This window comes from Zingiber officinale, chromosome 6B (assembly GCF_018446385.1).
Source record: "Zingiber officinale cultivar Zhangliang chromosome 6B, Zo_v1.1, whole genome shotgun sequence".
Lineage (NCBI taxonomy): Eukaryota > Viridiplantae > Streptophyta > Magnoliopsida > Zingiberales > Zingiberaceae > Zingiber > Zingiber officinale.
Genome location: NC_055996.1, coordinates 81,423,547 through 81,484,773, shown reverse-complemented (window position 1 = coordinate 81,484,773; position 61,227 = coordinate 81,423,547). Strand labels below are relative to the sequence as shown.

The window sequence follows — 61,227 nt, the reverse complement described above, 5'->3', positions numbered from 1 at the left end:
ACAATTCATGTAATATACATATACATATACTACACATACATGAAACACCTATAAATAAATAACCGACCCTACAGTAATAGCTAGCTGTGATCCCCACTTTCCATTAATGCCTAACAAGAAGCTAACCTCAACATTATGAACTTGACTTCAGATTGAGGTTAATCTACATTTACAACCTTTAATCACTCAACATATTAACACTTACTACTGTTAATAAATTCCGATCAGCAACCCACAACATTCCTAACAAAACAGTATGCTCAAAATCTTCAACAACTAAACCAAACAACTCACCACCTTGTTGACTCCACCATTGCTCTTGATCAAGGAGCACACAAAAGCCTACTGGATAACCTCTACTGCAACTACAGGTCGATCAAGAGAACAGAGCAGTAATTAACATTGCATGAATTTCCTACGAGTAGTAAACTACCTAAAGTATCAGCACTGGTCGAATCAAGAACAGTTAATGATCGACCGAAAGAAAACAAACAGAACTACACATTGTATCTCCACCAACCAGTTCAAGAAGAAAGAGCATGAAGAAGTCATTCAATCAATTTGTTAACACCCACAAATAACCGATCTCAGTACCTCTTCTTTGATCGCAGGAGGAAACCACAGATTGGATGAAGAAGATAATCCGACAGAGCTGTGGAGGCCGGAACCTAAACGCAGGTATTGTTCCTCATCAAGATCACTCGAATCAACACTAGAAGAAGAGTACCAAAAGCTCGAATCCACAATCGAAATCAACCGCTTACCTCCACAAATCACGGCTAGGGCACGATTTGTTGTCGCCGACGAATAGAGGAGAAGATCGGGAAGAAGGCAGTGGTCGTTACCTGACCCAATCGATCGACGCTGGCCAGATCCAACGCCGGTGCCCTCGATTCCCTTCCGACAACAGGCGAGATCGATGGATCAAGGGTTCGTCGCCGCTGGTTGCCGAGACCAGAGGAGAAGGAAAGGTCGAAAAAAGGAGCAGTATCCCCTCCTCCTCAATGCTCCAGGATCCCTCCTCACCAGTGCCTCTGAGAGAAGAAGAAGGAGAAGATCGCCGATGGTCGCGGCAAGCGTCGGCGTCGGGGAGATCGCGCGAGAGAGAAAGAGGAAGAGAGTGAGTCGGGTCGGGTTTTTAGGGCACGGGTGAGGAATGAAGCCCTATTAATAGAACCCACTTAGGGTTAAGGAAATCAAACCCTAACTAACATCTCAATTAAACCCTCACACGCGTATTCCTAAACAAACCTTCACTTCTATCCCCGCAAAACTACTCATACAACATCCGAAAAATTCTAGAAAAATTTCTAAAATTTCCTAAAATTTTCATAAGGTTATTCCACCATAACCCTAAAATAAATTCGCATATCTTACATCATAGGCCAGTAGACCAAGCCACAACTCGATGTCCTTGACATAGCTCTCCATGACTTCTATATCATTCGCACCAATGATTCTCGTAGCCCACCATGAATCGATCCAAAACTCTATCCATGGTCTAAAACTATCATCGACTTGCCATGTCACTTTGCGTCTGATGTGGTGATAAGGGGGGTCCACCAAGTGTAGGTCAAAGGAAGAAGATAGCAGCTGACATAGAGGTCAAAGTCAAGGAGGTCAAAGGACCAACAAGCTCACTAAAAGGTAGTTGAGCGGAGCCCTACATTAAGGGCCAACCGGGCATGAGTCGCCGGACCGACAATGGGATGAACCAAGCGAAGGCGCACGTAGATGACTGGATCACCATTTCGGTCGGGCATGAACACACTATCTAGACTCATCGTCATAGGGAAGAGCAGTCGAATATAGGAATACTCGGCCGAGCAGCTATCCCGCTCGCCCGATCAGCGGGAACGCTGACGTATATTTGGATATACTTTTGGGAGATGGCGTCGCCGACACGTGGCATGGTCTACAGACGGATCATCGTACGACGGACAAATCAGAGGACGCGCCCACGACCAATTGGAGAATGTGTCCATGACCACGTGTCCAAGATCAATTGGGGAACGCGTCCGTAACTAATGGAAGAACGTGCTCACGCCTAAAAAAAAGCGCACGTCGCCCACCAACGCATTATATAAAGAGGGTTCGTACACTGGAGCAAGTACGCATAATTCACTTTTTGTGTTTGTGTTACTATTGCTCCATCTTCTTATTCGTGCCGGTGATTAATTTGGGAATCGAAGGACTAATGCTGGAAACCCCTTCCCTAGCTCGGTACTGATGTTGTGTTGCAGAATGGAGCAGAGTTTATATCCAGTCAACGAGGTAGGTACATCCTAACTTATTATCTCTTCGATTTTCAGATAAGATCAATGTCGTTGGGTGAAGGTGAAGGTGAAGGTGAAGGGATGATGGAGAAAACTCATTGAGATGGAGAGAAAAGAGAAGAGTTGATAGATTAGATTTTTTTTATAATAAAAAATAAGGCGCTTTAGAGTTTTTTTTTCTTGATGAACAGTGAAAATAAATAGGGGTATTATGGGAAAAAAATTGGGAAGGGAAACACGATTTAATCAATTTGAAAATGGACCACGTTTTGGGTAATACGCATAATGCTCCATTTATTATATACTTATACAATTAATTAAAGTATAACATAATTGAAAAGCATAATAAACTGGCTATGTTTGGTTGGGTGTAATATAATCTACCTTGTAATGTAATCAAATTTGTAATGTAATGTAATGTAATCTTGATTACATTACTACGTTTGGAAATGTAATGTATGTAATATTTGATTACAAGGATGATTACATTCTTTTGTTTGGTATCTATTATTTTTTATCAGGATTGTAATTTGTATTATTACAAAATGACAAAAATGTCCTACGACCTCTACTGACGGTCGCCGCACTTCTGCCGGAGCTTGCGGCAGCTACCGGCCGCCGCCGTCGCCGGTCGCCGACCATCGGCGATCGGCGGCGGGCGACGATCGGCGGCCGGCTGTCGACGGCCGACGATCGGCCGGCGGCGGTCGACGGCCGACGATCGGCCGGTGGCTGGCGGTCGGCGGCGGCGGTCGGCGGCCGACGGCGGGGGCCGACGGTGGACTAAGAGTATATTCGGTATTTAAATTTTGGTGGGACGGTGACTTCGTAATGTAATCGGATTACATAGCATTTGCTTTGTAATCTGGATTATAAAACTTCACTACATTTTGTAATCCAGATTACATTACATTACAAGTTTAAAAGTGAAACAAACAAAATAATCTGTCTTGTAATGTAATCAAGATTACATTACAAAACAGATTACGCCCTATCAAACGCAGCCTTAGGGTAAAATCAAGAGACGTCATTTTTTTTTTATAACGAAGAGAACACCCTATTTTAATTTTTTGTTTTTTATAAAAGGATGTTCTGTCCCAGTATAATTACCCAACTACGTTTAATTCTATTTTACAGTAGTACTTGTTCAAATTATTATCTCTCTCTTATTTGTTTTTAGCCTAAATTGATATGTTGTATTAGTTACAAATCCGTAATTATTACATAGTTGTAGTAATTATGATTGTATAATAGCTATGATTTATATCTGAAAAAAATTTAAGACAAATTATTCAAAGCCTCCAATAAAAATTTAAATAATATATTTTGAATCTAAAACCTGGTCGTTATGAGTTATACTCTGTAATTAATTATAAATGCTTCGATTTGTTATACCATGTGTGATATAGTTTTACCCTAATCAAAAGTTATGATCTCTCAAAGTTTAAAATTTAATATTTACGTTGTAGCAATTATAAAATCATAGTTGCTACAACTATGTTATAACTCAATTGTAGTAACTACGAAACTGTAATTGCTACAATATAAATATTAAACTCCAAACTTTGAGAGAACTTTTAACTCGAATTGAACTATGATATACGTAATATATCAAATCGAAACTTACAACAACTAATTATAAGATGGATTCATAATGATCCGATTTCAAACTCAAAAAAATATTGTTTAAATACTTTTCGAAGGTTCTGAATAATTTATCTTAAAAAATTTTCATATTATAACAATTATAAAAATCATATTCTATATTATAATAATTATGAAATCGTAACTACTATAATTATATAATAATTATAAAATCATAACTAATATAACTGAGTTAATTGTAATAATTATAAAATCATAATTATTATATACAGATTTATAACTTCTATAACATGAGAAAAAAAAATAATGAGAGATAATAATATAAATAAATTACTATTATATATAATAAAAAATAATTGAATAATTATATATGAGATATTAATAAAAAACATCAACATAAAACACCCCTTTAACCATTCGATAAACAAGGAATATCATGTTGACTTTTGACTATAAAGTTGTCACTGTTTAAATTCTTTTAAGCTGCATAACGTTTGAAATTTCAAAATTTATCAAAAAGCTCAAGCTTCTTCATAGTACCTTTGGAAGTCATTCATAACTGTCAATTACCTGAAAGCACCTTTGTTTTTTCAATTGGCATTTACCACTCGTCGTATTTGGTTTGGTATTGCTACCGCACATGACTTCGAGAGTCATGATGATATTATTGAGGAACGTCTTTATCAGAATATTTTTGCTTCTCACTTTAATCAGTTAGCAATAATTTTTTTGTGGACGTCCGGAAATCTCTTTCATGTAACTTGGTAAGGAAATTTTGAGTCATGGATACAAGACCCTTTACATGTAAGACCCATTGCTCATGCAATTTGGGATCCTCATTTTGGTCAACCGGCTGTGGAAGCTTTTACTCGAGGAGGTGCTACTGGTCCAGTGAATATCGCTGATTCCGGTGTTTATCAATGGTGGTATACAATCGAATTACGCACTAATGAAGATCTTTATACTGGAGCTCTTTATACTGTATATCTTTTTTTCAATTCTACACATGAATAGACTGAACATATTATTTCACGCAATTAACAAGTCCACTGTCACAAAATTTATAATTATAATTACTTTTTTAAAATAATGAATGACACTACCTTGAAAGGAACTTAATCATGTATTTGAATTGTTTAATTTATTTATTTAAAATTTCAGCAACAGATATCCAGAAAATAAATAAATCTTTAATCTACTTGCAAAAATAATACTTGCTGAAATATTGTTAAGAAAAGAGAATCGAACTCAAAGAGAGCACTTTCTCATTCCATAAATAATAAAATATTTTTTAAAAGATAATTTTTTTTCTCGAAGCGATAATGTTTAGTTGCAATGGCTTCAAAGAGAAGTTGCAAGATAACAAACAAAATAAAATGTAGATTATTGAACCTTCAAGTTGCAGTCAGGTGTTTACTTGTTATACGGTTAAGGAAAGAGAATCGAACTCAAAGTGGGCACTTTTTCATTCCATAAATAATAAAATGTTTCTTAAAAAATAATTTTTTTTATCGAAGCAATAATGTTTAGTTGCAATGGCTTCAAAGAGAAGTTGCAAGATAACAAACAAAATAAAATGTAGATTCTTGAACCTTCAAGTTGCAGTCAGTTGTTTACTTGTTTATGATCTATCTATGGAGTAATACAACGAAACAGTTAAAGTAAATCCAAATGGATACATAAAATCTGAACCGAGAAAGATGAAAAATGTTGCAAAAAGAAAGCAGATGTTTGAACTCAGAGGACATCTGCTAAAATGGGAAAGCCTTCTAAAACTTCAGGATGCTTTAAACTGCGAGATATCATAAAGAAGAATCTATGCATCTAATCCAACAAGTTCAACATCTAGCTTAGCAATGCTTTTGGTAACAAAAATGTCTATAGCTGAGATATCATAAACCTGGCCCAGATGTCTGTTTTTGCAGTTCTTGCTGATCTTCCACCTCAACCAAAAAATAATGGAAGGAGAGACTCATAATTCGGTGTCAGAGGGTAAAGCAAGCGTCACATGATCAGTCATCATTGATTCCTTCCATCCTGCATTTTTTTTTTAACACTAGTTAACAGATTTCAGAACTTTAAAAAGGTAATTATTATAAAAATAGTCCAAAGGATGGCAAAACTGCTTATTGACTTGTGAGGTCTCCAAAATAGAGCACAGAAGATAAGGGGCACTTACTCTCTGCCAGAAAGGCCTTTGCAGTATGGCTTGAGAAGAGTCTGGGGAATGCCAAATCTGAACTATCCAAGTCAATGATAGAGTCCAAGCATTTGCCAAAACCATTGCCACAAGCATTCTCAACAGGAATATGATTAAAAGGGTGAGCATGTAATTCATTAAACTTTGCTCCTATTTGCTCTACAGCAGAATCTACAATGTCATGGCAACATGGGTTTGGTGGTTTTATGTCCATTAAGTTGGCTGAATTGAGACTCGAGACATGCTCTGCTAGCTTAGAATGTTTCACAACCAACGGTGAACCATTTCCAAGGTCAACACTGATAGAGCCAATCAAGACTTCACACTTGCTGTTAATTTCATTGCCATCTTTCTCTGGCTTTGTTTTCTGCGTCCCAATAATAAGGTCGTTGGTTGAAGTTGTGGGAGATTTTGCAAATGGAGCTTCATCATGGTAGCAACTGCTTGGAGGAATTTGTGTCAACAAAATTTGACCACTGATTGGAGTTAGCTGGCACTCACAGGATTTATTCTCCATTTTCTGATCTACAAAGTCAACATTAACCTCTTTTGGAGAATGCAAAAACATGTTGCAATCTAAATGGGGTTCTACTTTGCAGTATTTTGTTGGCTGTACACACAGTAACTTTGGACTAGCTTTTGCTGTGCAAGTGTCAAAGCAAGAGACAGATGTAGGTATTGGGCTTGATGTTTCTGTAGACCTACATGTTAATCTGACAGAATCATGTGAATATGGCTCAGAATTGTTTTTGGCAGTACCAGTTGCTATGGTCATTTTTCTCTCTTTCTGCCTCAGTTTTTTCAACCTTTTCCTTTCCTCAAGTTCAGTTTGCCTGCAGAAACCACCATAAAATTCAAGGGCTAAGAAAGAATTCTCATGGGAACTAAATTAGCACTTTTTTTGTCTTGACCACCACATGTTCGTTCCCATGCCACATTGGATAACAAAGTATTCATTGTTCACAGTGGAAGCAACAGCGCTCAACCCCACCCAGCAATGTTGATATACAGGTTGGAGCCCACATTTGGCAAAATTAAATTAGCACTTTTATATGTATAGAAGATAGAGTTATCATCTTATATAACCAGAAATGCTATGTTATATGCGTATTTATTACCCAAGATAATGGACTTGACTTAGCAAAATTTATTCAAAGATAAAATAAAAACATTCTCCACATAATCTCTAGTTATCAAAATCAGACCGAGTTGACCAAGTAAATTTGTTCAGACAAAAAAAAAACTGTCACTTTCCATATTATCTAAGCACTAACTAGCATTTTTCAATTTTCACTAAGCATTCATTCCAAAATTAGGGCTAGCTTTAAACATAATAAAATAATGAATAAAATGGCTGTTTATTTGGGGAGCAAATATATACAGCCAACCCCAAATATCTGGTACATTCTGCATCTTCTCATTACATTAGTAAGATAATTATATGTTCTACTGCCTACTGGAATATATAAAGGTCACTTGATCCAGTCCTGAGCATCATTCCATTAATGAATTCTAACTTCCTATACACAAGACTTAAAGTCTCATACAACTAAAACAATCGGTAATCTTTGTTATGCACTTGGTATACAGTTTGAATAAAGGATTAAAGCCTTAAAGTGTCTACCATCTCATACCAAGTTGAGAAGTATGGTCTTATTCTCATCTAAACCAATCTTTCAAATATATACAATTAGAATTAAAAGGTTTTTTGTCCATTAAAACTGAGAAACAAGTTGTAGAATCACATTTTGAGATTGCAGATTGTGAAATTGTTGCCTTATTGCAAATTCTCTTTTAAGTGAAGATTTCACCTTGCTGATTATGGTATAGTTTATGTGTGTGATAAGGTTAGGGTGTAGCGATGCTTCTACATGGATTATGGTTTTATCTGTGAAATCTAGGCCACCACACTTAGATTGACAAAAGTTGACATGACATGTTTTCATGGGACAACCTGAGCCACAATTTTACAGATTTAGGTTTGAGTTAAACAAGTTCATGTTAAATGAGTTGACCCATTCATGATTCACAAATAAGCAGGTCGAATCACCACTGACTTGCGTCTCAAGCGGTTAGATTTAAATCATTTTTATTAGTTAATTTAAATTATAAATATATAATCTAACATATGTTATGGATATATAGGATATAATAAATATCAACTATAATACAGATTACATTTTATACTTTTGTATAATTAAAATAATTAGGATATGGTTTGTATATAAATTTTATTTAAGTTTTTTTAAGTCATGCCACATGTCATGTTTATGAGACATTTAATTAAATGGTCATGTGACATGACTGTAAAACCCTTTTATACATGGGTCATGTGCAATTCTGGATTTTGACCTGTTTATTTAATGGGTCAGGTTTGAATCTGAATTAAATGAGTTGCCGCTAACCTAAATTGTTACCTGTAACCATGTTGTCTTTGAATAACTAGGCCTTCGTAATACTGACCATTAAGGTATCTAGATTACTAACACTACCTCATGAGCCATTCTACTGGCAGACAAACAACCCCCATATGACAAATAGGTTACTGAAGTCATAGCTTCATCATGCTTTATAACTCAAATTGGCATAGTTAAACTACACTACTAGAGGTAAAAACTACATGGCCAAAATCTGATGCAGTGAACACATGAAGGTTGATGCTCCACAACAAGTCAAGTATAGTTAATTATAGTTATTTGCTCCCATCTCTGACATCTCTAACTACTGACGTTCTAAATTCCATCACTAATTTCAGAAAAACCTAATACTGACCAATAAGCAACCTTATCGTTTCTTGCTGGTTAACTTTATACAGATGTAATGTCAACACATTGACACCATAAAACTAAGGGGGTGCTTGGTTCGCGGAAGGGAATGAGAATGAAATTGATAGAAGTGGAGAATGGTTATGGGTATGATTTGAATCCGAATAGTATTTTTTTTCCCATTCCCCTCCTTTTGCTAGGTAATGGCTCATTCCCATATTTAGGGTAATGAATTGTGGGACCCACCACCAATCCCCCAAAACAAACACCCACTTTCAATCCCTTTCCCATTCTCCACTCTCATTACATCCAACCAAGCACCCCCTAACTCATTAATTTTGTTAAACTTAACTATTATGGAAGCCATATCTGATGCCTAAGCACAGATTTTTTTTTGGCTTCTCGCACATGAACGGCTGAAGACGAAAGACCGCATTCCGTTTGAGGTGGACAAGACCTGCCCCTTGTGCAAACAGGAGAATGAAACCAATGCCCATGTCTTCTTCCAATGCCCCATTAGCAAACTGCAGTGGGGCAGTGTAAGAAGATGGCTCAACATTCAGCAGAACATAAGCACTGCAGCCTGCCTGTTCCACACATTACAGAGGGTGCACCATGGCAACAGCCGCCTCACAAAGGCTCGGTATCTAGCAATCACATGTATGATTTATCTTTTGTGGCAAACTAGGAATAGATGCCGATATGAGGGTGATGAGCCCAAGATAGATAGGATGTTCCATAAGATACAGATGCATGTCTATCATTTGCAGGCGTCGAGCATTGTACATTCTGTTTTGATCTATATATTTACCGTTCATCCAAAAATAATAGTTCAATAGTCTAAGCATCTAGATCCCTTCTTTGTCCCACAAATCTCTTGTGGGCCTCGTGAACCTCTTTAATTAGCTCACAACAACCCATGTAGAACAAAACTAGGTGTCCCACGCAATTCTCAGCTATAGAACATTTACAAGTTACATACACTTGCATGCTTCCACACAAGGGCATCTCCTTAATTATGGTAAAAGCAGAGGAGGTTATAGGAACCAATTATATCACTTAGGTATACTCATGAACTTGTATTTCTGTTAATTAGAAAACTCAATTGATTGGTACCTTTTCTTTGCAATTTCCTCTTCTTCCATAAGCAGACACTGTAATCTTAACGCTTCAATATCTTTCTCAGCATGCCACGACTTGACCTAGCAACCAATACAGGCAAACTAAGAAGAAACATTAAAAAGGTCAAATTTTCAGTACGAGGATTGCCATCATACCAATTTCTGTTCAAGCATAAAACTAGCAAATGCAACCAAATTTTTCGCCTCGATAGAAATTTTTTCAGCATCTCCATTGAAGATATACTTTTGCATGAATAAGGCATTTCCAGCATGTAAAAAAGTCCTCTCACTTGCATCATCAAGAAGATTAAACAAATCTTGAGATGACAAAGGAAACCTAAAAGAACTCCCTTCTACAATATCCTTCACAATGCAAATGTGAAATTTACCAATGTGGGACATAGAATAATAGTTTGTACACTTCAACAGACAAAAATGAATTGCATTTTTTCTTACCAAAAGAGTTGCACCAGCCTTCACATACACATGCGGAAGTAATAGAAGACCAAGGTTCTGAATGAAATTTGTCAATTCCTTTATAATAAAAGAACCAGTAACACCCTGGAAGTAAAAAATTAACTAATAGCTCTCCCTTTAAATAAAACACAAGATCAAGGTACATGACATTTCACTTTTAAACAACGTGCCAATTGGCTCAATAAAATCTGCCAAAGGGCAGTTAACAACATAAGAATTGCAACCCAACACAAACCAATAGGTATTTATGGATCTGATATAAATTTGGTGTAGATGAAATCTGTTAGTCTTAAGTGGAAGGATATCTCTGGAGAGATGACACTATAAATATGATAGGAGTCTGATTTTGGTTAAATTTGGTGCATTTTGGGGGTTGATCAAACTTCAATTGAGTTGGACAAGATTTGGCTGGCTAGGATTTGAATTGGGCTTGAAATTAGACTTGAACAATGTCAAAATACGTGCAATTTGGGTAAACCATAGTTGAATAAGGTAATCTGTTGAACTAGTGTCAAATTTGGATTAATAAAACTGATCATAGATAGGTTTTATCAAGGTTTAGATGGGGGTTAGCAAGGGGATGACAACAATAGATCCTCTTCACACCCTTGCCACCCATCTTCAATCACACTGCCAGTGCCTCCCATCTCTCTGCTCCTCCCTCCCTCATCAACCTTTCTTCTCTTGGCAATTGTCAGTATTCTCCACTATCACACGTGAGAGCCCCGCTAACCCCCTCTTTCCCTAATAACCTCCCCCACTGAAATCCTCAGCCCAAGAAACAGCCAATCACTAATTGAATCCTAGCCACACCAAAAATACTCTTTCCCAGGACTCTTTCTCGAGTCCCCCCAAATCTGTCAAGATCCCCATCAAACTAATCAGTCTTTGTTGAAGCCCAACATCCCTCCATTAACCCAATCAGAGATACCCTCCACTCAACTTTCCTTCGCTTATTGTTCAGATGAGATAGTTCCCTCCTTAACATAATTATCTGCACTGTTCATAACTTGTAAACATTCTCCCATGTGCTCATGTGATCATATCTACAAATTTCTCAACCTTTCCGCTAATATATAATAGAATAGAATGGTAAGCATCTAAGCCCAAAAGATGATAATAGTTAATACAATAATTGAAAACCAACTTCCAGAGAATGTTCTAGACTTACATGACCATGGACAGGAAGACCCATAAACTAATTATCCTGTATCAAGAAGTGAATTGATTTGAAAACAATTGAAGCTTAAGCCTACAACAACAACAACAACAACCAAGCCTTATCCCAGTAGATGGGGTCGGCTTGAAGATTAAGTCTATCGCTAAAAAACCTATTGAGTATTCTGTCAGTTTGCCATGAGAAAAAAAAAATCATAACCTGCATTTTTTTCCTTAAGGACAAGAGCAATGTAACAATACAAAAAACAAAATGGTCCCTTTGATGTATGTCAGACCAAGGAGGAGTACAAGGGACAACCATAACCTAGAAAAGAGCAAACAACTAAACCATATTATCATAAGTTTAGTAGTTAGCTGCCACCTTGTATTACTACTGAGGCAAAGACACGTGAAAAAAACTGAACAAGTCATACACCACCAGTTCCCCAGAAATACCAACATATGTCTATATTTTGAATGCTCAAACAGTTGGATGCAAAATAAGCATTAATGCTCTATAATATAGTAACTAAGAAAATGGATACACAATAATGAATTCACAACTAGTTCATTTGAAATTACCTCAACAACAGCATCCTTCAAAGAAAGAATATCTTTTGCCTCCTCTATTGGTAGCTAGAAATGCAACAAAAATATTAAAATAATAAAGAATATTCAAAAAAAATTGTGAGGCGCAAACTTATCCATCTGTTCAATTAAGAATTTTAGCTTCTATTTTTGCTTACTCGTGTATTAGAATACTGAATAGATGTTGTTATCAAGGCAAATCAAAGCATTAATAAATGTATTTGAAGAAGCTTACCCTATCCCAGTATTCTCCCAAGAGTACCCTATTCTTCAAGAAATCCTAAAAAATTTAAGCAAGAAAAAGACATTAGTTAAGAATACAAAGGTTGTGAAAATAATATGGTACCTAGTTTAACGAACTCATAATAAGATAAACTGCCAAAATGATGGATTGAAGTAGGGATATTCTCCTGTTACCAACAATCATCAGTAAAATCTAACATTACAACAAAAAACTAGTAATAAAGATAGCATTATTTTACTAGAAAATTGGCCCAAATAAAGTAGCAAAAGTAATTATGCATTTCACTTTCAGATCACTCTGTAGAAACTCCAAGAAGAAAGAGAAAAAAAAGATTTTCAAACTACATTAAAGGATTAGATGAAAGAAAGAACCTTAGCTATATTCAAAGACCTACGATGAAGACGAACATGCCGTCTATAATTAATTGTGGAGCAAAAGTCTCTTGAACATTTCTCACACTTCTGAGATTGAACCTTACATTGTGAAAATAAGGACCATCCTGGAATATCTGCCAAAAGTAACAGAGTTTGAATCTATGGTCCTTCAGCAAGAACAACCAAAAATTTCTGATGCTATATGTAGTTACGTACATTTTTCAGTCTCACGGTTGACTTTAACATCAACCTGAGAAAGTGTAACATTAGCTTCAGGAACTCTTAGAGCATGGATTTGTTCAGATGCACTCAGAATCATTGTTTAATTGTCTTTAGTACTCCCCCAATGACTGAGCATGGTCCATAATCCTAGTCATAACAAATGAAAATAACCTCACAGAAATATAATGGACAAGACTGATGTCATTGTGTTCTGCACTATTGTCAATTTCAGAGTTTTCAAATGGATAGTATTCCTGCTGACTTGGAATATATCACAGACATGCACACTGAAGAAATGGATTCTGCTTGGTTTGTTGCATTGTTAAGAGACAATATTCCTTCTCCAGCGTTCGTACATCCTGATTTGACTCAACGCATTCAGGTTAAGTGACTTCTGCAACATTAACATTTTAATAAGTGTTAATTGATTGGTAAAATTACTGTTTAAAATAGAACGACAAAAGAAATATGATGAAAAGAGTAACACATAAGAATATTGTGATATAAGTAATGATCACAGATCAATGACATAATGTTCTCGAGGTAAAAGAATATTTGAATAGGACAAGAAAACTCGACTAGTAGAAATGTTCACATCAAGTAATTGAATTCAATATGAATGCTATCCTTCTGTGTATTTTTAATTTTTCAACAAAACAATCAGTCACTTTTGAAAACCTAATTAAACTTGGCTGAGAAAGGTTGAATCAGGGGGGAAATATCTATTAGCATAACCTTATAGGCTTCATTAAGATTAGGCAATAGGCTTAAAATGTTGAATTCATAATATTGACTGCACAAAAGTTTAACATCTAGAATAATAACCCCAGGCCCTAAATCAAACAAGATTGACTTTACCATGCAAAGAAACCAAAATAACTCTATATATGGTCAGGTCCTACCATAATTGCATATGACGGACACTTGCATATACATGCAATGCACATGTAATTGCATATGACGGACACTTGCATATACATGCAATGCACATGTATCTGGAGCCTTGGCAACATACTAATGTTTCTGTTATGCTATTCGAGTGTCGAGGATCCAAGCCATGAAAACACCTATTAGCTTGAATGAATGTGAAGACATTATAAGAATTACAGACATGTTGAACAATTATCCGGAGATGACTGATTAAATAACAAGGTGGGATGAAAAAGTCTAGTATCCGAGGAGAGATTGATAGAATGTAATAAAAATTGAATATCAGTTAGAAAGATAAAATTAATTTCTTTTAGTTTGACTAAGATTATGATTGAGCACAGAGCACTTACCTGACCCGAACATTTAGAATGCAACAACTTATTCTTGTTTGATAAAATGAAGGTTCAGTATAATGCCTGCACATATATCCGAGTAATAGTAGCAGCATATCTAAAGCCTTATACCATGTGAAGCATTCAATATTTCACATAAAACCTGAATGATAGGACTTGGGAGATTGGGATCAAGTATGTTCGAGATTACGGAGGCAGAGCATTCCTCGTCGGAGATGCTTCATTACTTCCGATTCGTAGCCCATGATAATGTCCTAAACTGCCAATACTCAGTACTTGGTGAAGAAATAAAACACGATGTTGAAGAATCAAGTACGCGATGGAGAGATATCGAAGGCAGTACGCGATCCCATAAGGAAATCAGAGAAATCCTATCTTAAACCCCACATCAAGGGCAGGGCTATCTATCCGACCTAATGATCGAGCATAAAGAACCACGATTACAAATTACAACAGATATGGTGAAATCCTAGATTGATCAAAGCGAATTACATCTGGATCCACGTCGTAGATCCATCTGAATGAAGTCCATCGAACTAATCAAATAAACATCCACTCAACCACATGAAAAATAAACAAAAAAAGATCTATAGAATTTTTGCTCGAAACAGTAAAAAAAACGACTTACTACGAGATGATCAATGACAAGGAGACGGCATTGACGTATCAACTGAGGCAGGAACCCAAAAACCCAAGCGATGTCGCCGGCAGAGTGAAGCGCGGAACCCTAGATGAGAAGGGGAAGAATATCGAGCGGGCGAATAAAAAATAGGGGAGGACCTTTAGCGGAAAGGAAGGTTCTCCGCCGACCTGGAGGCGAAGCAGTGGGAGTGTGCGTGCCCAAGGAAAAATGTTCGGGTTGTGGTGAATCACATTCGAACCAGTGCCCAATACGGGTCATGTCATTAATCGAATCCGGCGTTCAGAGAAGTACGTTACTCATGCATGGCGTAGGCCCGAGTCAAGAGCCGAGAAGACAATAGATAAAATTTGTTCGAAGTTTATATCAATTCTCATGTACTATATCGATATCTCTCCGGCTCTCCCTATCCTTTTATCAAACGGGTCTTCCAATTAAGAAATATTAGATTTATGCCCCGTCAGTTATAAATACTTTTTAATTTATTTTTAATAAAAAATCTTTATAGAATCGGATCTCAAACTACCCAACTTAATCATTTTTATTTCAACTTTTTCCTTATTTTCAATTTTTTTTAGAATATTTCAGACAATTACTCGTTCTACAATTAACAAAAAAGTAATCATTATATTTTGGTTTGATAAATGCTTTTTGCGATATTAATTGTTCTAACATCTACCTGATACGTCAGAGATATTTGTATTCAATAAATTTTAAAAATATATAAATGTAAACTCTTAAATATAATAAATTTATTCTTTAATGTATATACGGTGAATAAGGTAGGTCCAGGTTAAAGTTAAGAAAACTAGTTGAGGTCAGTCAAAATTAAAGAGGGTCAATACTTGAAGTCGATATGGGCGAATAACTCGATAAAATATTCCAACAGATCGAACCAAAGGTCCGATCGGATTCCTAAGTCTGTCCGACTCAACGAAATCTTGAGCCAAGTCCTCAGAAGAGTCATCGATCAGACCTTTTTCCTGATCATATTAGTCCGCTCGGCTGGACGGAATCTTGAGCTAAGTCCTCAGAAGGGTCGCCGATTGGACCTTTTTCCCGATCGGATCCCAAATTCGTCTGACTCAACGAAATCCCGAGCCGAGTCTTCAGAAGAGATGCCGATCAAACCTTTTTCCTGATCAGATTTTCAGTTCGCCCTGCTCAACAGAATTACAAGTCGAGTCCTCAGAAGGGCCGCCAAGTCCTCAAAAGAGTTTAGTCTTCCAAGGGCCAGGTCCTCGAAGATGATCAACACTACTTAGTAAACCCAACCCCCGTTCGAGAGCAAGGTCTGGTCAAGCATTAGAGGGAACTCAGTCATCCTATTATCATAGTGCATTAATACACATTAGCTCAATATTCCTTTTTAGCGTCTTGTATAATAATTGTCAGATAATTAGGAGAATATTCCCCATACAAGCTGTATACAAGAAGCTTCTACCATGTAAAGCATAGGAATTATGGGTCTATTCTAGGAAATGTGTAAAATGTCATAATCGTTGGTTATATTTTGGTAAGGCATTGAGATTCATACAGAGAGGAAAAATAATACTATATAAGGGGGTCTCCACCTAAAGACGTAGGAACACGAAGCTTTTCTATCAAAATTCATTTCTTCTTCATTACTGTTCATCTTCTCCACCACCATATGCCTAACTTGAGCGTTGAAGTGCCGATGTCGGGGACCCCTCCCTAGCCAGGTGACTGCCATTTTTTGCCTCTAGTTCTTCTCTGTGGTATGCAGGTTCGATAGCGATATCAATCCCTGTTGCTTGAAGTCTCCTCACGGTCAATATTAACGCCCCGCAGCCAGCACGTCATCTTTCCCAATTCCAGGCAAGATCAAATTTGTCCTCATCTGTGTGATATGGCGAATAAGGTAGTGTAGGTCTCAATAGGTTGGCTAGAGAGGGTGAATAGCCCTTCATGTAAGTTAGAAAAAATTACTTGTTTTTGCTTAGCAAGGATGTACAATTAGATTAAGCAAATATAAATAATTAACATTAAAGAAAACAACTTAAAAATAATAGGTAAAAAGGCTAGAGTTTACTTGGTTACAACCTAAGTAATTGTTAATTCAAGGCGTTGAAGTTGAAGGAGGAAAAGTCTTTTACACACGTTGACAGCTCAGAAAATATTAGGAAAGTTAATATATAAGTTGTGGTTTAGTTGTTGTTGAATTCTTAGCTCCAAGATGCTTTTTATAGCCTCCTGGAAAATGTTACCATTGCTTTGAGGCGCCTCCAAAGAGGCACATGGCACCTCCAAAGGATAAAATTTTATCTTCTTCGTAATGGTAGCCTAACGGTTATCGGAGGAGTCTCAATGGCTTGAAGGCGCCTCCCAAAAAGGCTTGAGGGCACCTTTGCTGCCTAACTTGGGCGGGGCGCTTGGAATGGGTCAAGGTGCCCTCGAGTCCGAGCACGAGAGTGCCTCCAAGCCTCTTGGAGGCGACTTCCAGTAGGAAGACTAGCCTCCAAGCTGATCTTCTTCACGTTGGTGATGCTCCGGTTAACTGGAGTTGAGCTCACTTGAACCCAACTCTGACCTTCTCCTTGAGCAGTCTTCTGCTCCGACTTCTCATTCCTCAAAAATGCCACGCTCTTTCTTTGCGTCTGCCAGCGTACTCTTTCGTAGTACATCGTCCCTTAGACACACCGATCCCATCAATTCTCTTCCTGTGTTATCCTTCTTGCTAGCTGCATCTTTCACTCGACTTCTTGTGTTCTTAAGCTCCTGCACACTTAGACACAAGAATTAAAATCCAACATGACCTAACTTGGCTCGATTAATCACATCAAAACTAATCTGGGGTACTTATAATTTCTCCATTTTTAATATGTATCAACTTGAGTTAAATTAGAGTTTAAAAAATAATAAAATTTGAATATTGCAATTTAGTACAAAATAAGTTTGCATTTAAGTACATAAAAACTTTGTAATAATTTGCATTTATGCAATTACCTCCCTCTTAACTTATTCCCTCTCCCCCTTGGATCATATCAAAAAATTATAAAAATATGAAAAAATAGCTAGAAAAAATGTTGAAAAGTTTTTGAGGGGATTATGAACAAAAGTAATAGTAATCTAATATTTACCAACTATAATTTTTAAAAATATTCTAATTTTACTAATTAATTCTATGTTTTAACAAAAAAAATAATTTTTCTATTTTAAAAAATCCTGAACAATTTTATCAAAGTCAAATAGAAGCAGTTAGATCAATAAAAAAACATTCAAAAATATTTTTTATTTTAATTGCAATAAATCATTTCATTACAAAGCCTTATTTTTAGAAAAATAAATATTAAAAATAGATTTTGATATAGAAAAATTTTGTTAATTTTTATAAGTATGTAAAATCGAAAAAAATATGTAGAAAAAAAATATTTAAAAATTAGGTTTTTGAGAATTTTAAATATTAAAAATTCATTTTTTTAGTAAGTAATTCACAGAGAATTCATTATTAATCAAAAATTTCTAAAAAAAATCAATCTAATAGATAATCTGTCATTATGTCTTCATAAAAATTTTGAATACAAAATTCTAACGAAAAGTTTATATGAAAGATATTTTTTTAAGTAAAGTAATTTCTACCCTAGTAAATCAATTAAATGGAGGATTTAATTTAGACACGATTTTGGAATATAATATAGGTTCCTACCTACTAGATTTATCAGGAATTTTGGTAGAATATAATTTATAAGAATTTTGTAATTTGTCTCCTATAATTCCTGATATGTCAATTGAGTCCACCATAATTACTAAAATTTGACTTTCGTAGAATATTCAATTTTAAGCATGCATAGTCATTTTTTAAATATTCTATTTGTTCTTTCAGTTTTTCATTTTCAATTTATCAAAATCATTTAATCGACATGCATTTGATAAGGTTAATTTTAACTATGTATTTTTTTTCTAATTTACACATATTTCTATAAATAATTTTAATAAATTCATATGATTGTTCATGAAATAGAAAACGTACCTCACGTATCTCATGATTTGATATTCCTTCAATGTTACTTCCATCCATTGATGCTCCCCTTTCATCGATATTTATTTTTGGGGCACTTTCTTCCTCCCTTTGATGGTTCACCATTAGTGTCAGTCCGGCATAGGCCTTAATCTCCTATTCAGAAGACGACAATTTATCCCATGTAGCTTTTAAGTTTCTCTACATTGTTCGTCTTGACCTTTTTTTTTTTTTTTTATCATTCTTCTTTAGTTTAGGGTAGTCGTCATTGATTTGTCCTTCTTCCTGGCAATTATAGCATCTAATCTTCCTTTTGCTTTGAAGGTATTTCTTTACCTGTGACTTATGGAATTTGTTAGATTTAAGAAATTTACTAAAGTTTCTTACCATGAGGGTGTCTTCGTCTTCATCGAAAGAAGCTTCAGAGTCTAATTCGCCCATTTTTACCTTTAGGGCAATGTTTTGATTTGGCTCATTCCTTAGTTATACACATCTAGATTCGTGAAGTTCTAAAGTAAAAAATAAACATCTAATAAACTTACCTCTAGATCCTTAGAGATATATAAGTCGATTATGGACGTCCACTCGGGTATTCTTGGGAAAGTGTTTAGTGCATACCTTAGTGAATCTTGGTTGGACATATTTTCTTCGAGATTCGTGAATCCGGTAATTAACTCCTTCAGTTTGGCGTACAGTTGAACGACTAACTCTCCTTCTTTCAGCTGAAGGTTCATCAGTTGATTCCGGAACCAGTCCCGTTTAACGTGCTTGGCTTCGAAAGTTCCTTCATGTAGTTCTAGGAATTTCTTCCAGAGTTCTTTTGTTGATCCATAGGTGCCAATTTTGTTGACTTCCTATGGTGGTAGCACACTTAGAAGGTCGAATTCCGCTCGTCCATTTGCTATGAAGTCAACTTGTTTCTTCTTGGTCCATAGATATTCTTCTTTTTCTTCTCCTTGTTGATCTTTAGAATCTACAAAACTGTATTTGATTATTAACAAAATTTCAAAATTGATTTTAAAAAAATACCTCTATTCATTTTTTTTTCCATATCGCGAACTTCCCTTGGAACTTAGGTGGATAGATGCTTGATTTGGCCATTGTCTCATTGCTTTAGTTGACGGTTAGTCCTTTTGATACGGTTGGGTTCTGATACCAATTGTAGGTCGCGATAGGCCGACTAGAGGAGGGTGAATAACCCTTCAAGTAAGTTAGAAAAAATCTCTTATTTTTGTTTAGCAAGGATACACAATTAGATTAAGCAAATATAAACAATTAACATTAAAGAAAACAACTTAAAATAATAGGTAAAAAAGCCAAAGTTTATTTGGTTACAACTTAGACAATTGTTAATTCAAGGCATTAAAAATTTCACTAAAAACTTCTTTATTAAAGGTGGAGAAGCCTTTTACATATGTTGATAGCTTAGAAAAGACTAGGAAAGTTAATATAAAAGTTGTTGTTTAGTTGTTGTTGAATTCCTACCTCCAGGACACTTTTTATAGCCTCCTGAAAAATATTACTGTTGCTTAGAGGCGCCTCAAAAAAGGTTTAGGGCTCCTCCCAGAGGATAAAGTTTTATCCTCTTCGCAATGATAGCCTAACGGCTATGGGCCTTAATAGCTTGAGGGTGCTTCCCAAAAAGTCATAAGGGCGCTTTCAAAGGCTTTGAGGGCCCATTTGCAGCCCAACCTAGACAGGGGGCCTGGACTGGGTCCAGGTGCCCGGAGTTCGAGCGCGAGGGCGCCTCCAAGTCTCTTGGAGGCACCTTCCAACAGGCAGATTAACCTCCAAGCTGATCTTCTTCACATTGGTGATGCTCCGGTCAACTGGAGTTGACCCCACCTGAACCCAACTCCGACCTTCTCCTCGAGTAGTCTTCCACTCTGACTTCTCATCCCTCAGAAATGTTGTGCGCTTCCTTCTCGTCCGCTATGTACTCTTCCACAGAACCTCGTCCTTTAGATGCACTGAGCCCATTGACTCTCTTCCCGTGACATTCTTCTCGCCAGCTGTGTCTTTCGCTCAACTTCTTGTGTTTCTAAGCTCCTGCACACTTAGACACAAGGATTAAATCAGCATGTCCTAACTTGACTCGGTTGATCACATCAAAACCAACCCATGGTACTTACAGGTAGAGCCCTCAAAGCCAGTGTCGAAGTCAAGAAAGCTGGTTGAGGTGGCGTTCAAAGTCAAGGAGGGGTCAACGATCGAAGCCGGCATGGGTGAACGACTTGGCCAAATATTCTAGCCAATTAGATTCCTAAGTCTGCCCAATCTTGAGCTGAGTAATTAGAAGGGCCGCCGATCGGACCTTTTCCTGATCAGATTCCTAGTCCGCTTGACTTGACATAATCCCGAGTCGAGTCCTCAGAAGGGCCATCGATCAAATCTTTTTCCCAATCGGATCCTGAGTCCGCCCGACTTAACGAAATCCCAAGCCGAGTCCTCAGAAGGGATGTCGATCAGACCTTTTTCCCGATCGGATCCCAAGTCTGCTCGGGTCAATGGAATCCCTAGCCAAGTCCTCAGAAGGGTTGTCGAGTCCTCAAAATAATACTGATCCGGTGGTGAAAGAGGGGGCCTGACCGTACAGTGGTCAACGACACATGGAAGTCAAAGTCAAGATGGGCAGACCAATGTTTTGGCCGAGCGGGGAGGTCATCTCGCCGATCGACCTTAATAGTGCCCAGGCCGGTGCGAAGACAACTCGATCATAGGTTGGGTTTCCGACGCTCAGGGGGTTTCGTATAAAAGAGGCGATGCGCATATCGGCAAGTCCGCTCAAGCTGAGCTACCGAACGACTAAGGCTGCATGCCCGTCCGAGTATGCGACCGAGCGGCTCACCCGCTCAGCCTAGTAACAGACAAGAGAAGAGAACAAAGCAGACAGCTGGCGATATCCTTCTCGAGACATGCGCCGCCGACAGATAGCATGGTCGGCGACCAGACCGTACAGAAGATCGTACGATGAAAGTTTCCACTGTCATGTCGGAGATATGCTCGGACGATTGCGGTATGACGTCAGGCACACTTTTCTGACACGTCCATTTTGAGGTATGCTTTGAGGAGCGTGCATGTCTCGGGAAGCGTGCATGCGCCCCCCGAGATCCTATATAAGGACCCCCAGACTTCGACGGAGGTATGCATGATCATCTACTGTAGCTCTTTGCCTCGTTATTCTGCTTCAATTTCTTCTCGCCTGACTTAAGCGTCAGAGGGCCATCGTCGAGATCCCCTCCCCGGCTCGATTTTCCTATAGGTTAACCGGAGTCCACGTCAGCCCAGAGTCTACACGGAATCAGTAGAGAGTGCCACGTCCCCAACGTCCGTCTACTCGACTCTCGAACAAGATCAAATTGGCACCATCTGTGGGAACGCACCTGAATCCAAGCGGAGAAGATGGAAGGAGCTGGATGACCGCACATCGTGACGCTTTCTCAAGAGGAGATCGATGCTCTTAACGAGGCGAGAGTGGCAAAAATTGTGGAGCAGCAGCAGAAAGCGTTGGCCGAGCGGCTGTCGCAGCAGGCGACCTCGACATCGGGTGGCCGAGCGGCACAAGAAGAGCGACCGGAACAATACTCCACTTGGGCACAGAATAAAGGTCAAACAGGCACACCAGGAGATGCGTCGCCCGCCCCTATTCCGTTCCATCGAGCCTTGTTCCAGACGCCGTCTGAGCTAGCTCAAGTCAACCAGGGGTCATTCGACGAAGCGCCCGTGCGGGACGCCAGGAAGGGGAAAATGCCTCAGACCGAGTCATCCCCCGAGCGGATCAATCGTCAGTTCTCTAAGTCGATTCTGCAAGATCAACTTCCGAAGCATTACGCCCCCTATCGATCGGAGAGTACAACGGTACAACCGACCCAGACGACCACATCGGTAAGTTTGACAATGCCGCCACTCTACATCAATACACCGACGGAGTCAAATGCAGGGTCTTTCTCACCACCCTGTCTGGCTCCGCACAACGCTGATTCAGGAGGTTGCCGGATGGATCGGTATGGAGCTTCAAAGACTTCCGAACGGCGTTCCTCCACCACTTTGCCAACATCCGACGTTACTAGAAGACCAGCGTCAGCTTATTTTCTATGAAGCAAGGGCCGAGAGAGAGCCACCGAGCTTACATCCAGCATTTCAACCAGGCGGCCATGGATATCGCTATGGTCTCATCTGAGACAATGATGCATGCCTTCACTCAGGGCCTAGTCGACGGGGATTTCTTCCGCTCTCTCATCCGAAAGTCATCCCGTGACTACGACCACATGCTGAAGAAGGCGAACGAGTACATCAATGTAGAGGAAGCTCAGGCAGCCAGAAGGAAAGAAGCATCACCCGAGCCTTTAGCTCCGACCGAGCAGAGACCACTGGCCAGTCATCAACCCCCGAGGGGACCCCGTGCTGAGGGAGCACGCCCTCATCAAGAGGCAAGGTCGCACACCGTCCAACATGTGGCAGCCGATCGGCCCAAGCAAAATGGAAAGGTATGGACTCTCATGTTTTGTTCGTTTCACCAGTCAGCGATCCACAACACCCGTGACTGTCGAAGTCTCGGCCCGATTGCTCACCCAGCGTCGAGAAGCTATCGTCGCCGATCACCTTCGCCCGATCGACAACATCGACACCAGAGTACCGGGTGACGGGTGGCTAGAGAGTCCCCGGAACGGCAACAGCATCATCAGCCGAGGGGCAATCCCCGGGCCTCGCAAGAGCGAACGAGACCCCTCGCCCGAGAGGAAGAAAATAGGAGCAATATTGCTCGGGGCAAGATCAGCATCATTGCTGGTGGGCCGACAGGCAGTGACTCCAACCGTGCAAGGAAGTCACACGCTCGGCAGCTCAGGGTCCATGTGGTCGGTTGTAGCCAGGAGCGGGCGCAAGGACCCGAGATCAGCTTCGGGCCCAGAGACTTAAAAGGGGTCGAAGTGTCGCATGACGACGCCCTTATCATCCGAGCGGTAATAGCAAATTATACTATTCACCGCATATTTATTGACACAGACAACTCGGTCAACATTATTTTCAAGAAGGCGTTCGACCAACTTCAAATTGACCAAGCCGAGCTGCTTCCAATGACAACTCCATAATATGGATTTACCGGCAACGAGGTTCTGTTGGTCGGCCAGACCCGACTGGCTATATCGCTAGGAGAGGAGCCGCTTCGAAGGACGCGGACCTCTAACTTCATTGTGGTTGATGCCCCGTCCGCCTACAATGTGATACTTGGTCGGCCGGCTCTCAATGAGTTTCGGGCGGTCGTCTCAACCTTTTGTCAGAAGATCAAATTCCCCGTGGAGGACAAGGTGGGCGAAGTTAGAGGAGATCAGCTGGCTACCCGACGATGCTATGTGAAGATGGTTTGAGCAGAGTCAAGATCCGCTCGGAAAGCACCGCGGTTGGAGGTAACCACCATAATTGAAAAGCCTCCAAATTTAGTTTATGAAGAAAAAGAAGAGGTGAGGATCCGCGATGGCCGACAGGAGGCAACCATATTCATTGCATCCGACCTGGAAGCGGGCCAGAAGGAAGAATTGATTAAGTGCCTACAATGTAACAACGATGTCTTTGCGTGGTCAACACACGAGCTACCAGGCATCTCGCCAAGCGTTGCGCAGCACGAGCTCCATGTCCGGCCGGACGCGCGACCGGTGAAGCAGAGGAAGAGGGACTTCAGTGCTGAGCAGAACGTCATCATCCGGGCGGAAGTCGAGAAGCTTCTGGAGGCTGGCCACATACGGGAGGTGCAATTCCCGAGCTGGCTCACGAACGTAGTTCTGGTCGCCAAGCCAGGTAACAAGTGGAGGGTCTGCATCGACTTTCGAGATCTGAATAAGGCGTGCTCGAAATACTTTTACCCTCTACCCTGAATTGACCAAATGATGGACTCAACTGCGGGATGCGAACTGATATGCATGTTGGACGCTTATCAGGGATACCACCAAGTCCCGCTCGCCCGGAATGATCAAGAGAAAGTAAGTTTCATCACGACGGACGACACCTACTGCTACAACGTAATGCCATTCGGATTGAAGAACGTCGGCGCCACATATCAGCGTCTCATGAACAAGGTGTTCCGGAAGCAGATCGGGCGGAACTTGGAGATATACGTGGATGACATTCTTATTAAATCACTCCGAGCGGTCAACCTATGTGCAGATATAGAGGAGACCTTATTAAATCACACGGCAGGGAAGCGGCATCGGTCTTTTGCTGATTTCACCACAAGAAGAGCGGATGCATCTGTCTGTTCGGTTGGATTACCACGCAACCAACAACGAGGCGGAGTATGAGGCCATCATAGCAGGATTACAGGCCTCTCGGTACGTAGGAGCCAGTAAGGTGTTAATTTATTCAGACTCATAGTTGGCCGCTCAGCATCTCTTGGGGACCTTCGAGATCAACAACACCAGGCTGAAGCTGTACGCGGAGGCATTCGACAAGCTCAAAACTAACTTCGGTGAGGTTGTCATACAGAAGATCCCCCGAGCGAAGAATCAGGGGGCAGATGAGTTGGCGAAGCTGGCGAGTTCGATAACGTCGATCGTCACCTAGCAACCGATCGAGCAGGTATCCTTAGTGGCTCACATTGACAGGATGGAGGGTCTCACGTTCCCCAGCGACTGGAGGACGACAATAGTGGAATTCTTGCGATCAGGAGCTGCTCCGTCCGATCGGGATGAGGCACAGTTGCTAAGAAGGAGAGCGGGCCAGTTCACCCTCATAGGGGACCAGCTCTACAAGAAGGCTTTCTCCCGTCCGCTGCTAAAGTGTGTCAGCTCGAAAGACGTGAAATATATACTAAAGGAGGTGCATCAAGGATCCTGCGGAGGACACCCGGGCGACCGGTCGTTAGCAAAAAAGATCCTGCTAGCTGGATATTTCTGGCTGACCCTCCAGGAAGACGCCGCTCGGACCGTCGCCACTTGCCTTTATTGTCAAAGATATCACAACTTCTCCCATCGGTCGACGAAGGAGATGAAGGCCTCTACAGTAGTCTGCCCGTTCGACTAGTGGGACATGGATATTGTAGGACCCTTCCCCATGGCGACCGGACAACGGAAGTTTTTACTAGTAGCGGTAGACTATTTCTCAAAGTGGGTGGAAGCCGAGTCGCTTGCGAAAATAGCTGAGCAGATGGTCAAGAAGCTCATCTGGCAGCACATAATATGTCGGTTCAGCATTCCACGACGGCTCGTGTCCGACAACGGGCGACAATTTGTCGGACAGCAGCTCCGAGAATGGTGCGAGAGGTATGACATTCAGCAACACTTCACCTCCGTGGCTTATCCACAAAACAACGGGCAGGCTGAAGTCGCCAATCGGGAGATCCTACAGATTCTTCGAGTTCGGCTCGACCATATCGGTGGTAGCTGGGTAGATGAGCTCCCAGGCGTGTTATGGGCGATTTGCACTACCCCTAAGGAGGGAACGGGGGTCACGCCTTTCCACTTAGTGTACGGAGGAGAGGCTGTCATTCCTGTGGAGGTAGAAGTAGAATCCGATCGGGTGCAACAGTACGACGCGAGTAACGCCGAGCGGAGGCAGCTGGAGCTGGACATGATAGACGAGGCACGAGCCAAAGCAGTCGTCCGGCTAATGGCGTATCGGCAAAGAATGAAGCAGAATTACAACAGGCGAGTGATTCCCAAGGCATTCCAAGTCGGCGACTTTGTATGGAAGAAGGTGAAGTCAGTCGGAGATATGAGCAAGTTGGAGGCACCCTGGGTTGGGCCCTTTAAGGTCATTGAGAAGCTTTGATCGTGCGCCTATTACCTTGAAGATGAAGATGGACGGCAGCTAGAACGACCATAGAGCGCTAAATATCTCCAGCCGTACCGAGTTGGATGAAAGGTGTGCCAATGTAATTTGTTATATGTCCTTTCCATTCCTCGGCTCCCTTTGAATGCAGGAATGATATCAAAAAGAAAAGAATACGTCGAACGGCTAGGCTCCACGAAGACTGTCGAGCGGCGACGTTAAACTCTAGAGTCGGACCGGCGACTATAAACCCCCCGGCCCGAAGACCATCGAGCGACGACGTTAAACTCTAGAGTCGGACTGGCGACTATAAACCCCCCAGCCCGAAGACCGTCGAGCGACGACGTTAAACTCTAGAGTCAGACCGGTGACTATAAACCCCCCGGCCCGAAGATCGTCGAGCGGCGACGTTAAACTCTAGAGCCGAACCGGCGGCTATTAAAAATTCGGGTTGCAGATCGCCGACCGGCAACTACAGAGTTCAGCCTCAACATCGCTTAAACTTAACAGGACTTGGCCTTGTACTCGACTGCCGGGCAGCAGCTCAGAGATCAAAGGACGAAGGATCTCTGATAACGATGTCTGTCACACTCGTAAATCAAATTAACAATTAATATTCCATGAACCCCTTATCTACACAATCATGTTGTAGTAACGAGCCCAGGATCGAACCTCAAGGAACAAACAGTAGGATGTAATCTAGGATTGTCATTTTATTCCTATTTTTGGGGGTTTTAACATGAAAATGGGGGTTTAAGCTTGAATCTAAATCTAACAAAAGTAAAGCACAGCGAATAAGAAATTAATCTAAAGCAAGAGTGAAACCTAACTAGATGCCAATGATCAAATCATTACGCATTGTCACCCTACGTCATAATTAAACCATCAACACACTTAAACAAAATATGAAATTACGAGACGTAATTAAATCTACTCTTAAGCATAGAATAAAAGAACAAGACACAAAATAAATCTGATCTAAAGCGCCAATTAAAACCTAACAACCTAATAATTAACCAAGCACAAATTAAACTTCAACAAGGAACGAAATGCTAGATTACTTGCTAAAACTACTTAACAAATATCAAGAAATCTATGACAAGCTATAAACAGTAACAAAATGAACTAAAAATGGTAACCAATCCATTCTCACAATCAATCTACATAGTCTTCACGCTCTTGCCATCACACAAGAGTGCCAAAGTCGAGAACACCCAATTCCGGACCTCAATGAAGAACCTCAGCTGCGTCTCAGTTTGAGGTATGCTCAACAACGCCGGCGGACCACCTCTGGCGAGCTAGAACAACCCTAAACCCACTCAAGTGCCGAAAATCTAGATTTCTTCTACCCGGAGCTCTCTGAATCTGGATGAAGGTTGTGAATGGTGGTTTGCTGTCGGATGGAGCTTAGGAACACCGGAGGACCACCGCCGAGTGTCACTGATGGGAATCGGAACCTCAGATTGGAGGAACACCTCCAAATATGGGCTGGAACAGAGAATGCCGGGAGAGAAATTCCGGCAGAGGAAACACCCGCCGATGACTCCAGATGATTGGAATGAAGCTGCCGAGAAGCTCTCCACCGATGTTGAAGCTCGAGAGGTTGATCGGAGAAAGGAAAGGGTCGGAATCCCGCTGGAGAAGAACGCGTGACGAAGAACAGCGTGAAGGAGTCGACGAAGCCATGAAGCTACTGTAGCTTCTCTTTTGAATCTGATCCAGATCTGAACGGATGACTGAAATTGATTTGGAGCATGATCAACGGTGGAAAGTCGCCTAAAATCCGATCTGGAGGTATTAATCTTGATCTAGGGTCTGGATCTACTATCCGTTAGGTCGGATCGACCAGATCTTCACTGGATGGTTCAGATCTGTCCAATCTTCGATGAACGGTCCATAATGCTCCGCAGCTTGATCTTCTCGTTTAAACTCTGATTCGAGCACAAATTCGGTTCGAATAGATCCAAATCCAAGATCCTTTGATGCCTACAAAATAAGAATCAAATATTAGCATCAAATAACACCAAAAAATAATATAATTTGTAATTAAGTCCAAAATCGATACAATGCATAAAATGTGATGTAACCATGATTTAAACCTATGAAATTAACATCAAACCATGCATATATGAATCAAAATAATACAGTAAAATCATGGTTATCAAATCCCCGACACTTAGTCTTGAACGTCCCGTGCAAGTAACGAAAATCAAAAATCATCTCCACACAAATTCCCTAGCAATATCTAAAAGATAGTAAAAGGAATTTAACTAAGACCATCTAAAGATCACAAACAATCATGAATACAATCTAAACAATAATTAGTAGGTATGGTAGTTTCAATCCAATTGAAAAACTAAGCAAGTTGCAATCTCACAAGGGATTTACCTATTCTAGCTCTCACACTCAAACATGTGTATAAGTGGAGCTCACTCAATGTCACTCACAACATTTAATTACCATAAACTTGCTTATTTTCTAATTCTCCACCACCATAAAACATAGCATACATGAATCAAAAAGGATTTTATCATGAAGAATTGAAATGGAAGCAAAAAGAGCAATTGAAATGAATGAAATAGGCAAAAGAAAAGAATTTAATGAAGAAAATGAGAAGATGAGAGTATTGGAGGAATATACTTGATGAGTTGACCAATTTGATGTGAAAAGAGATGAATACCATTTGTTTTTATCAATTCAAAAGACCAAGCTAACCTCCTCTTCAATTTGATGGCCATCCAAAATTCTTGATACTCTATCTTCCACTTGATACTCTTTTCTTGCCACTGTTTTTTACTGTTTTTATCTGTTTTCACTGTTTTTCCACTTCAATTTCAACTTTCACACTTCAATTCCAATAATCTCACATCAACTAGCCAAAAAGAGTTCCCTCCCGCACACTTAAAATTTTGTCCGTCTCGGACAATAGAATATTTCTTGAATGCAAATCAGAATTTCAGTTTCAGAATTCCATATTTAAAGGAACTTAAGGTTTGGATTCATTCCTCAAGTCTTCTCCTTTAGCACACTGATTAGACTAAAATCTTCCAAAATTTGATTCGAGCTTTGCAAATGTTGTACTGGCCACTGAAGTTGTGCATCTCAATTGGATTAGTAGAAAACCAAATTAAGCCTCATTGAACTCCTACAACAATCTTGATCACAGTAATTCTTTTCAACATGCCAAAATTACACTGTTAAACTAGATGGTATCTATAACTACACAGCAAGATAAATTATTGTATTCAACTGCAGCTTTCGAGATCAAATTAATTTCTGCAATTCGTGTACTCATGAATCATGCCAATTTAAGAAATACAACTAATTTCTCTAGTTTCCAGATTACAACTCTCTGATTCTAGCAACAACAATCAGCACAACTCCAAAAACTTCAGGTTGTTAAATTCATGCAATTACAGCAACAAGAAAAGAATTCACATGGCACAAATCAGCAAATTATCTATGGCACAAACTGATCTGCCTTTAAATCAGGATTCAGTTTCAAATGAGGTACACTTTAAGCAATGCATTTCTGGAATCTGATGCAAACTCTCAAATTAAGAGTTTAAGTTTCAGAAGTTGTAAACCCAAAAGATCTTGCCTTGAATCTTGAAGAGTTAAGCTTGGTAAAGGGTTTAGTTGCTGATGTTGACTCAAAATAAGTATTATTTTGATAATTATCAAAACCTCGTGACATGCAACAAAAAGATTTAGATGTTGCTGATACATTAGTTCCATCTCTGCACAGAAATCATACAACTGCACTTATTATTCCAGGCTTCACTGAAATCATAGGAATCAGTCCCCATACAGCTTGAAAGATATATATATTATCTATGTCTAGCTTTCCATGAACTTTCCATTAACTAGAAAATTCTGCAAGAAAAATTTGGCACATAACTGCACATCAAAATCCATCAAATTAGATTATATTGCTACTAATTCTGATTGGTGTCCAATGCCAACTTCAGTGTATCAAAATTTAATGTGCTATCACAGATCTCATCTTAAATGACATTTAGAATCCAACAGATTCTCTTGCACTTAAAAACTTGCAAGCAACTTGATACTCCACAGTTACTAAAAGTTGTTATTCTTGACAGTTTTGCATTTGCTAATTAAAAATCTACAAACAGAATACGCAACAATCCAACAACTGGCTCTTGTTGATACATTCATGGACCATTTCATTCCTTCAAATTCAGTTTAGTTTAATTAATCACGAGAGGCAAAACAAAATTTTGTACCACAATTCAATTTCAGTTGCTGCTGGTCAGAATCAACACAGAATTCCTTCATTCAAACATTTCATTTATGCACATTCCAGTTTTTACAGCTCACTGCATCTTTCCAGTAATTTGTAGTCAAAAACTAGAAGTTAATGATGCAAGATTACCATTTGTTCCTTCATTCTTGAAATCTTTACCATATCTTCTCCTTTTCTTGATACTGCTTCTACATTCTTGATACATTACTGCTTCCTGTTACTGATTTGGTTTTTGCAAGCATACCAATCTGCACTCTGTTAACATCCTTTTTTGCACTTGACTGGCATCAAGTCTTAACCTCTTCTCTTGCAATGACACAAACTTACAGCTCCATTTTGAGCTTTCTCTTGCTGCAAACAGTCCAAAACTTAAGCTGCAGATTTAATGTAGTTTCAGTTTTCAGCTCCAGCTCAATTTGTCTATTAAATATTAGATTTCTTATCTTAAATCTTGTAAACTCTGGAGAAGAAAGATAATCATCTATCAATACTGAATTAGTAGCTGAGTTTCAAAAATTTATTGAACCAATGGCCTCAAAATCTATTTTGTACAACAACCTACTGATCTCAGTTCCTGCTTTAACTCCAGACTTTGTATCAATCTGTCACGTTTAGTCACACAAAACTTCAATACTTCTTTCATCTTGTCTCTTAAGACTTTTCACAATGCATAACCTAAAGCTTCCAGGTTTCTACAGTTTCTGCTTAATACAATTTTCTTTTCAAATTTGGCACTAAAAGCCCAATTCATTTCTGCAGAATCTGCATTTCCTGGTTTCTACTTCTCTGATAGTTTCTGTAATTTCAGCAGTCATCCTCTTTAGTTCCCATTTGTTCCATTGTAAAGCTTAAATTATAATCCTTGAATGAGTATCACTTCACACTTGGAATCCATCTCTGCCTTCTTTATTCTTCACACTCCTCTGATATCATACTTCACTGCTGTCAAGTATCATTCTCTCATCTTTTCAATAAAATACATCTTTGAAAAAAAAAACCAATGATACTAGAATTCCATCTGTTGCTTCACATTACAAAACATATTGTAAGCTTCTCCCTTACTTGATATTCCATTCATTCCAATTATCTGCATCTGCTCAGCTTCCAACTTTTCAGAATTGCTCAATTCTGCAGTCTTCTCACAAAAAAAAAAAAATCTGAATGTCAGCTTGATAACTTAACATCATCTTCTGATGTCATTGCTTTCTCACTTCAAGCTTCACCAATTTATTCTAAAGAACTTAACCATTTTGTCTCAGCTCATACACCAATTAGGAAATTACTGCAATTCAGAATTCCAGAAATTTGATGCTATCAGAATTCTTCCAGCAGGTTTATAAAGAATGCTATCATGATTTAAACAACAATTGCTGCTAGAATTTCAAAAGCTTAAATTACTTCTCAAAGACTTCAAGGGCTGATAATGAAAAACTCAGAATATCCAAAAAGTTGCACACACTTCATGCAAATAATCTGTTCACAAGACTTATTTTCACAATCAAATGTATCACTTATTGGAACAACAATTCACTAAGCTTCCTCCTCTTGTGGACTTTGTATCAATTTGTCACCATTCATTCCCAATAAACTTCTATACTTCTTCATCTTATCTTTTAAGACCCTTACAATGCATATTCGAAGGTCTTTCATTTTCCAGCAGCTCTTTTTCTTCACATTTCTCTTCCCAATTTGGCACACAAAGGCCCACTTCATTTTGCAAAATCTGCATTTCCAGGTTGCTGCTCTCTGTGATTTTCTGTTCTTTCAACATCGTTCCCTTTCTGAATTTTGAATATAGATAATTGTCTAGCAAGCTGTAGATGGCTGCACCAATTTGAATTGGAACTGAATTCTGAATCAGTAACTTCTATAGCATCCAACTTAAGCTGTGCATGTTTCAAATTAGCAAAAATTTTCATTTGGCACCTAACAATAGGAAGCTGAATTTTATTTTAACTGTCCTGCAATCAAAATGCTAGTTGACACTGATATGATGGAAATGTAAAGTCAAATTAATTGCTGGTCATAGGCAGCCTTCAGAATTGATATTGAATAAGGGTTCTTCAATGACTTAAGTGATATAATCTACATGTCCATAGCCTCCTGAACTTTATATGTAAATCATGACAATTTAGTGTGGTTCTCAATTGCACTGCACATTATATGTATCAAGATCAATAGCTAGGGCATAAAATCATCCAAAATCATCAAGATCTCCAAACACTTGCAAACTTCCTCCCCTACACTTAAATCTTAATCCATCTTGCTAATCTAACTCATCAAGGATTCAACCAAAACTCCCAATGAAATGAAGGCAAAGCAAAGTGATAAAGAATTAGAACGCTTGATGAGAATATTTCAAGAAACTTGTGGAGAAAGAAATGGAAAATGTGAGGGAACAAGAATAACAAAAATCCTTCATTTCCATGCATACATATGCTATTGTGACTTTGAAAAGAAACCAAGGAAGTTCTAGAGTTTCAATTGTTGTAAGTGCATGTCGCACAAAGAAAATAATGAGGTATAGGCTTAAAGTGGCCCTCACTAGGTAATTTTCATGCAATCTTACTCAATTAATCAAATTGGAATCCACCACCAAATTAACTAATGTCATGTAAGAAAAGCATCCAATCATGTCAAATGACCTAAAATTGATGATCAAATTTAAGACACTTTTACCATCTTAAAAATATTACTAAACAATTCATGAAGAATTTTTATTCAAATGACATGCTATGTATACCAAACTAAATGCAAAGTATGTAAGCAAAAATGCAAGTGCAAAGCATGTAACTAAAGAAATGCATAAAAAGAATTTTATTAAAAAAGCATGAATTAAAATGCATAAGAAAACAAAATTGGAACCAACTCCCCTTAAATTCCGGTGGTCGAAAAAGATTTAGCAAAAGAATCCACGCCGAAAATGGAGTAATCGTTGCTCTACTAAAATTCTTTTTATTCTTCATTTTTCTTTTCCAAATTCTTTCCGGAGGTCTGAGGCGATTCAGTTCAAGCATCCACTCTGGAAGCTTGTATTCTCCTACAACATCATTAAAAGACAAGACCTCCCATACACATGTGGGATAAAAAGAAAATAGGAGAATATTAGTATGGGTAGAAAATTTATCAAGAAATGAATCACACCTAATGAAATCAACAAATGGTACCTCTATTGAATTTTCTGATAAATCACAAGAAATACTCACCTTGTCATCTAGAAAGGTACCTAGAGTGAGATTTGTTACCTCTTCTTCATCAAATGAATGTTCAAGTTCTTGTTCTGGTGAATGTACATCCTCATGTAGTGATTCTTGGGTGCTTGGCTCCATAGCACAAGTCCCTACACTTACATCTTCAATTCTTAGTAATTCTTGAGGTAATACTTCCAGTAAGCATTCCCTTACACTTAAATCATCTTCAAAAATATGTTCAGAACCTGAATCACTATCAACATCTTCAACAACAAAATCATTAGGATCAGAAATTTGTATAATTACAATCATTATCACAAAAAATACTAGAAAAATCATGTGAAGTAATGGAAGTAGGGTCAGGCCTGACAGAATCGCTACTTTCCATCTCTCCACTGGAATTTCGTGCTTGTAGTTGATTGATGGATGATGCAATTTGATCTAACTGAATCTGTATGTTCTGTATCCTTGAAAATTATTGCTCTTGATGCTCACTCATTTGTTGCATAATCTCCCTGAGTTTCCATATGAACTCTGGTAGACTGGATATGGCTCAATAAATGATCCTTGTGCATTTTCATACCTGAAACATGAATTATCCGCCCAATTAGCATTAAAACCATTTGAAAATGACTCATACATATTTTGTTGATCCATGTTTGGGTAATATTGACACTCAGACTGAAAACACTGATTTTCCATTCCACCTCCATAATTCTGAAAATATAGATCCATGCTAAAGAAATCTCCTGTTCTTCACTACAACACTATAACTCAAAATTAGAAGACTCAAAAGTATAAAGCTTCAATCACATGAAGACATGAACAGTAAAAGCACTTACAAATTCAAGAACAAACCAACATGAAAATACAAAAAGAATTAAGCAATCAAATCAAAGATGCTAACCAATAAAATTAATCAAATTCAATGCACAATCTAAAATTAAACACACACTACTAGTTAGTTCCCCGGCAACAACGCCAAAATTTGATAACGATGTCTGTCACACTCATAAATCAAATTAACAATTAATATTCCATGAACCCCTTATCTACACAATCATGTTGTAGTAACGAGCCCAGGATCGAACCTCAAGGAACAAACAGTAGGATGTAATCTAGGATTGTCATTTTATTCCTATTTTTGGGGGTTTTAACATGAAAATGGGGGTTTAAGCTTGAATCTAAATCTAACAAAAGTAAAGCACAACGAATAAGAAATTAATCTAAAGCAAGAGTGAAACCTAACTAGATGCCAATGATCAAATCATAACGCATTGTCACCCTACGTCATAATTAAACCATCAACACACTTAAACAAAATATGAAATTATGAGACGCAATTAAATCTACTCTTAAGCATAGAATAAAAGAACAAGACATAAAATAAATATGATCTAAAGCGCCAATTAAAACCTTAATTTAAACCTAACAACCTAATAATTAACCAAGCACAAATTAAACTTCAACAAGGAACGAAATGCTAGATTACTTGCTAAAACAACTTAACAAACATCAAGAAATCTATGACAAGCTATAAAAAGTAACAAAATGAACTAAAAATGGTAACCAATCCATTCTCACAATCAATCTACACAATCTTCATGCTCTTGCCATCACACAAGAGTGCCAAAGTCGAGAACACCCAACTCCGGACCTCAATGAAGAACCTCAGCTGCGTCTCAGTTCGAGGTATGCTCAACAACGCCGGCGGACCATCTCTGGTGAGCTAGAACAACCCTAAACCCACTCAAGTGCCAAAAATCTGGATTTCTTCTACCCGAAGCTCTTTGAATCTGGATGAAGGTTGTGAATGGTGGTTTGCTGTCGGATGGAGTTCAGGAACACCGGAGGACCACCGCCGAGTGTCACTGATGGGAATCGGAACCTCAGATTGGAGGAACACCTCCAAATCTGGGCTGGAACAGAGAATGTCGGGAGAGAAATTTTGCCGGAGGAAACACCCGCCGATGACTCTAGATGATTGGAATGAAGCTGCCGAGAAGCTCTCCACCGATGTTGAAGCTCGAGAGGTTGATCGGAGAAAGGAAAGGGTCGGAATCCCGCTGGAGAAGAACGCGCGACGAAGAACAGCGTGAAGGAGTCGATGAAGCCATGAAGCTACTGTAGCTTCTCTTTTGAATATGATCCAGATCTGAACGGACGGCTGAAATTGATTTGGAGCTTGATCAACGGTGGAAAGTCGCCTAAAATCTGATCCGGAGGTACTGATCTTGATCTAGGGTCTGGATCTACTATCCCTTAGGTCAGATCGACCAGATCTTCACTGGATGGTTCAGATCTGTCCAATCTTCGATGAATAGTCCATAATGCTCCGCAGCTTGATCTTCTCGTTTAAACTCTGATTCGAGCACAAATTCGGTTCGAATAGATCCAAATCCAAGATCCTTTGATGCCTACAAAATAAGAATCAAATATTAACATCAAATAACACCAAAAAATAATATATTTATAATTAAGTTCAAAATCGATACAATGCATAAAATGTGATGTAACCATGATTTAAACCTATGAAATTAACATCAAACTATGCATATATGAATCAAAATAATACAGTAAAATCATGGGCCGATCCGAGCTTGAAACAAGAAGGTGCCCAGCTCGGACTGCTTGGGATAGTAAAAATAATGAAAAATCTGAGGCTTAAGGGGGATGTTGTGCACTCGGAAGAGCACAACTACGCCGCACAACAGCCTGAAGGAGTTGGGCACGAGCTTGCCGAGCGGAATGCGAAAGTAGTTGCATACTTCTATGATGAATGGGTGGATTGGAAACCTAAGGCCACCTACGAATTGGTCGCGGAAGAAGGTAACAGTGCCGGCCGGCGGGTCATGAGGCCGGTCGGATGACTCGGCCAGGGTGAGTTTGTGGTCAGCAGGGATGCCATATGCATTGATCAGTTTAAAGGCATCTCCCGAGTCAAACCGACTCTCCATGGCTTGATACCAAAGGCCGGGAGAGGGGGCGGACAAACTGGCCATGATCGGAAAGTGAAAACGCAGAGGCTTCATCGGAAAGATCGACGGAAAAACCAATGAGAGAGGCGACGCTAAGGAAAGTAAGGGGAAGTAAACGTGAAAACAAGAAAGGATCAGGGAGCTTACAAAAGTAGACCTAGGAGAGGGAGGGGGAAGATCGTCGGAGCACTGGAGGTCGAGGAAGCCGATGAAACACGCAGAAGCAGCAACGATGGAATAGTTGTCGTCACCTGTGCTTTATAAACATAGGGCTCGGCCAACCTTGGTCGTCTGATCCAGGTCATTGGGATCGAAGTCGACATTCGACCGTCGAATTCAAACCGTCGCTTGTCCCATCGGAGCTGATGACCTCGCTGTACGATGACGACGGTGGCGCCACGTGGCGGCAGGTTAAAGGGCGACATTTAATGAATGTCATTACGCGGGCGTGGGCGCATGCTCGGCCTTAATAGCGGGGATTTACACGAATTCCAAGGAGATCCGCAAGACGTCAGCATTAATCGCCCTCGGGTCGACACTGTTCACAGTGCCCGAACAGAGAAGCACCCACCTCAGGGGCCGAGCGGGCGCTACACCACTAGACTAGTAGTCCAGTCAGTCGGACTTTTAGCCTCCTTCGACTAGACTTGAGGGGGAGGCACGTGATCCAATGGTGAAAGAGAGGGCCCGACCGTACAGTGGTCAACTACACATGGAAGTCAAAGTCAAGATGGGCAGACCAATGTTTTGGCCGAGCGGGGAGGTCACCTCGCCGATCGGCCTTAATAGCGCCCAGGCTGGCGCGAAGACAACTCGATCACAGGTCAGGTTTTCGATGCTCAGGGGGTTTCATATAAAAGAGGCGATGCGCCGACCGGCAAGTCCGCTCGAGTCGAGCTACCGAACGACTAAGGCTGCATGCCCGTCCGAGTATGCGACCGAGCGGCTCACCCGCTCGGCCTAGTAACAGACAAGAGAAGAGGACAAAGCAGACAGCTGGCGATATCCTTCTCTAGACACGCGCCGTCGACAGACAGCATGGTCGGCGACCAGACCATACAGAAGATCGTACGATGGAAGTTTCCACTGTCATGTCAGAGATATGCTCGGACGGTTACGGTATGCCGTCAGACACACTTTTCTGACACGTCCATTTTGAGGTATGCTTTGAGGAGCATGCACGCCTTGGGAAGCATGCACGCGCCCCCCGGGATCCTATATAAGGACCCCCAGACTTCGACGGAGGTATGCATGATCATCTACTGTAGCTCTTTGCCTCGTTATTTTGCTTCAATTTCTTCTCGCCTGACTTAAGCGTCGAAGGGCCGTCGCCGGGATCCCCTCCCTGGCTCGATTTTGCTGCAGGTTCACCGGAGTCCACGTCAGCCCAGAGTCTACACGGAATCAGCAGAGAGTGCCACGTCCCCAACGTCCGTCTACTCGACTCTCGGACAGGATCAAATACTATATAAGGGGACCTCCACCTACAAACATAGGTATGTGAAGTTTCGCTATTAAAGTTCATTTATTTTTCATTACTATTCATCTTCTCCACCACTATTTGCCTGACTTGGGCGTTGGAGTGCCTGCGCTGGGAACCCCTCCTTGGCTCGGTGATTGACATTTTTAGCCTCTAGTTCTTCCCTATGGTATGCAAGTTCGATAGACGTGTTAGGTCCCTATTACTTGAAGTCTTCTCACTGTCAACATCAATGCCCCGTAACTAGCATACCATCTTCCCCGATTCCACACAGGATCAAATTTGACGCCATTTGTGGAAATTTTGCCTAAATCTGTATTGCAAAGATGGAAGAAGTTAGACGATTTACAATTATTATTTTGTCACAAGAAGACCTAGAGTTGTTCGTGGCCGCACAAGCACAAAAGTTGGCACAACAACATCAGCAAGCTGTGGGACATTCCTTGTCGAATGACTCGATGTTCTTGATGACAGGACCTCACACCGAGTGGAGGACCAGAGCAGAAGGACTGATGAAGTTCCCCTTGTCCCTCCGTAGGCCGACTTCAATCAAGTACTTGTATAGTCGAGTGGATTTCCTCTTGTGCGACCATCTCCGATTGTATTCCACCGAGCATTGCTTTGCATGCTCCTCGAGGACATGGGCCACTCAGAGAGGTCCCAAGAATCATCCTCAAGAGACGCGCCTGTTCAAAATCTATGGAAGGGGAAGGCTCCTGTCCCCAATGGCTCCCCTGAGCGGATATGCATGTCATTCTCGTAGGAAATAGTGGAGGACTAACTGTCAGGTCATTTCCGACCCTTAGCGATTGAGGAATATGGAGGAAAAATCAACTCAGAAGACCATCTGCTCAAGTTTGAGAATGCAGCTATCTTCTGCCAATACACAAATGGTGTTAAGGGCCGAGTATTCCCGACTACCCTCTCGGGCTTGGTACAACGATGGTTCAATAGGTTGTCGGCTGATTCCATTTGCTATTTCAAAGACTTTCGCAAGATTTTTCTCCACCACTTTGCCAGTAGTTATCAGTACCAGAAGACCACGTTGAGTTTATTTTCCCACAAACAAGGGCCTAAAGAGACGTTAAGGGCATATATCTAGCAGTTTAACCAAGTGGTTATGGATGTCCCTTCGACCGCTCTAGGGATTCTAGTGAGCGTTTTCTCCCAAGGGCTCACAGATGGAGATTTCTTCTAGTTATTGATCAAGAAGTCACCTAGGAATTTTGACTATCTGCTAGGAAGGGAAATGAAGTACATAAATATGGATGAGGCACAATTCTCTCGAAAAAAAGGAGGTGATCATGCCTGCTCCTATCTCCACCCCGAGCGTTGAACCCCTCTCCCTCCTCTGCTACACAAAGGACCCCCAACAAGCCATCCATCACATCCCCACGAGTAGAGGTCGAATGTCGTTCAACACATGGAAATTGAACGGATGCCATTCCTCGAGTTGCACTGATGGACTCCGTCGTTCTATATGTTAATGCAGCGGGGATAGCAAGATGGGGGTGAATTGCTTATAAAATAATAAAACCATTTCTCGATCCTTTGATTAGATTAGACTATCACAATAATAATAATGAATTAATTGAACAACTAAATAAAAGAAAGTAAGAGGACAATTCTATTTGCTTGGTTACAACCTATATGGTTGTTAATCCAAGGTCTTGAAAAAAGCTCCACTAAAATTCTCCTTTTTGCAGGCAGAGAAGCCTCTTACAGAAGTTGATAGCTCAAAAGAAAGACTAGGAAAGTATACAACACTTGTTGTTCAAGTTGTTGAATATTTTCTAGCTCTAGGGATCTTTTTATAGCCTTTGAAAAACTCTATCCGTAGCTTGAAAGTGCTTTCAAGATAGTCCAAGGCGCCTTCCATTAATTGAGTTTTATCCATTGAGGATAAAACTCTATCTGCGGCTAACGGCTACTGGAAGTCACCTTCAAGAGATGACTCATGCCTTCCAAGTGGCAGATCAACTCCTTAGTAGTTGATCTCTTCACGTGGATAATTCTACGGCTAATTCTGGCATTGAGCTCATCCGAACCCAACTCCAATCTTCTCATCAAGGAGGCTTCCTTCCCGACTTCTCATACCTCGAATGTCGTGTACGTCATTCTTGTCCACCGATGTACTCTTCTACAGCATCTCGTCCCTTAGATACATCGAGCACGTCACCTCCTTTTTTAATATTATCCTTCTAGCTAGTTGCATCTTCGCTCGACTTCTTGTGCTTTTAAGCTCTTGCACACTTAGACACAAGGATCAAACACAAAATAACCTAACTTAACTTGGTTGACCACATCAAAACTACTATAAGGTACTTACAATCTTTCCCTTTTTGATGTTCATCAACTCAAGTTAAAGTTAGGGTTAAATATGCAATAGCATAACTAAAGTAGATAACAAATTACTTGCAGAATAAGTAAAAAGTCTAACTCCCCAAAAAAAGTCCTAACTCCCCCTGAACTTGTACCTATTTCTTCCCTTTGATCATATAAAACAATAGGAAAAAATACAATAAAGTGTTAAATAGATATTTTTAGGGGTACATTACAAATATTACTAGTAAGCTAATATTTTTCAGAAATAGTTTTCAAGCATATTCTTTTTTTTAATAATCAAGCTTCCATTTTGATACAAATAATATAAAAATTACTTTTCTATTTCAAAAAAGCTTAAAAATATTTGCTGAATCTAAATAGAATAAGTTAGATCAGAAGGAAAAATTTACACGAAGAAATACTTTATATTTGAAAAGGAATAAATTATTTCAGTATACAAACTAATTTTTAAAAATAAATCTTTTAAAATATTTTTTCAACTCTAAAAATTCATTGTTTAACGGTAGAAAAATAAAAATTTTAAAATTTCTATTTTCTTGAATTTTTAATATTAACAATTATCTTTTCATAAAATAATTTGTAATAAATCAAACATTATTCGTAAAAATTTAAAAATATTTGTAAGGATAGAGAATATTATGTTTTATCACATAAAAATAAGATTTTCAAAATTTAAATTGGTGAAATAAATTTAAATTTCAAAGTATGATTTTTGTTAATAATTTTTTTAAAAATAACTCAATTGTAAACAAAAATTGAAAAAGAATTGTTTATAAATTAAATCATCAGATATCATAGAAAAATTTTTCAACTCGAAATATGAACTAAAAAATTTAAAAAATAATTTTCTAATTGAGATAATTTCTATCATAATAATTAAAAAATTAGAGTTTAATCTAAAAAAGATTTTGGAACTCAATATATGTTACTGCCTACTGGATTTACTAAAAATTTGGGAGGTACATAATTTTTAGGAATTTTCTTAATTTGTTGATGGTGATTTCTAATGCACTAGTTGATTCTACCATAATTTCTAAATTTTGATTTTTTTTTTAAAAAATTGTGAACATGCATGGTCATTTTTCAACTTTTCGATTTCTATTTTCAATTTTTCGTTTTCTATCTTTAAATTATCAAACATATCTAGAGGCATGAATTTGTTAAGTTTAATTTTAACCTAGTATTCTCTCTTTCTAATTGTACTATATTCTTAGATAATATTTTGATAAATTCAAAAGATTGCTTGGGAGATAGTGCACGTACCTCACTTACCTCGTGTTCTGATTCTCTCCCTTCATCGCAGCTTTCCTTTGATGATCCTCCCCCTTCGTCGATGCTTATCTCTGAGCTACTTTCATCTTCTCCTTGGTGGTCTACTATTAGTGCTAATCCAACGTAAGCTTAGATCTCAGACTCAGAGGACAACGATTCATCCTATGTGACCTTCAGATTCTTGTGCTTTGATCTTATTGGTCTTTTACCCTTGTCTTTCTCCTTCTTCTTTAGTTTAGGGCAGTTATCCTTGATGTGCCCTTTTTCTTGGCATTTGTAGCACTGAACCTTCCTTTTGCTCCGAAAGTATTTTTTTCCTGTGACTTATTAAATTTATTAGATTTAATGAACTTACTAAATTTTCTTACCAATAAGGCTGCTTCATCTTCGTCAATTGATTCTTCAAAGTCTAGATCTAGTTTGCCTTTCTGGTTGGCCTTTAGAGCTATGTTGTGGGTTGTCTTTTCTTCTTTATTTCGTAAGCCTATACACCTTGATTCGTGAAGTTCAAAAGTGGAAAATAGATTTTCTAATGAACTAACTTCGAGATCTTTAGATATATAAAATAAATCGACTATAGATGTCCACTCGGGTGTCCTAGGAAATGCATTTAAAGCGTATCTTAATAAATCTTGATTTATTACCTTTTTTCTGAGATTTGTGAGTCTGGTGATGAGTTCTTTGATCCTCGAGTGCAGATGTGTGATTATTTTGCCTTCTTCTATCTGGAGGTTCGTCAGTTGGTTCCGGAGCAGGTATCGTCTTACGAGCTTTGCTTTGAACATTCCTTTGTGTAGCTCCAGAAACTTCTCCCAAAGTTTCTTTACTGATTCGTAATCTCCAATCTGATTGATTTCCTGGGGTGGAAGTACGCTTAGCAGGTAGAACTCGGCTCGTCTGTTCGTTACAAAGTTGGGTTGATCCTTTTTTAGTTCACTGGTACTCTTCTTTTTCGACTCTTTATTGGTCTTTTGGGGTTACAAAATCGTATTTAATAATCAAGAGTAATCCAAAGTTTGTTTTGAAAAATACTTCCATGAGTTTTTTTCATGTCGCAAAATCCCCCTCAAATTTCAACGAGTAGATTGTCGGTCCGACCATCGTCTCGGTGCTTCAGTCGGTGGTTAGTCCTTTTGAGGTGTTCTAGCTTTGATACCACTTGTTGGTGCAACGGGATCGACAAGAGGAGGTTGAATTGCCTAAAAAAATAAACCCCTTTCTCGATCCTTTGATTAGATTAGACTAGCACAATAATAATAATGAATTAATTGAACAACTAAATAAAAGAAAGTAAGAGGACAATTCTATTTACTTGGTTACAACCTAGGTGGTTGTTAATCTAAGGCGTCGAAGAAAACTCCACTAGAATTCTCTTTTTTTGTAGGCGGAGAAGCCTAGAAGCCTCTTACAGAAGTTGATAGCTCAAAAAAAGACTAGGAAAGTGTACAATACTCGTCGTTCAAGTTGTCGAATATTTCCTACCACCAGGGGTCTTTTTATAGCCCTTGGAAACTCTATTCATAGCTTGAAGGTAGGGGTGGGCATAATTCGGTTCAAACCGGAAAAACCGACCGAACCGAAAAATTTCGGTTTTTTTTGTTCGGTTTTTTCGATGTTTCGGCCGGTTTCGGTTTAAGTTTTTTAAAATTCGGTTATTCGGTTCGGTTTCCGGTTTTGACTCCCAAAAAACCGAAAAAACCGAACCGGCCGTATTATACTTAAAACATTATTTTTATAGATATTTGATCATACAAGTGGATTAATTTCTAATTATTTATAATATAATAGCATAATCAAATTATATATTTATATTTACTTATTGTTACCGGATAACAAAATTTTAATATTACTTTAAATTCATAATTATTTTAATAAATTGATACTTTTTCTTTGTCTCTAAACTAATATTTATAGTAGCACAAAATCAATTTAGTTCATTGTATAAACCGTATATAACCGTCCGTATAAACCGGACCGTATTACATAAAAACCGAACCGAACCGTAATAAAATGGTTTGGTTTTGGATCAAAAATCTTTAAAATCGAAAACAAAAAAATAAAACCGTAGTAGGGTAAAACCGGACCAAACCGGCCGATGCCCACCCCTACTTGAAGGTGCCTTCAAGATGGTCTAAGGAGCCTTCTATTAGCTGAGTTTTATCCGTTGAGGATACAACTCTATCTGCGGCTAACGGCTACTGGAATGCACCTTCAAGAGCTGGAAGGTGCCTTTACATTGTTCATCAAAGGTGCATTCTAGCCATGGAAGGCACCTTCCAAGTGGCATATCAGCTCCTTAGTTACTGATCTCTTCACGTGGGTAATTCTTGGGCTAACCAGAGTTGAGCTCACTCGAACCCAACTCTGACCTTCTCCTCGAGTAGATTTCCTCTCCAGCTTCTCGTCCCTCGAACATCACACACGTCCTTCTCGTCCATCAGTGTACTCTTTCGCATCATCTCGTCCCTTAGATGCACTGAGTCCGTCAGCTCCTTTTCTAGTGTCATCCTTCTCTCTAGCCGTGTCTTCTATTCGACTTCTTATGCTCTTAAGCCCATGCACACTTAGACACAATGATCAAACACAATAGGACCTAACTTAACTTGGTTGACCACATCAAAATTACCACGGGGTACTTACACTATACTTACCACTAGTCGGAAAACCCACAACACTGAAGACTATTACTAGATAATCAAGAGATGCACCGAGCAGTCAACCAAGGGTTTCGCCAGCGTTTGCCATCTCTCAATAATTAGCGTTATCAATGACCAAGCGGATCGCTAGAGAGAGGCCATGGGAATGCTGATCGGAACCAACAACAACCCCCGTAATTAAACAACCGAGCCCCGACTCAGGCACCTGCTGAGCCGCCGCGCCAACCGACTCGAGAAGAAGAAAATCACGACAATGTCACTCAGGGAAATATAAGCATGATAGAGGGCGACCCAACTGACGAAGACTCTAACCAAACCAAAAAGTCACATACCCGTTGACTGGAGGTTCACATGGTTGGATGTAGCCGAGAGCAAGCATAGGGACCAATGATCAATTTTGGTCCTAAAGACTTGGAAGGGGTGGAAATATCCTACAATTATGATTTGATCATTAATGCTATTATAGCCAATCATAACATATATCATACTTTTGTTGATATAGAGAGTTTTGGCAATATCATTTTCAAGAAGGCATTAGATCATTTGTAGATCGAGAAGAGTGAGCTTCAACCCATGATGACGCCACTCAATGGATTCATTGGTAATGAAGCGCAGCTGATCAGACAAATTTGATTGGCTATCTCTTTGGGGAGGAGCCCCTGATGAGGATCTGCCGAGTGATATTCATTGTGGTGGATGCACCCTCAGCTTACAATGTGATTTTGGATCGCCCGACGTTGAATGAGTTCAAGGCAATCGTCTCCATGTTCTGCAGAGGATCAAGTTCCAAATCGGCGAAGAGGATCAATTTCTTGATCGATGACTAGATGGGTGAGGTGAAGAGGGACCAACTAGTAGCACGCAAGTGCTACGTAGATATAATCAAGACCAAAGTTTGTGTAGCTCATAAAATCTCACGAATGGAGGTCAACATCGTTCATGAATTGCCCCCATTGTTAGTCTATGAAGAGGAGGTATCGATCCATCCAAGCCAACCAAAGGCCACCATTCAAATAGTGGCCAACCTGATCCCAGAGTTCAAGACCGAGCTAGTTGTGTGCCTAGCACATCTTCAAGATGTTGAAGGAACAAACTTAGATTGACCGTGGAGGGAAAACATCTGCAACCTAAGCAGACTTAAGGGTATGCTTGTATTTGCATAGATATGTGTCTTGTCAAATATTTGTGCTCAATGAAAATACAAGCAAACTTAACTCAGACTCAAGTATCCAAACTCTTGGACTATTTGGGCGAGTTATAAGTGTTGGTTGCTACTCGGAATACCGTCCTAGTTCCCCTGTACAAAAATTTGTACAAGCATAGAACTATCCTAGCTACCCATGTGCTCTACTAAAGTTAAATTTGGATTGCAAACGATGCTTAACATTATTAATCCAAGTTTCTCCTTTAGAAGTTAAACTTGGATTGGGAACAAAACTTAACATTCTTACTCCAAGTTCAACCGATGAGATCTTCCTAAGTTAAACCAAATTACAGAAGTTATCAAATATCTATTTCTAAGATCGTCTTCCAGGCTAAATATGGCGAGGCACTAGGCCTTCTTGGGTATGAGATCATCCACCACTTCCTAGACAAAGCCTCACGAAGAAATTGGATATTTAACTTCTTACAGTAAACTAGGTTTAACTATAGAGACCCCAATAGAAACATATTATCGAAACATGAAATTGAAACAAATATCGATAACAAAAATGATAATTAAAACCAATAACCTCTTGTGTTTGGTTTTTCAAGATCTATACAAAAGATGAACTAGTTATGATGTGGAAACTAATAACTAGTTATACCTCTTGTAACTTATAGACCTATTGATCTTCTATTGTATTCCTCTTCTTATCTCGGACGTCGTGTGGGTGACGATCTACCAAGATGAGAATCCACCCAAGCCTTCTTCTTCCTTCCAAGTTTCGGCCACCAACTTTCTCCAAGAGATGATGAAGTTCGGCCACCAACCAAGCTCCAAGGGATGCTAGGAAACAATGCCTCCTTCTTCTCCAAGCATGAACCGGCCACCAATCCAACCTTCAAGTCTTGATGCCGCCGACCACAAAGATGAAGAGAAGAGGAAGAGCAAAGGGTCGGCCACCACCAAGGAAGAGAGGAGAGAAATAGAAGATGTGTTTTTTTTTTTGGTGAGGCACCCCCTCCTCTTTTATATTCCTTAGTCTTGGCAAATAAGGAAAGTTTTAAACATAATTAAAATTTTCTTATATTCCTTGCCAATAACTAAAAAGAAAAGTTTTAAAACAAAAAATTAAAACTTCATTTTCTTCTTGTCATGGTCGGCCATCCCTTTAATTCCAAACAAGGAAAGTTTTAAACATGAAATTAAAACTTCCTTATTTGTTTCCGGTAAGAAATTTAAATTAAAAAATTTCTTTCTTTAAATCCCTTGTTGGTTGTAAAAGGAAAATTATATAAATTAAAATATTTCTTTTAAAACATGTGGATGGTTGTTAAAAAGGAAAGTTTTATCAAAAAATTAAAATCTTCCTTTTAACTACAAATAAAGATATCAAACCTTTCTCTTAATCCTTTATAGAAAGCTATAAAAGGAAAGATTTAAAATTTTTAAAACCTCTTTTAAAATCATGGCTTCGACATAAGGAAAGATTTAAAATTTAAAATCTCCTTTTAATCTATATGTGGCCGACCACCCTTGCTTGGGCTCCAAGCTAGGGCCGACCACAACTTGGCTCACAACTTGGTTTGGTTTGGTCAGCCTTAGCTTGGGCTCCAAGCTAGGCTTGGCCGACCACCAAGAAGTGGGTAAGAAGTTGGGTTTTTGGTGAATATAAGACTTTATAAATAAGAGGCTACAATAGGGATCGAGAGGAGGAATTGGTTTTGGTCTCCCGATGAGCTTGAGCTTCCCGTGTTCGCCCCGAACACCCAACTCAAGTTCATCAATAATATCTCATTTCACTAAAGAGTTATTATTGCACTACCGCACCAATCCCATATTACTATGTGGGCTCCTTCTTATCATGAGTGTGTTAGTCTCCCTGTGTTTAAGATATTGAATGTCCACTAATTAAATGAGTTACTGACAACTCACTTAATTAATATCTAGCTCCAAGAGTAGTACCACTCAACCTTATCGTCATGTCGGACTAAGTCCACCTGTAGGGTTTACATGACAATCCTTATGAGCTCCTCAAGGGGACATCATCAACCTAGATTACTAGGACACAGTTTCATTCTATAATCAACAACACACCATATAAATAATATCATTTCCCAACTTATCAGGTCTATTGATTTAACGAGCTAAATCACACCCTTTGATAAATTAAAGAAATAAATATTAAGTATATGTGCTTGTTATTATATCATGATTAAGAGTACACACTTCCATAATAACAGAGGTATTGTTCTTTTATATAGTCAGTATAAAAAGATACTACCTCAAATGGTCCTGCTCAATACACTCATAGTGTACACTAGTGTAATTTATTAGTCAAGATAAACTAATACTTAATTACACTACAACCACTCCAATGGTTTGTCCCATTCCATCTTGGTTATGAGCAACTATTTATAATTTATAAGGAACTGATAACATGAACTTCTGTGTGTCTCCTCACACCATGTTATCTACAATATAAATTAAATGGACAACTACACTTAGCATAAATGTAGACATTTGACCAATGTGATTCTTATTTCTAAATAAATGTGTATACAAAAAAGCTAGATTTTTAGTATATATTCCAACAATAAGCGTGCTTGCTCACGCGCCAATGTCCCAAACTCTCGGACCGTTCGACCTAGTTATAAGCGTGCTTGCTCACGCACCTATGTTCCAGACTCTCGTGTCGATCGACTGAGTTATAAGCTATGTCCAGACTCTCATGTCGATTGATCGAGTTATAAGCGTTGATCCCGTCCGAAAGCTGAATCAACGGACGCTGGGCACGCGACGCTCTCTAAGCGGCTGACGTAGATCTGCTGACTATCCGCCCGGACCTTCAGTGAACCTGCACAAAAGTCGTGCCGGGAAGGGGTTCCCGGCGACGACCCTCCGATGCTCAAGTCAGGCGAAGCTCAACAAGAAAGTGGCTCCAAGAATCGTAGAATGCGTACCTCCGGCGAGGGATGAGAGCCTTTATATAGGGCTGTGGAGAAGAGGGTGCACACATACCGAGGGGTACACATGTCCTCAGCCCATACCCCAGTAAAGGCCTGTTAGTGAGTTTACCTGACCCCATACTGCTACAGTCCAAGCACGTCTTCGATGGGACAGCGGAACCCCCTGTCATAAGGTTTGGAGTACGGCCTAGTCCTAGAGCATGACAACTGTCAGAAGATGTTCCTTGTCCTTCTCTCCCTACTCCATGCCGGGGCGTCCGGCCGGCCAACACTCACATCACGTCCGGCCCTCCATATGCACTAGTATGCTTGGGAGATCCTCGATAATGTGCTACGTGGGGACTGTTCGCAGTATGCTACCTTATGTCTTCGCCCGAGCGTGCCATCCGCTCGGCCCTATGATCCTGTTCAGCGAGCGTCGGAACCCCGACTCCAGCCGGGGCACCTTTTGCCATCATTTAGACACCGGTGGGCTGCCCGGGCGGTCGACCCACCCTTATCCGGTCGGCCACCTAGCCCTTTGACTTCCACGTGGCGTTGACTCCCCAGAACGGGAGTCCCCTGTTCTTACCGCCGGATCACTTGCCTCCCCTTCAAGTCTAGTCGAAGGAGGCGATTAGTCCGACTGACTGGACTGCGAATATACCCGAGCGGTGCCTTCGCACCATTATCCTCCGCTCGGCCGACCGCAGGCATGCCCTTGTAGTCATCAGCAACATTCCTTGAATCTCCTCATAATCTGAGCCAATCTTCGACATTAAGGTTGAGCATGCGCTCATTAAATGCTTCGAATGGCTGAATGCCACGTGGTGCACTGTCGTCATCGTACGGAGGCGGCGGCGTGGTGCTTTGATGGGATCGAAGCGGTTCGAAATGAACGGCGTGATGCGCGCTTTGATTCCCGTGACCTGGATCCAACGGTGGAGGCCGCCCGGCCTCCACCCTATAAAATCTTCGTTTTCTCCTCTGTCGCCTCACTCCTTCTTTCACGTGCCCCCGGTTATTCTTCGCGTTCTAGAGCTCCGGCGATCGTGTTCTCCTGCTTCCGTCTATCCCCGGTGTTCTTCCCTCGATCCTCCTTTTTCCCGTAAGATTCTCCTCTTTTCTTTCTCGTTTCCGGTGCTTTCTTTGCATTTCTTTCCCCAGTTTTCGCTTCCAGGGTACTCTTTTCGCTTGCTGCCGTCTTTCTTCTACCTTTCTGCCTTCTTGATTTCTCCCGCTCGAATCATGGCTAGTTCTTCTCATCCTGAAGACCAGTCCCTCGGCCCATGGTACACTACCATGCAGTCCCGATTCGATCAGCGTGATTTTGATGTTTTGACAGACAATTTTGAAATTCCCGATGATTTTGAACTTCTTTTGGTCGGTCCCTCCGCTCGGCCACACAGGCCGCCGCGCGGAGCTTTCTGTGTCTTCCGTGACCAGTTTACTGCTGGTCTGCATTTCCCTGTACATCCTTTCATTATAGATGTTTGTAACTTTTTCGGTGTTCCGCTCGGCAGTCTAGTACCCAACACTTTTCACCTTCTCTGCGGGGTTGTTATTTTGTTCAAAATCCACAACACCCCCCTCCGACCAGACGTCTTTTTTTTATTTCTATTACCCCAAGCAGTCCGAACCGGGCACCTTCATGTTCCAAGCTCGGCCCGGCCTAGTCTTCTTTAACAAACTGCCTTCTTCCAATAAACATTGGAAGGAGTATTTTTTCTATATTCGCATGCACGATCAGGCCAATTTCCGGACCAAGTGGCAGGTCGACCTACCCCCCACTCCTGAGCTGAAGAAATTCAAGACCCGACCGGACTACCTCCATGCTGCAAACATGCTAGCCGGTCTACGGCTCGACATCAATAAGCTTCTTCACGAAGGAGTGATGTACATCTTCGGTCTGAGTCCCATACGGACTCCTCTTCCGACCGGCTTCGGTAAGAATTTTACTTGGACGTTTGCTTTGATTGCTAACTGATTTCTCTTCTTTCCTTTGTAGCGGACATCGTCATGGAGTCGGTAATGGCCGGTATCTTGAAGAAAAAGGCGGCGGCGCTAGAAGCCGCGGTAGCCAAAGAAATGGAGACGCTCGGCATCCAGCCGGTCGGCTCGCACGAAGAAGAGAGCGGGACACATGCTTGGGAGTCGGCCGCTCAGGCTTCTCTCATAGAGCCAGCGGCTGGGGCAACCCTCAGCCAAGAGCCCACCGCTCGGGGTGACGGCTTAGCTCCAGAAGAAGAGCAGCCTCACCCGAAAAGGCGCCGAGTGGAAACTCTCGTCCGCTCAGCCACATCTGCTGTTCAACCCTCCGCCCGAGCCACTGCAAGTGCTCGCGGAAAGGCTCCGGAGATCGAAGCCATTTCGTCCGATCGAACTCCTTCGGAATGGGATGAGCCGGAGGCCCCTATTGAGGCTATTCCGGTCAGCACCCTTCCGCCCCCTCAACCAGTCAGGCGTTCAACCATCCACTCGCAGTTTTCGGCGCCGGCCTCTGATCCTCTTCCGGATGCCGGTCGGACGACCCCAGGTCATGGCCGCACAATACGAGTTACTCTTCATCTTCCAACTGAAGAACTGCTGCCAGAGGCCGACCAACCGACAACGCCCGAGCATACCATCACTTTGAAGGGTCCACTAGCTGAGATGTGGGCCGACGCTCGGGCACGCATCGCGCTCATCCCCCTTCGAAATTTGGCCAATAGCCATATGCAGCAGGCCACGGGGGTAAGTTTATTTTCTGTATTTTGTATGCATTCCTTCCGATCGGCCAATAACAACTTCTTATTTCTTTTGTCAGAGATGGGAGGAGGAGATTGCTGTCTCCAACCGTCTGGCCTTGGTAGATGAAGAACTAAGGCAACTGAAGGCGGCCGTCGGTCCGTCCGGCTCTAAAGGCCCCTCCTATTCTGAGCTGCAAAAGGAGCTGAAGAAAGCTCAAGATTTGTTGGCGGCCGAGCAGAAAAAGACGGCCGATCAGGCCCATGCCTTGGCCGAGTCCGAGCGACAAGTCAAGTCGCTCGACACAAAAATAACCTTGGCCACCACTCGAAAAAACACGGCCATTTCCGACTTGGAGAAGAAGAACGTGGAGGCTCGAGGCCTGGAGCAGAAGGTAAAGGAGCTGATGGAGCAGCTTGATAGAGAGAAGGCGGGTCGCTCAGCCGACGCGGACAAGCTTCAAAATCTGAAGGATTCCCTTACTGCCTCCCAAGCGGCCTTCAAAGAATATCAAGAGGCCGAGCCGAGTCGGGTCGCTGCCCTAAGACAGGGCTACATCCGCTCGCCTGAATTCTCGGAGAAAATCTACGAGCGGATGTACACAGCCTTCGACTTGGCTATGACCGCCACCACCACGTATCTGAAGTCTAAGGGTCTTCTTCCGGAGTGCACTACTATTCCGACCGGCGATCAAGTGGCGCTCTTGGACAACATCCCCAAGGACCTTTATGATTACATTGAGTAGACGTCTTTATATGTAGTTAGGCCGCTAGGCCAAAAAATGATCTTTTTTTTTTTTGTACTTAGGCCGCTCGGCCTAAAGTTTTAATTTTAATGCAATGTTTTCCTTTCGCGTACTTTGTCCTTTTGCTAGTTAATGTGTGTTGTCCGCTCGCCTATTATCACACCTCTGGTATTCGAAAGGTGCTTTTATGAAGTATTTGGCGTTGCCCTTCCGCTCGGCTAAATATGTAATATTTCTAATACGTAACATTCCGCTTTAATAGCAGAGATCGCTCGCTAGACACCGATGAAGTACCTTTGGGTACTGGGACGAGCGGAACGTATAGACGATCGAACGATATTGACGGCGGGTTTCTTGGACAATTACATCCTTTTTATTGGCCTCTTCCGCTCGGATGATTTATAGACGCCGGCTCGTCTCTCGATATTTAACGTCGGAGCTCGACGGTATTCCGCTTGGCTGATTTATAGACGCCGGCTCGTCTCTCGATATTTAACGTCGGAGCTCGACGGTCTTCCGCTCGGCTGATTTATAGACGCCGGCTCGTCTCTCGATATTTAACGTCGGAGCTCGACGGTCTTCCGCTCGGCTGATTTATAGACGCCGGCTCGTCTCTCGATATTTAACGTCGGAGCTCGACGGTCTTCCGCCCGGCTGATTTATAGACGCCGGCTCGTCTCTCAATATTTAACGTCAGAGCTCGACGGTCTTCCGCTCGGCTGATTTATAGACGCCGGCTCGTCTCTCGATATTTAACGTCGGAGCTCGACGGTCTTCCGCTCGGATGATTTATAGACGCCGGCTCGTCTCTCGATATTTAACGTCGGCGTTCGACGGTCTTCCTCTCGGATGATTTATAGACGCCGGCTCGTCTCTCGATATTTAACGTCGGAGCTCGACGGTCTTCCGCTCGGCTGATTTATAGACGCCGGCTCGTCTCTCGATGTTTAACGTCGGAGCTCGACGGCCTTCTGCTCGGCTTATTTATAGACGCTGACTCGTCTCTCGATATTTAACGTCGGAGCTCGACGGCCATTAAAGGCTAATTTTGCCACTGCCGTTCGGCGAAGCTATTTGCCATCCTTTAATTATTTCCTCTTCCTGCATTACAAGGACATAGGCGGCCAAAAGATATATAAAATTACATCAGCGCACCTCTCACCCAGCTCAGTACGGCTGGAGATGATTCGCGCTCCATGGTCGATCTAGCTGTCGCCCGTCTTCATCTTCCAAATAATAAGCACCTGAACGAAGCTTCTCGATGATTTTGAAGGGGCCTGCCCAAGGAGCTTCTAGCTTGCCGACGTCGCCGACCGACTTTACTTTCTTCCAGACAAGGTCGCCGACCTGGAATGATCTGGGGATTACGCGCCTGTTGTAGTTTTGTTTCATCCGTTGCCGGTACGCCATTAGCCGGACGGACGCCTTGGCTCGCTCCTCATCAACCAAATCCAGCTCCATGTTCCTCTGCTCGGCGTTGCCATCATCATAATTCTGGATCCGGACAGACTCGACGCCGACTTCGACAGGAATCACCGCTTCGCCGCCGTACACCAGATGGAAAGGTGTGATGCCCGTTCCTTCCTTTGGGGTCGTTCGGATGACCCAAAGGACGCCTGACACTTCATCCACCCAACTTCCTCCCAGGTGGTCGAGCTGAGCGCGCAAAATACGAAGAATTTCCCGATTGGCTACTTCGGCTTGACCATTACTTTGGGGGTATGCCACGGACGTGAAGTGTTGCTCAATGCCATAACTTTTGCACCAATCATCGAGCAACTTTCCAGTGAATTGTCGTCCGTTGTCGGAAACAAGTCGGCGAGGGATGCCGAACCGGTAGATGATATGTTGCCAGATAAATTTCTTGACCATCTGCTCGGTGATCTTGGCTAGCGGCTCGGCCTCCACCCACTTGGAAAAATAATCAACCGCCACCAATAAAAATTTCCTCTATCCGGTTGCCATAGGAAACGGACCCACAATATCCATTCCCCATTGGTCGAACGGACAAGACACAGTAGCTGCCTTCATTTCTTCCGCCGGTCGGTGAGAGAAATTATGATACCTATGGCAAGAAAGGCATGTCGCGACGGTCCGAGCGGCGTCTGCTTGTAAAGTTGGCCAGAAGTATCCTGCCAGCAGGATTTTCTTAGCCAGCGATCGTCCGCCCGGATGCCCACCGCAGGATCCTTGATGCACTTCTTGGAGGATGCACACCGCATCTTCCGAGCTTACGCATTTCAACAGTGGGCGAGAGAAAGCCTTCTTGTAGAGTTGGTCTCCAATGAGCGTAAACCGACCGGCTCTCCTCCTTAGTAGTTGGGCTTCATCCCGATCGGATGGTGTATCTCCCGAGTGGAGGAACTCCATGATGGGTGTCTGCCAGTCGATCGGAAACGAGAGACCCTCCATCCGGTCGACATGAGCCACCAGCGAAACTTGTTCAATTGGCTGCTGGATGGCGACCGGCGTTATTGAGCTTGCGAGTTTGGCTAACTCGTCGGCCGCTTGGTTCTCTGCTCGGGGTATCTTCTAGATAATAACCTCTCTGAAGTCGGCCTTCAGTTTCTCGAAGGCTTGAGCGTAAAGCTTGAGCCGATCGTTGTTGATTTCAAAGGAGCCTGAGAGTTGTTGAGCGGCCAATTGGGAGTCTGAATGTAGCGTCACCCGTCCGACCCCTACATGCCGGGCAGCCTGTAAGCCGGCTATAAGGGCTTCATACTCTGCTTCATTATTCGTAGCTCTATAATCAAGCCGGACGGATAGATGCATCTTTTCTTCTTGGGGAGAAAGCAACAATACACCAATACTGCTCCCGAGCCGAGTGGCCGATCCGTCCACAAATATCTTCCATATGGCTTCGGGTTCTGGCCTTTGCACTTCGGTGACAAAATCCGCCAAGGACTGCGCCTTTATCACCGACCGGGGCTGGTATTGGATGTCGAATTCGCTCAACTCCGTCGTCCATTTAATGAGCCGTCCGGACGCTTCGGGATTCAACAACACTCTTCCCAATGGGCTATTCGTCCGGACGATGATAGTATGAGCCAAGAAATAAGGACGGAGGCGCCGAGCGGCGAGGACCAAAGCGAAGGCCAGTTTCTCGAGCCCAGTGTAGCGAGATTCGACATCTTTTAAAATATGGCTCAGAAAATATACAGGCTCTTCTCCCCGAGCCGACGGCTTGCTCGGTTGAAGATAAGTAGATACAAAGTGGCTCACCCATAATTGGCTTGGCTAGTACCGGAAGAGAATTCAAATATGTCTTCAGATCTTCGAAAGCCCGATCACATTCTCTGTCCCAGTGAAACTTGGTGGCTTTGCGCAAGATTTTGAAAAAAGGTAGGCTCCGGTCGGCGGTCTTTGAGATGAATCTGGATAGAGCAGTTATCCGACCGGTCAAGCGCTGCACTTCCCTCAGATTTCTGGGAGGCGGCATATCTTGTAAGGCTTTCACTTTGCTGGGATTTGCTTCGATGCCTCGCTCGGTCACTATGTTACCCAAGAAACGCCCTCCTTTTGCTCCGAACAGGCACTTTTGTGGGTTTAACTTGACTCCATATTTCCATAGCGTTCGGAAAGTCTCTTCCATGTCTTCAAAGAGATCGGCCGCTCGGACGAATTTGATGAGAATGTCGTCCACGTATACTTCCAGATTTCGCCCGATCTGCTCTTTGAACACTTTGTTCATTAATCGCTGATAAGTGGCTCCCGCGTTCTTCAACCCGAACGACATCACATTATAGCAATAGGTGCCGTCGGTTGTAACGAAGCTGACTTTTTCTTGATCTTCTTGGGCGAGCGGCACTTGATGATAACCTTGGTAAGCGTTGAGCATACATATCAGCTCGCAGCCGGCCGTCGAGTCCACCAGTTGATCGATCCGCGACAGAGGATAAAAGTCTTTCGGGCAAGCTTTATTGAGATCCCGAAAATCTATGCACACTCTCCACTTGTTGCCCAGCTTGGATACTAATACTACGTTCGCCAGCCAGCTTGGGAACTGTACCTCGCGTATATGGCCGACCTCCAAAAGCTTCTCCACCTCTGCCCGGATGATGGCATTCTGTTCAGCGCTGAAATCCCTTTTTCTTTGCTTCACCGGCCGAGCGTCTGGTCGGACGTGGAGCTCGTACTGCGCTATACTCGGTGAAATTCCGGGCAGCTCATGCGTTGACCAGACGAAGACATCACGGTTTCTCTGGAGGCAGTTGATCACTTCCTCTTTCTGGTTGGCCTCCAGATCGGCCGCAATGAACGTTGTGGCCTCCGATCGGGTCGGGTGAATCTGCACTTCCTCTTTTTCTTCATAGATCAAAGAGGGAGGTTTTTCAGTTATAGCGTTCACCTCGATTCGTGGCGCCTTCCGAGCGGCATTGGCTTCAGCTCGGACCATCTCGACGTAGCATCGCCGAGCTGCCAGTTGATCTCCTCGTACTTCTCCCACCTTGTCTTCTACTGGGAATTTGATTTTCTGGTGGAAGGTGGAGACTGCCGCTCGGAATTCACTTAGAGTCGGTCGTCCCAATATGACATTGTACGCCGACTGAGAGTCCACGATGACGAAGTTTGCAGTCCGCGTCCTTCTGAGCGGCTCCTCTCCCAGCGATATGGCCAGCCGGATCTGTCCGACCGGCTGAACTTCATTGCCCGTAAACCCGTAAAGGGGGGTTATCATGGGCAGCAGCTCGGCTCGGTCAATTTGTAGTTGGTCGAAGGCCTTTTTAAACATGATGTTGACCGAGCTTCCTGTGTCAATAAAAACGCGGTGTATTGTGTAATTGGCTATTACCGCTTTGATGAGAAGAGCGTCGTCGTGGGGGACTTCAACTCCTTCCAAGTCCCTGGGCCCAAAACTGATTTCGGGTCCACTTGCCCGTTCTTGGCTGCAGCCGACCTCATGGATCTGGAGCTGCCGGACGCTCGCCTTCCTTGCTCGGTTGGAGTCACCTCCGGTCGGCCCGCCATCTATGATGTTGATTTCACGTCGGGAAGTGTTGTTTCTATTCTCTTCTTCCCGAGCGAACGGTCTGGACCGCTCCCTGGACATCCGAGGATTGTCTTCACGCCTAAGAGTATGCTGCCGTTCGGGAGTCCGTCTCTGTCGGCGATCAGATATAGTCCGATCGGCTCCGTGAGTTCTCTATCACCTGTCGGACGATGGTGATCGACGGCCACCACCCCGGGGAACGTAATGGGCGATCAGGGGAAGACTCCGACAATCTCTGGTATTGTGCATGTCCGTCCGGTGGAATGAGCAGAACATGGGGGTCCACTTCTTTTTTGGCTTGGGCCGCTCGGCTACAACTTCTTGGACATGGGACCTAGCATGGGGGGAGCGGATTGCTTCGGACCTTGGTCCTCTTGGCGGCTGATGAGCAGTGTGCGGCTTCCGCTCGGCCGGAGGAGCCCGCTCGGTTGGAGTTTCCTTTCTTCGGGCAGCTTGAGCTTCCTCCACATTGATGTATTCGTTGGCCCGATGCAGTATATGATCGTAGTCTCAGGGCGGCTTCCGAACGAGTGAGCGGAAGAAGTCCCCGTCCACGAGGCCTTGTGTAAATGTGTTCATCATTGTTTCTGAGGTGGCTGTTGGAATGTCCATGGCCACCTGGTTGAACCGCTGGATATAAGCTCTGAGCGGCTCTCTTGGCTCTTGCTTGATGGCAAACAAGCTGACACTCGTCTTCTGATAACGCCGACTGCTGGCAAAGTGGTGGAGGAAGGTCGTACGGAAGTCTTTCAAGCTTATGATGGATCCGTCCGGCAACCTCCGAAACCACCGTTGAGCCGATCCCGAGAGGGTGGTAAGAAAAACTCGACACTTAACCCCGTCTGTGTATTGATGAAGGGTAGTGGTATTGTCGAACTTACCCAAATGATCATCCGGATCGGTGGTCCCATTGTATTCACCGATCGCCGGGGGCACATAGTGCTTTGGCAGAGGGTCCTTCAAGATGGCCTCTGAGAACTAACGATTGACCCGCTCGGGTGAGGCGTCCGCTCGGGGGGCTTTGCCTTTTCTATTATCCCGCATTGGTACTTCATCTGACGAAGAGCCTCTATCGCGATTAGCTACTGCGGCTTCAGGAGGAGTGCGGAAGAGAGCTCGATGGAATGGAACCGTGGCCTGTGGTGCTTCCGCTCGGCCACCTGATGCTGATGTGGCTTGCTGCTCAGGCCGCTCGGCTGGTGCCTTCTGTTTTTGTTCCACAAGCTTAGCGGCCCTCAACTCGATCAGAGCGTCAAGTTCCTCCATGGAAAGTGTCACCGTGTGCTGTCGTCCAGCCTCGTCCATTGCTTCCGTACGAAGCAGGAGCGTTTCCACAGACGGCATCAAATTGATCCCGTTTGAAAGCTGAATCAACGGACGCTGGGCACGTGGCTCTCTCCAAGCGGCTGACGTAGATTTGTTGACTATCCGCCCGGACCTTCAGTGAACCTGCACAGAAGTCGGGCCGGGAAGGGGTTCCCAACGACGACCCTCCGACGCTCAAGTTAGGCGAAGCTCAACAAGAAAGTGGCTCCAAGAATCGTAGAATGCGTACCTCCGGCGAGGGATGAGATCCTTTATATAGGGTTGTGGAGAAGCGGGTGCACACATACCGAGGGGTACACGTGTCCTCAGCCCATACCCCAGTAAAGGCCTGTCAGTGAGCTTACCTGACCCCATACTGCTACAGTCCAAGCACGTCTTCGATGGGACAGCGGAACCCCCTGTCATAAGGTTTGGAGTATGGCCTAGTCCTAGAGCATGACAGCTGTCAGAAGATGTTCCTTGTCCTTCTCTCCCTACTCCATGCCGGGGCGTCCGGCCGGCCAGCACTCACATCACGTCCGGCCCTCCATATGCACTAGTATGCTTGGGAGATCCTCGATAATGTGCTACGTGGGGACTGTTTGCAGTATGCTACCTTATGTCTTCGCCCGAGCGTGCCATCCGCTCGGCCCTATGATCCTGTTCAGCGAACGTCGGAACCCCGACTCCAGCCGGGGCACCTTTTGCCATCATTTAGACACCGGTGGGCCGTCCGGGCGGTCGACCCACCCTTATCCGGTCGGCCACCTAGCCCTTTGACTTCCACGTGGCGTTGACTCCCCGGAACGGGAGTTCCCTGTTCTTACCGCCGGATCAAGCGTGCTTTCTCATATACCTATGTCCTAAACTCTCGTGTCAATCGGCCGAGTTATAAGTGTGCTTGCTCACGTGCCTATGTCCCAGACTCTCGTGTCGATCGACCGAGTTATAAGAGTTCTTGCACACGCTCCTATGTCCCATACTCTTGTACTGATTAGCCGAGTTATAAGCATGCTTGCTCATGCTTCTATGTCCCAGACTCTCATGTCGATCGATCGAGTTATAAGTGTGCTTGCTTATGCACCTATGTCCTATACTCTTGTGCCGATCGGCCAAGTTATAAGCGTGCTTGCTCATGCCCCTATGTCATAGACTCTCATGCCGATCGACTAAGTTATAAGTGTACTTGCTCACATGCCTATTGATGTGCGTAGATTATATACTCTTTTATGCATATTTTTACGCACATTTACATACTTTGAGCATGCTTGATCTATGCATTTTTATACTTCCAGCTTTCCTTTTAGCATATTTACTCTTTTGGTTCGGAGATCTGCTTTTTGTGCATTTTCTGTACACAGGAGTCGATTTGGTGAAGAATCTACATCTTTGGGCATGCATTGGAGGAAACGAAGGGAGAAAGCACCGGGCCGTGTACCTCACACGGCCATGCACTCGGATGGAGCTCGGGCCGTGTGGAGTTTGACACCAACAGAAGAGGAAGATGACATGGCCGTGTGAACCTCGCATGGCTGTGTCAAGATTTGAAGCCAACCAGAGCAGAAGCCTTACATGGCCGTGTGGATCTACACGGTCGTGTGAGACTTCCAGAGACCAAGCAGGCTGTGGCCGTGTGCACCACACGGCCGTGTATCATTTCCAGAGAGCAGAAGGGTTCTGGCCGTGTGGAGTCACACGGCCGTGCAGGTTTGGCAGAGAGGGAACTGGACATGGCCGTGTGAATCTCACACGGCCGTGTCACGGGGCCGTGTGGCGCCCGATTCCCTCCTCTATTTAAACCCTTCTTCATGAATTGAAAGGGGATCTCTCCCCCTTTGGGAGAAAGCAAGATTTGGTGGTTTCCTCCCATTCTTGGGAGGATTTCTGGGCAATTCTAAGGGAGATCTCGACGATTTCGACTCCGGAGCGTGGATTGGATCCGAAGACGAAGCTTCTTTGTAGATAAGTTTTCTCTTTCTCCCTTTTCTTGGTTTCTTGGATTGGGGGATTCAAGGAATGCTTGTAATCTCTATTTCTTCGGGTTTTCTTCCTCGATTCATGGAGTAGATCTTGTATTCTAGGATTAAGGGAGTATTTGTATGATGGATTGATGTAATCTCTTATGGATTTGTCATTTTCTTGTTTCAATGACATTATCTTGCTTGTATCAATTAGATCTTGAATGATTGATGGTGGTTTGTGCTTAATTCTCATTCTTGATTGATTGTTTGGATTTCTTATGGACTTGGTAAGGATAAACTCTCACTCGATCATCCGAGGGATCCACGTGACAGGTGCAAGCCCGTGTAAGGACGTTTGAGAGATAATCTTGAAGAGGAAATAGGAATATTCAAGAGAGTAGGATGGATTCTATGATTAGCTTCTTGTATCTTTATAGATTAATAAGTTGTGGGCTTCTATGTTGATATCCGAGGAAGGCATAGTAATAGGTTCGCTTCTGTGTAAGGACAACGTAGGTTCATG

At 41.9% G+C, this 61,227-nt stretch overlaps 1 protein-coding gene across 3 annotated transcripts; it reads right to left on the bottom strand.

Moving 5' to 3' along the window:
* Positions 1 to 5,441: 5,441 nt before the first annotated feature.
* Positions 5,442 to 15,183, bottom strand: LOC121992843. 3 transcript variants are annotated; one of them, XM_042547442.1, is made up of 11 exons: positions 14,942 to 15,181; positions 13,311 to 13,424; positions 13,025 to 13,177; positions 12,806 to 12,942; positions 12,426 to 12,470; positions 12,185 to 12,238; positions 10,424 to 10,528; positions 10,124 to 10,330; positions 9,963 to 10,048; positions 6,061 to 6,914; positions 5,442 to 5,918 (listed from the first exon to the last, which is right to left on the bottom strand). In XM_042547442.1, the coding sequence occupies exons 3-11, from the start codon at positions 13,125 to 13,127 to the stop codon at positions 5,854 to 5,856; spliced, it is 1,656 nt and encodes a 551-aa protein (XP_042403376.1). In that variant the 5' UTR covers positions 13,128 to 13,177; positions 13,311 to 13,424; positions 14,942 to 15,181; the 3' UTR covers positions 5,442 to 5,853. The 3 variants fall into 3 exon arrangements, with proteins under 3 accessions (XP_042403376.1, XP_042403375.1, XP_042403374.1); XM_042547441.1 differs by having other exon boundaries at positions 13,025 to 13,424; XM_042547440.1 differs by having other exon boundaries at positions 10,124 to 10,528; positions 13,025 to 13,424; positions 14,942 to 15,183.
* Between the last annotated feature and the right edge of the window lie 46,044 nt (positions 15,184 to 61,227).

Coding starts and splice junctions, on each gene's coding strand:
- LOC121992843 (XM_042547440.1), bottom strand. CDS start 13,127: ATGATTCTGAGTGCATCTGAACAAATCCATGCTCTAAGAGTTCCTGAA. Junction 12,239..12,425: donor TGGGAGAATACTGGGATAGG/GTAAGCTTCTTC, acceptor TTGCATTTCTAG/CTACCAATAGAGGAGGCAAA. Junction 10,049..10,123: donor TTATGCTTGAACAGAAATTG/GTATGATGGCAA, acceptor ATTGGTTGCTAG/GTCAAGTCGTGGCATGCTGA.